The 72,089-nt window shown below is 42.6% G+C and overlaps 2 protein-coding genes and 1 pseudogene across 2 annotated transcripts; 1 reads left to right on the top strand and 2 right to left on the bottom strand.

Moving 5' to 3' along the window:
- Positions 1–16,671: 16,671 nt before the first annotated feature.
- On the bottom strand, positions 16,672–43,055 carry LOC148314490 (uncharacterized; annotated as a pseudogene).
- A 7,852-nt stretch (positions 43,056–50,907) lies between these two features.
- LOC148314489 (uncharacterized) lies at positions 50,908–54,695 on the bottom strand. The gene is made up of 3 exons (XM_088287662.1): positions 54,670–54,695; positions 54,516–54,628; positions 50,908–52,896 (listed from the first exon to the last, which is right to left on the bottom strand). Exons 1-3 carry the CDS (start codon positions 54,693–54,695, stop codon positions 51,257–51,259), a joined length of 1,779 nt encoding a protein of 592 aa, XP_088143788.1. The 3' UTR covers positions 50,908–51,256.
- Positions 54,696–67,757: 13,062 nt separating this feature from the next.
- Positions 67,758–71,117, top strand: LOC148314488 (uncharacterized). Its single transcript, XM_088287663.1, has 2 exons — positions 67,758–67,903; positions 69,613–71,117. Exons 1-2 carry the CDS (start codon positions 67,780–67,782, stop codon positions 70,767–70,769), a joined length of 1,281 nt encoding a protein of 426 aa, XP_088143789.1. The 5' UTR covers positions 67,758–67,779; the 3' UTR covers positions 70,770–71,117.
- Positions 71,118–72,089: the final 972 nt, after the last annotated feature.

Genomic DNA, 72,089 nt, shown 5'->3' with positions numbered 1-72,089 from the left:
GAGGCTGGGCTGAGATCAGCGCGCCATTTTTCGATAGTACTCGTCTGAGTAGTTTCTCGTCAGATTAAGAAAAAGCCGCCCAGATCTCTGTATTTGTACTATTTCCTGAACGCCAGAAATTGAAGAAACTAAATATTGGAACTCTATTCAGTTGTTGTTAAGTCTTTATTTGACCCTATTCTTCTTGAGTACAAAAAACGAACACGCATTGGAGTAAGTTTGGCTTTTAAGATTCATTTACTAAATGTTTCTCATTTTCTCGGTGGCTCAACTTCAACAGTGGATATAAACATACACTACATTTGTCAGCATAGTTTTGAAACATGATGACATGACAAACTTAATTTCTTTAACAACATATAAAAACTGGAATATGTAAAATGTTAAATAATCAGTTCAAATTTTAAACTGGGAAAAAAACACAGAGTTTACCCCCCACTAATGGTTATTCTTTGGCATTTATTTTCTGCACTGATTTCATTTGCCATAAACAAATGTTCAGCGAACCGGATAGTAAAAGGCAATATTTAAAAATAAAACGGCAATAACCTTGAACGATTTCCCCCAAAAACTTAATGTTGTGATGTATATTTCTAACGATAGAAAGTCGTTCTTTACAAAGCAAATGAGAGTAAGACGTGTACAAACCTGCTTTGATTGGCACAACACGAGGCTGGTTGCAAACTTCGTCCAGCAGTTGAAGATGTTGCTCGTTCTCTTCTTTTATTCCACATAGTTCCTCTTTGTACTTGGGTGTCGTTCTTTCACACATTTTCAAATGATAATTCCAAAAAATCCGCACTTGATCTCTGCTTGGCGATGAGTCATGTGCCTCTTTTCGTTAGCGGCTAGCAAGCTAACAAGCTAAGCTAACTACGTCGAAAAGCATCAACGCGCGAAGATGAGGTTATCGGGACACAAAGACTTAATGAATTATGTCGTAGTCCTTTAGAGTAGCACTGGACATCCTGTGAGAAAATCACAGTCAGTTCCACAGTAAATCAGAAGAATTTAGCGGTGGACTGTTTTTGTTCCGGTGTGGATGTGGTCAAGGTCCTTCGGAAGCTGCGCGCTTGCTTATGACGTCTTGCTTTAAGCACGTATTTTTCAAATATATTTCTTTGCCTCTGTGTTTGTTTTTACCCATGTCTGTTCTATTTTAATATATATTTTATATAATATTTTAATTCGGTTGATAAAAAAAATTAACAAAATAACTAAAATAACGCCACATTGGCGAGTAAACTCTGACGTCACTTCCGCCTTTGCCCCGAGAAGCCGCTGCTGCAAGAGCAGTGGGACGTTTAAGTTTCTCCTCCCGAACTTGCAACAATGCTGTGTTTCACTCGGGCTGCGAGATTGTATGAATATAATGTCTGCATATACTAGCAATGCCTCTCAATTATTTCACGCCCGCCCCTACCAAGAAGAAAAAAGATTCGCGCCCCCCCCCACCACCATTTTTTTCTCTTTGTATAGTGATGTTAGATTGTCAATAAAATATCCCTTAACTAAGCTAAATTGCTAAGAAATATAATTTTGAGAATTATTATTGTGAGGATCTCGAAACTCAGTACTCTGTTGTGCAAATATTGATGAGATTATAAATATTTACTCATACGTTTTTTGTAAAATCTTTATTCACAAAAGCAAACCAAACACAGTTATTAATACCAAAATCCATGCGATGTATCTAATTTGAAGTACTTAGCACCTGCCATGTCACTCAAGATTTCTTCACGCTTGGGAATCTGATAATGTTCTCTTATATGAAAAAAATCAGTGCCTACCTTCTGCCAGGGAGTTGTGGAAAGGTCAGCTACTAATACGTACATAATAGAGAAAAGACAAAAAGAAGAGCCAGGGGGATTTTAAACAAAAATTCTTTGTAAATAACAAAAAGCAACAGCTTTAGTATGTTTACGATACGTTTTTTAAAAATAATTTTATGGTTACTATACGTTTTTTTTAATGGTTACTGTAATGTTCCGTCTTCTATCTTAAGAAGTCACGCAGGCAACGTGATGCTGCAAGCTTGTGTCTCTTAATTTACTGACTGGCATTCTCGTCTATGTGCAGACACACTTGTTCGTCTGGTAACCAAAACACACATCGGGCAATACTGCTAACTAGTGACCAATGATATAACTGCTGTCATTACATCTCCCTTTCAAACGTTAAACAATGCCTATGCCTTTTTATAATAATTATTATTATTATTTTATTCTTATTATTATATTTTTGTTTTGTTATCAATTATTTTCACTTCTTATCAATATCTATCCATTTTTTTATGACAACAAGCATCTCTACAACAATTTTAGCAACAATCACACAACATTAAACATTTTCAATCAGCCTGTCCGGTTGTCGTCTAACTCTTGTTGATCTTCGAAGAGGTTCAGTAATCCCAGAAATTGCTGGTGGTTGAGGTCTGTGCTCCTTCGATGTATCCACCTGCTTTGCAGCCTCAGCCGCATCAGAAGATTTCTTCCAGTCCTCGGGAACCTTCAGAAGACTCCTCCTGTTCCTCCTCACTCTTTGTCCATGCTTTGTTTCCACAATGTAAGATCTCGGTCCGGCTTCGATAAGGACAGTCACTTTTCTGTCCCAATGAGGTCCCTCGATCCTTACAGTGTCTTTCTCAGAAAGAGGTTCCAGATGTTTTGTAGCAATATGCAATTTTCTGTTTGAGTTTGAGCATTCTCTTCTTTTCAAACCATATGTTGTTGTCCTGTCCTTGTGGTATTTGTGGAAGCGTGGTGCGAAGCTTACGGCACATGAGTAGGTCAGCAGGCGAAGAAGCTCCCCACTCCAGAGGTGCAGCTCTGTAACTCAATAGGGCAAGGTAAGGATCAGATGCATCATCCTTCCTTAGCAGTCTCTTGATGATTTGCACTCCCTTCTCAGCCTGGCCATTTGCCTGTGGGTATAAAGGGCTTGAAGTGAATCCATATTGCTTTGCAAACTGTTGAAATTCTCCACCGTCAAATTGCGGACCGTTGTCACTCACAACACACTGCGGAATTCCGTGTCTTGCAAAGAACCCTTTCATGTGAACAATAATGGACTGTGCAGTGGTGCTGGTGAGTTGGGCAATCTCAGGATAGTTAGAGTCATAGTCAATGTTATTAACACAAACTTGTACGTACCCACGATGCTACCAAAGGCAAAAAATGTATGCAGATTGTGCTCGATTGGACTTCATTATCATCACATTTCTCTCTTATTGGTGATCTATTATTATACTTCCTGCTTCCGCGACTTCCGATTTGATGACGTCATTTCCGGGTACGAACTACGCTGCTTCATAACAAAACTAAAGTTGCGCTGTACAAAAAACATTTAGAAAAATATTTAACGTTACACTTCACAGTAATTTGAATGCAATAACAGGATTTAAATGAACTACAAATTGAAAACAGAACAGCAATACTTTTCTTGCCACTCAAAAGGTAAACAGTTTGCACGCTAGTATTATGCAAAAACATTAACAGTAGGGACCCATATTGCTATTATTAAGGTTATTTCGTTAGAGCAGGGGTGTCAAACTCATTTTTGTGGACGGGCCACATTGTAGTTGTGGTTTCCCTCAGAGGACTGTGAACCCATATAAATTGAATGCAAAGCCAGGTTTTGAAATCAGAAGCTCGTAAGTAATTGTTCAACAATTTTTCCATTTGTTTTAAAAGGGGAGGACTGCTAACAAATAAATGGCAATATCTCATATCTCAGTGTTGTTAAAAGTGAAGAAAATATGATAGAAACAGGAAGTTGATGCAGATGATTTGCCCTTTGCGGGCCACATAAAATGAGGTTGCGGGCCAGATCTGGCCCCCGGGCCTTGAGTTTGACATGTGCGTTAGAGTGAATTGTATGTACCTTGTTGCTTTTCATGTGCAGAATGTCACCGTGAGGGACATCTCTTGACCGCAAGAAACGTTCCAAGTCACCCTCTAAGATTATTGCCGCATCTGACGTTCTGTCCTCTCTCGAACAGCCGCGCATCAGAGGCTAGGCGAGCCAAACTGACTCGGAAGTACATAAACACGTATTAAAAAAATAAATAAACGAACATTCACTCAAAAAAAACAACTTTGCGTTTGCGAGGGAACGCAATCTTTGCAAGGGAAAGCAAAGATTTGTTGTTGTTGTTTTTTCTTCCATGTCCCCTAAGGGGCTCCGGAATTTCCGAACGCCGTCAGTGGAAAAGGAGAAATAAAAAAGGAAAATCTGGATATCAGTCTGAATCGTGGCCTTTTTGCTGGACTACACTCCTGCCATTCCAAAAACTTTGAGAGAAACTGAGACTACTTGCGTTTCTCTTTCTTGTTCTTTTTATAGTTCAACTTCTAGTTCTGTTTTTCACCTTTTCACACAGCGTAATGAAGGCCAGTTGAGCAAGTGGAACAAGTGATTTTATTGATGATTGTGGAAGGCAACAATTTCATAAGCACAGTTTCTTCTAGTCAAGTCAAGTCTATATATATATATATACACATATATATACACATATATATATATATATACACATATATATACACATATATATATATATACACATATATATATATATACACATATATATATATATATATATATATACACATATATATACACATATATATATATATAAGCACAGTTTCTTCTCACACCTTTTCCATTAACTACGATTAAAAAGACAACTGAAAAGCATAACGTTAACAAATGTTGTTCTAGGCAAAGGCAATTAATTTCATTTATAATGATTGATGTTAACACACAAAAAAACTCATCATCACTCAGAGACAATGGTTATTCTGGCACTGATCACATTGGCTTTGTGTCAATAAAAGATCTTTGCAAAATTCAATTTCATCATATTTTATTGAAAATCACATTCACGTCTTACCACAAAGAGTCGGTTCCTTCAGTTTTTTTTGTCATTTTTTAAGCTTCAAGCATCGCTGCTTTTTTCACCAACACAATTGTGTCTCTCAGTACTATGTTTAGTGGAGAATTTTTTAGCACAAACGCTGCAACTGAATGGCTTGTCTCGACTGTGTGTTCTTGTATGGCTCGTTAAATGCGACTTTTGAGAGAAACTCTTGCCACAAACTGAGCATGAAAAAGGTTTTTCTCCACTATGTGTCCTTGTGTGTTTTGTTAAATTTGACTTATCAGAGAAACTTTTGCCACAAACTAAGCAGGAAAAAGGTTTTTCTCCGTTGTGTGTTCTTGTGTGATATGTTAAACTTAACTTTTGAGAGAAACTTTTTCCGCAAACTGAGCAGGAAAAAGGATTTTCTCCACTGTGTATTCTTCTATGTTTTGTTAAAGTTGATTTTAGAGAGAATCCTTTGCCACAAACTGAGCAGGCGAAGGTTTTTTCTCCACAGTGCGTTCTTATATGTTCTGTTAAACTTGACATTTGAGAGAAGCATTTTCCACAAACTGAGCAGGAAAAATGTTTTTCATCCAGTGTGTATTTTTATGTGACTTGTTAAATTTGACTTTACATAAAAGCTTTTGCCACAAACTGAGCAGGAAAAGTTTTTTTCTCCAGTGTGTGTTTTTATGTGACTTGTTAAATTTGACTTTCCAGAAAAGCTTTTGCCACAAACTGAGCAGGAAAAAGGTTTTTCTCCACTGTGAGTTCTTGTGTGGCTTGTTAACGTTGACTTTACAGAGAAGCATTTTCCACAAACTGAGCAGTAAAAAGGTTTTTCTCCACTGTGCGTTCTTGTGTGGATTGTTAAACTTGAATTTTGAGAGAAGCTTTTACCACAAACTGAGCAGGAAAAAGGTTTTTCTCCAGTGTGTAATCGTGTATGTGTTTTTAAATTTGACTTTAAAGAAAAGCTTTTGCTACAAACTGAGCAGCGAAAAGATGCTTCTCCACTGTGTGTTCTTGTGTGAATTGTCAAATGAAACTTTCGAGAGAAAATTTTGCCACAAATTGAGCAAAATAGAGGTTTTTCTTTACCGTGGTTTCTTGTGTGCCGTTTTAAAGACAACTTTGAGGTTAATGAGTCAGTGTGACATGCCCTTTCAGTTTTGGCTTGCCCATCATCATCATCATCGTCGTCTGATAATGTGTCCTCATTATGTACTTGTGATGGTCCCCAGTGGTCTTCATCACCTTCTGTTGTCACGTGATGACTTGAGCTGCTGCTTGGAGGCCCCGCCCCTCTTTTGTCCTCATTCTCATCCTTTTTTTCATCTTCAGTCTTTATCGGGTCAAAGTTCACTGATGACTGGTTAATCTCCTCCTCCTCCTCCTCCTTTTTGATGTGAGTCAAGTCTGGCTCCTCTTTCACAGAACAGAAATATTTTTCACTAACGTCTACAGGACACAAAAAGATGAACACAGATTTGGTTTGGTCAATTCATTCTGATTCAGATCAACCCACTCGTGTACAAACCTGCTTTGAGTGGCACAACACGAGGCTGCTTGCAAACTTCGTCCAGCAGTTGAAGATGTTGCTCGTTCTCTTCTTTTATTGCACAAAGGTCCTCTTTGCACTTGGGTGTCGTTCTCGCACACATTTTCAAATGATAATTCCAATAATTCCGATCTCTGCTCGGCGATGAGTCATGTGCCTCTTTTCGTTAGCGGCTAGCTAGCTAACAAGCTAAGCTATCTACGCCGAAAAGCATCAACGCGCGAAGATGAGGTTATCGGGACACAAAGACTTAATGAATTATGTCGAAGTCCTTTAGAGTAGCACTGGACATCCTGTGTGAAAATTACAGTCAGTTCCACACTAAATCAGAAGAATTTAGCGGTGGGTGTTTTTGTTCCGGTGTGGACGGGTCGGTGGATGTGGTCGAAGACCTTCGGTAGCTGCGCGCTTGCTTATGACGTCATGCTTTAAGCGCGTCACTGTCCAATCCGATCATAAGCCGCTCGAGACAATTGTGAGGAAACCTCTGTTGAGTGCTCCAAAGAGACTCCAAAGAATGATGCTGCGCATTCAGAAATATGATTTGACTGTAGTGTACGTTCCAGGCAGGGACATGTTACTAGCAGACACGTTGAGCAGAGCATATCTCCCAGAATGCTCACCCCTGGGCTCTGTTGAGGCTGACATAGAAACTGTTAACATGGTACAGCACCTACCTATCTCCAATGACAGCCTGAGCAGGATTAGAGTAGCTACGGAAGAAGATAGAACGCTTCAAACTCTCATTAAGATGATGCAACAGGGATGGCCATCAGACAAAAGATCAATACCGCCGGAGATCAGGCCATACTATTCGTTTCAAGGTGAACTGAGTCACCAAGATGGCATTGTTTTTAAAGGTGAACGTGCTGTTATACCTACCGCACTCCAGAAGGACATCACCAGCCGCCTGCATTCATCTCATCTAGGTGTCGGAGGATGTCTGAGGAGAGCCAGAGAATGTGTTTTCTGGATTGGCATGAATGACCATATTACAGCACACATCACTCGTTGTGACATCTGCAGGTCAGTAGATGACAGACAACAGAAGGAAACACTCAACCCACATGATTTGCCAAACAGACCATGGGCTACGGTGGGCGTCGACATTTTTCAGTTTGAGGACAAGAACTACCATGTGACAGTGGACTATTACTCGAATTATTGGGAAATAGACTTTTTGCCTGACACTAAATCTGCCACAGTGATAAAGAAACTGAAAGCCCACTTTGCTAGATATGGCATTCCCAGCACTGTAATTTCAGATAATGGACCTCAATACTCATCGGAGGATTTCCACAGGTTCAGTCGGCTGTGGGAGTTCGAGCACAAGACATCATCTCCAGGTTACCCTCAGAGTAACGGCAAAGCAGAGTCTGCCGTGAAGACAGCAAAAAGACTTTTGCAAAAGGCTAAAGCGGCTGGGCAGGACCCATATCTTGCGTTATTGGATCACCGCAATACACCGTCACAAGGACTAGACTCAAGCCCGGCGCAAAGACTGCTGAGCCGCCGTACAAGGACACTGCTCCCAGTCAAGCCCAGCCTTCTTCGGCCCAAAGTGATTAGAGCAGGGCCAGTGCTGCTGAAAAATCAATTCCGCCAGTGTGCTTATTACAACCGCTCTGCTAGGGATCTCGATGCATTAAAACCTGGCGATTGTGTTAGGGTTCAGCCTTTTCACCCCCACACTAAGTGGAGGTTGGGCAGAGTGAAAAACTGTATTGATTGCAGATCCTATGACATTTAATTGGATTCAGGTGCTGTTCTGAGAAGGAACCGTAGACACCTCAGGCACGCTCTGGGAGATCCACATGTGAGGCCAATAGACATGGAGGCTGAGGATCCACCAAACACCCAAGCGAGTCCAATACAACCTCAGCCAGCCGCTCCGTCCGATAGCGATAGGCCGATGACAACTAGGAGTGGGAGAGTTATTCACAAGCCGCAGCGGTACAAGGACTTTACTACTTAATCACATGCTTTGGGGATTCTTATTTTTAAGGGTAATTGTAATTGTGAAAAAAAAAAAAAAAGGGTGGGATTCTTCCTAACAGAGGAGCACTGTTTTGTTTGGGATGTTGAAATTGCATCAGTCACTGAGAAAAAAATAAAACTGTTGTCTCAGCATTGTTCACATTGTAATGTTTTTTTCTTCCTTGTGTGTGTTAATGTGTGTTCAGCACCAGGTCCAATTTAAAGGACAAGCTTTCCAAAAAGAGAAAGGATGTAACAATATGGTATGCTGTGTTATCAGGTGCACTAGTAGGGGGCACTGCAGGGCAGTTGGAAGTGTGTAAGCCTGTTGTTATGACTGCAGGGCATTCGAGGGACACGTTGTTGCAAATAAACGCTGGCCAAGTTGGGTCAGAGCAAAGAAACTGGACTTGTATTTTTCTTAGAAAACCCCACTTAAACACTGCTAGCATATGCAGACATTATATTCATACAATCTTGCAGCCCGAGTGAACCACAGCATTGTTGCAAGTTCGGTAGGAGAAACGTAAACGTCCCACTGCTGGAGCAGGAAAGGCTTCTCGGGGCAAAGGCGGAAGTGACGTCGGAGCTGACTCGCTTTTGTGGCGTTATTTTAATTATTTTGTTACATTTTTTTTTATCAACCAAATTAAAATATTACATAGAATATATATTAAAGGAGAACCATCAGGTGTAAAAACAAACACAGAGGCAAAGAAATATATTTGAAAAATACGTGCTTAAATCATGACGTCATAAGCAAGCGCGCAGCTTCCGAAGGACCCCGTCCACACCGGAACAAAAACACCCACCGCTAAATTCTTCTGATTTAGTGTGGAACTGACTGTAATTTTTTCATAGGATGTCCAGTTCTACTCTAAAGGACTACGACATAATTCATTAAGTCTTTGTGTCCCGATAACCTCATCTTCGCGCGTTGATGCTTTTCGGCGTAGTTAGCTTAGCTTGTTAGCTAGCTAGCCGCTAACAAAAAGAGGCACATGACTCATCGCCAAGCAGAGATCAAGTGCGGATTTTTGGGAATTATCATTTGAATATGTGTGAAAGAACGACACCCAAGTACAAAGAGGAACTTTGTGGAATAAAAGAAGAGAACGAGCAACATCTTCAACTGCTGGGCGAAGTTTTCAACCAGCCTCGTGTTGTGCCACTCAAAGCAGGTTTGTCCACGTCTTACTCTCATTTGCTTTGTAAAGAACGACTTTCTATCGTTAAAAATATGCATCACAACATTAAGTTGTTTGGGGAAATCGTTCAAGGTTATTGCCGCTTTATTTTTAAATATTGCCTTTTACTTGCCGGTTTGCTGAACATTTGTTTATGCCAAATTAAATCAGTGCAGAAAATAAATGCCAAAGAATAACCAATAGTGGGGGGGGGAACTCCATGTTTTCCCAGTATAAAATTTGAAATGATTATTTTACATTTTCAATTTTCTGGTTTTTATATCTTGTTCAAGCAATGACTTAGGGAAGGAATTCTGCCTGACTCTAAAAAATGTGCACACTGCGGCGAAAACATCAATGGCGGTCGATGAATTTTAGTGAATAAAACACAAAATATTAAGTTTAAAAAAAAAAAAAAATAAGTACGTATTGGTCTTATTTATTAACTTTGTACTGTCTTGGTCGGGTGAGAGTCAAAGAACCTCGTGTGGCCCTGCACTGTTTTGTGCACAGGTGCATTGTTTCACCTCATCCAAACATTTAAAATACATTGAATGCATCCATCCAGGGTTGCACGGATCTCATCAGTGAACAAGCGCATGCTGCAAGGAATGCATCTGCATCTTTGGCTTACTATGGGCTTAAAAAGGGAGAACGTCACAACCCCCTTTTCCACCAACAAGTCCAGGAACATTTAGTTCCTGCTAATAAAGTTCCTGTGGCCCAGGTGGTTTGCATCACCCCCACAACTCATAGTTCCTGCTAATTTATCCAAATGACAATCATGATGTATCAGAGGGAGGTCTTGTGTTACTTTGTTACTCATTACTGACACCCTATGGCTGTTAACCATCATTGCAGTTCCAAAATGATTCAGTGAACTCTTAAAATATTATGGTGTATCTTAGTTGAATTAGAATACATATTCCAGAAACGTCTGTGACTATGTCAGGAATGAACTCGGGCACCAGCCGCAATGTGCTTACTTTTTAAATGCTCGTTTATCACGGTTGTGCTGCGAAAGGGAGGTTTACACATCGTAGGATGTAATTTTGTGAAATGCCCCCATGGTCCGGTCAAAGTTGGTGCCGCACGCATTGCTCCGTGTGCGGCAGGCACAAGTCAAGGTAGCACGGTAGAAACAATATAAGACAAAGTCGCCGCATGAGCTTTGACTTGACCAAACCAAATGTGTGTGTCTTTTTGTGCCCTGCAGACGTCAGTGAATACGATCTCCGTTCTGTGAAAGAGGAGCCAGACTTGACTCATATCAAAAAGGAGGAGGAGGAGGAGATCAACAAGTCACCACTGAACGTTGTCCCTATAAAGACTGAAGATGAAAACAAGGATGAGAGTGAGGACAACAGAGGGGCGGAGCCTCCAAGCAGCAGCTCAAGTCATCACGTGACAACAGAAGGTGATGAAGACCACTGGGGGCCATCACAAGCACAAAATGAGGACACATTATCACACGATGATGATGATGATGGGCAAGCCAAAGGTGAAAGGGCATGTCACACTGACTCATTCACTTCAAAGCTGTCGTTAAAACCGCACACAAGAACACACAGCGGAGATAAACCTTTTTGCTGCTTGTTTTGTGGTAAAAGCTTTTCTCTAAAATCAAATTTAACAAGCCACACAAGAACACACAGTGGTGAAAAACCTTTTTCTTGCTCAGTTTGTGGAAAATGCTTCTCCCAAAAGGGAAATTTAACAGAACACACAAGAACACACACTGGAGAAAAACCTTTTTCCTGCTCAGTTTGTGGCAAAAGCTTTTCTGGAAAGTCTAATTTAAGAAAACACACAACAACACATAGTGGAGAAAAACCTTTTTCCTGCTCGGTTTGTGGCAAAAGCTTCTCTCTAAAGTCTCATTTCGTAAGGCACACAAGAATGCACAGTGAAGAAAAAACTTTTTCATGCTCAGTTTGTGGCAAAGGATTCTCTGAAAAGGGACATTTAACACAACACACAAGAACACACAGTGGAGAAAAAGCTTTTTCCTGCTCAGTTTGTGGGAGACGCTTCTCTGTAAAGTCAAATTTAAATTGTCACACAAGAACACACACTGGAGAAAAACCTTTTTCCTGCTCAGTTTGTGGCAAGAGGTTCTCTCGAAAGTCGGTTTTACGAAGCCACACAAGAACACGCAGTGGAGACAAGCCACTCAGTTGCAGCGTTTGTTCTAAAAAATTCTTCACTAAACAGGGAACTGAGAGACACAATTGTGCTGGCGAGAATTGCAGCAATCCTTGAAGCTTAAAAAAAATAAAACAAAAAACTGAAGGAACTGACTCTTTGTGGTAAGATGTAAATTTTGATTTTGAATAAAATATGATATATTGAATTTTGAGAAGCTTTTTTACTGACACTAAGCCAATGTGATCATTGCCAGAAGAAGCAACGTGTCTGAGTGATGATTAATCTTTTTGTGTGTTCACATCAAACATGTAAATAAAATAAATTGCCTCTGCCTGGAACAAATATTTGTGAACATTTTGCTTTTCAGTTGTCTTTTTAATCGTACCTAATGGAAAAGGTGTGAGAAGAAACGGTGCTTATGCAATCGGTGCCTTCCACAGTCATCAATAAAATCACTTGTTCCACTTGCTCAAATGGCCTTCATTACGCTGTGTGAAAAGGTGAAAAACTGAACTAGAAGTTGAACTATAAAAAGAACCAGAAAGAGAAACGGAAATAGTCTCAGTTTCTCTTAAAGGTTTTGTCAGGAGTTGGCAACTCGATGGCGACTGGAGTCAGCGCTGGTTTTCTCGCTGTGTTTGGCTGGCTCGTATATGAATGGTCCATTGAACAAAACTCAAACTCTTCAAATATCCCCTCACATACATTTAATATTGCGCTTTCTGAATAAATTTCTTTCTTTCTAGGTTGAGCTCTATCAAGCGTTTGGGGTTTGTTGCTAAGCAGAATCTCACTTTGGAAAAAAACTATCATTTTGTCAAATATACCAAATATTTTTGTTCATGCTATATTATGCTTTTTATACGTTGGATTAGTTATATAATGAAATAGGGAAATATTAAAATTGGCAACCACATACAGACTTAATTCAATTAATAATAAATATAGAAACATTTTATAAATATTGAACTCATTGAGAAGAGTCCTAATATTGAAATAATTATTGAAATATAAAAAATACTTATGTATTAAATTAATTCAATAACCCGACCCCGGATGAGCGGCAGAAAATGGCTGGATGGATGGAATAATTTAAATTGCACACATATTCAAATGAACAAATATCTTAAGAAATAATCAAGAGTGAAATAAAAAGGTTTACATTAATATTGATATAATTTAACATTAAAATACTTGAATAAATATTGTATTATTACATAAATAAGCTTAAATATAAATTGTAATAAATAAAAAAAAAGTTGTGTATTTTTAAATGGCCTAATATAGATATGGGAAGTAATTCTCTTTATGTAACTATGAAGGGACTGGAGCTCACAGAAGTGACCAGTCTTGGTTCTGAAGTTCCGATGTAACCAGATACTGCCCTGAGAGAAAATAGGCCTGAGCATTGTTAATGGTGGGGGCAATTCTCTCGCCAGGTCGGTGACCTTCCAGGGTATGAGAGTAATTTAAGGTGGTCACGAGTAGACTGGTCGTATCAAAGGGGAGACGCATCTGCTCTCCCTCTGGGGGACTTTTGGAGGGAAATCCCGAAGACTAGCGGGATGGGAATGCATATGCAACAAGGGAAAATTAGATATTCATGTCCTACCTGGGCATTCCCTGTAAGAAGGGAATGTCTGAGAGGGGGCTCGCACGTGCGCGGGGCGCATACACGCACAAGTTTTTGGGGAGACTTCTTTTGACATCAGCATGTGACGAGAATAAAATCTTTTTCGAACCAGTTCTTTTCCATCACCAATCCAGCCTTGCTCGGCTGCCTCTCCGGAAGGCAGCAAGGACCCAAACATCTGCCAAGTTACAGGATGGAAAGTATACTATGAACTTACCTTTCAAGAAGAAAGATGTCTTCTTACCAAACAATTTTGCTGTGGCCCAGCAACGGTTACAAGGTCTGAAGAAGAAATTTAAGTTTGATCAGCAACTCCATCAAGAATATGTGAAGTCCATGACTAATGTAATCACTTGCAATTATGCAGAACAAGTACCTGACGATCAAAGAGACCTTGATTCAGGAAGAGTTTGGTATATTCCCCATCATGGTGTCCATCATCCCAGAAAGGGAACACTGCGTGTCGTGTTTGACTGTGGTGCCACGTTTAAGGGCTTGTCCCTGAATACGGAGCTGCTGCAAGCACGTTGTGGTCCTCGTCAGCACCCGTGCGGCTGAATTCTGAAGTAGTTGTAGACTAGAAATACTCTTTTTGGGAAGACCAGAGAGCAGGGCATTACAGTAATCTAGGCGGCAGGAAATAAAAGCATGCATCAGCACCTCCGTGTTAGCCTGAGAGAGAAACGGGCGGACTCTGGCTATATTCTTAAGGTGATAAAAACCAATCTTGGTTACATTTTTAATATGAGGAATAAAACTGAGCTCAGAGTCAAAAATGACGCCCAGGTTCTTCACAAATTGTGATGATTTATAATCTTGTAGTTTTGGTAAAAGTTTTTCTCTCTGACCTTCAGGACCAATAACTAAAACCTCTGTTTTGTCCTGATTGAGCTGTAGGAAATTCTCTGCCATCCATGACTTAATATCTAAAATGCAATTTAAAAGGGTATCGATAGGCTTTGTGTCATCCGGAGACACGGCAATATACAGCCGTGTGTCATCAGCGTAGCTGTGGAAGCTGATGCCGTGTCTCCTAATGACATCCCCAAGAGGAAGCATGTACAGATTAAAAAGTATTGGGCCTAAAATTGAACCTTGGGGAACCCCACATTCAATTTCATGGGTTTTGGCGGAACAGGTATCCATACTTGCAAAGAAACGTCTGCCTGTGAGATAGGAATAAAACCAGTTAAAAGCAGTACCAGAGAGGCCCAATAGGTTTTTAAGTCTATTTAATAAAATGTGATTTACTGTGTAAAACGCGGCACTTAAATCCAGTAGCACCAAAACTGTGAGTTTTTTTGCATCTGCAAAACACCTGAAATCATTTAGAATCCTTAAAAGAGCTGCCTCTGTACTGTGGTTCATTCTAAAACCAGATTGAAATTTCTCTAAAACATTATTTGTTTTTAAAAAAATAATATAACTGTAGAAAAACATTTTTTTCTAAAATCTTACTTCAAAACGGTAAGTTGGATACAGGTCAAAGTCCTCACAGAGAACGTCTGTCGCTGTCTGTGAGGACTTTTTAATATCAGAGCTGGTGAAAAGATCGAAGGTGGAGAAGAGATACCTAGGGTTGTTTTTACTAATTGTAATGAGATTTGAGAAGTAAGACATTCTTGCCAGTTTGACTGTTTTATTGTAGGATTTGAGTTGTTGACATAATATTTGGTCATGACCAGGTCCAGGGTGTGTCCTCTGTTGTGAGTTGGCTGTGCGACATGCTGTTTAAATTCAAAATAGTTAAAAAGGTTTAAAAATTCTCTGGACAGTGAGTCCGAGATATTGTCAACGTGCACATTAAAATCGCCAGTTATTAAAATTCTGTTATAAGTGGAATGTAAAATCGATAAGAACTCTGAAAACTCACTCATAAAAGAAGTAGAGTGATGAGGAAGTAGATAAAGTGTGACACAGAGAATAGAAGGACTGCTAAAAACAAAGGCATGGTGTTCAAAAGATAAATACCTGTTAAAAATAGTTTCCTTTGAAATAAGAGTTTAAGTTTTTATAATTGACACAGTCCCGCCTCCTCTTTTACAGTCTCTGGTCGAAAATAAAAAATAATAATTTGGTGGGCAAGCCTCGGTGAGAGCAACTGGAGCATCTGTACCTAGCCATGTCTCAGATAAAAGAATACCTTCAAGGTTGTTGTCTAAAATCAGGTCGTTTATGATAAAAGTTTTGTTTAAAAGGGAGCGCACGTTCAGCACAGCCAGGTTAATGTTTGTGCTGGACGTGCGCTCATGGTCACATGGATTTGAAATGTTAACATATAAAAGATTGTCACTTTTAAAACCACTTTGTTTGTGTGTGGGAGGGAACCGTCTGCGAGTGATGGTTTGAATTGAGAAAATGTCCGACTTGAGTGGGAATGATAGTCGGGGCCTGTTGGGAATGCTATTGAAAGAAACTAAGATTGGCCTGGAGGTGGGTGAAGAGCTTGTTTGTGTTTGTGTTAGAGCTTGGGGTGGGAACACAGGCGGAGTGATTTGTCCGTCGGAGTCAGCTGGGAGCTTGATTGACAACTGCATAATGAATGTTAGCTGCTAAAATCGAGCTACCCAGGAAGCTCGGGTGAAAAGCGTCTGGTTGGTAAAAGGAAGCACGGTTCCAAAATAGGTTAAAATTGTCAATAAAAGCAAAACCGAAATGTCCGCAAGTGCGTATGAACCATGTGTTCAGGCTTAAAAGACGACTGAAGCGCTCGCTGCCGGGGGATAGCGGCGGTAAAGTGCCGCTTGCCCAGACCGACAGACCACAAGTTTGTAGCAGGTCGAAGAGGACATTAAAATCTCGCTTGGTTTGTTCCGATTGTCGGCGCACTGTTTCATTCGTCCCCACGTGGACAACGAGCCGGGATACGGATGGTGGAAGAGAGAGAAGAACATCTGGCAGGATGTTAGCTATGTCCGTAACGTTGGCTCCGGGATAACAGCGGGTGATAGGACCAATGTAGCGTGTGTGTTTAATGATGCTGTCGCCAACAATGACGGTGGTTGGTGAGTGCAGAGGATGTGAAGGATGAGTGCCAAGGGAAGCGTGAACTCTGTGGACTCTGTGAAGAGAATCCCGACCTCGTTGTCCTAAATCGTGCTCCTCAGGCCGGGTGGCAACTGAGGACGGGACTGGTGAGTGGTGCCGATGTTGTGGCCCACTCGTGTGCCGGGACACTGCGTCCCTGAGCAGCCCCACTCGAGAACGGCCGACCGGGCCACGCGTGGACTTACCCACTCCGGCCGAATTTAGCATGAGCGGCAGAGAATTCAAAGGAGCACGTGGGACCCCAGCCCTGGGGTCAGATGCTACGGCTGACGTCTCCGACCGCAGGGGCGCAGCAGTGGCAGCGGGAGAATCCTCTGCCAGGGAGGAAAAACGATTCCTCATGACCAATCGAGGGCAGGGAGATGGTTCTCTGCTCCTCTCGCTGCGGGATGCCACCTCGACCCAGGTGGTACCATGGAGTGGTGTTGAACAGGATGGGCCTGGGCAGGTAGCTGGATCCCATCTCACCATGTCCGTCAGTGGAGCCTCTGTCATACTCACCGCTGTGATTTCGCTGGATTGCCTATTCATAATGACGGCGGAGAGTTGTGGGAAACGGGTCGTGAAAGACGCGACGAGGGACTCTTTTCGACGGAGTTCTTCCGTCAGACGACGGTCTTCCTCTCTCAGGTCAGAGATTGTTTTATTTGTTTCATCCTGTCCCATTATGAACCGGGTCCGGTGACCGGGGCTAGCACAGCGGGCTAGCAGCGGCTAGTCTGAGGCAGAAGTATGCTAGCTGTTTGACAGTTGTTTGACAGTTGGCCGGTTCACCGGTGGGAGTGTGCCTGTAGGTTAAAAATTTAAAACAGTCACTGTATACAAAAAATAATAAAAAGTATAAAAAAGTATGTCGAAGCAGTAAAAGTTGCGCAAGCTTATTACGATGAGCACTCCTACGGAGGCGAACAACTTCCGCGTCCTGTCAAGCCAAAAGAAATAGGAATCTAGGAAGTTTGTGATAAAAAAAATAAATAAATAACGTGAGCCTTCTTAAATTAGATTTATTACTCAATATACGGTGGGTCAAGCTTCCCTCACACTTGATCTTTCAGTAGACCGTGTCTTCATCTTCACTCTTTATAGCCGTGATTCTCAAATAGTGGGTCGCGGTGCGATGCTGAGGCGGGCGCGTGGGACCCTGGGGAACATGCTTTTTTTCCGCCGTAGTCCAGCTGTACGATGCATAGTTTTGGGACCGAAAAAGGCAATCTCAGACAACGTTGAGCTCGTCAAAGCTGTTTGTGCCCCTAGTTCACGCAGTACTGATTAAAAAATATATATATAGCGTCGGCCTGTCGCTGGTTGTCCTGGAAGTGATTTATTTTGCCGCTACTTAAACGCCCTGCGCTAAGCTTTCTTGCGCCGCAGCAGAACGGACTTTATTTGAACTATATCTAAGTCCGCGCACAGGAGCAGCAACAAGATACGTGATGGCTAATAAACGACTCCACGAACAAGTAGCGTGCTAAACGAGGAGGCGAGGAGGTGCTAAGCGCGCTAATCGCTAAAATGAATTGTTTCTATGTACGCTCGACGTTTAACAGAAGTCTGACTGCGTTTGGGTGGAGAGCCAGCAGCAATGAACAGAAATGTTGTATTGCAACCATTAAGTATCTAAACATAAAATGAAAGGAACACGGAAATGTCTGACGTCATCACGACGAAGTGGTTTGATGTCAAACGTAAAGTAACTGTAATGATAGCAGTTAAATCATTAGTCAGTAGTTGGCAGTATTGCCTGATGTGTGTTTAGTTACCAGACGAACAAGTGTGTATGCACAAAGATGAGAATGCAAGTCAGTAAATAAAGAGACACAAGCTTGCAGCATCACATTACCTGCGTCACTTCTTAAGATAGAAGACAGAACGTTACATGGTACCAGGTCGCGGGTCAAGAAAAGGACTGACGCGAGATGGGCTCCGTAAGGCCACCAGAAGCGCTGAAAATGACGGGAAATGTGGACCCGAGTTGGCGAGCTTTCAAGCAACAATTCCTGCTCTACCTTGCTGCCGTGGGAGTCGGTAACAGAGCGGACGAAAGAAAAATAGCCCTTTTGCGAACCAATGCCGGAGCCGAGGCCATCGAGGTATTCAACACCTTTGTTTATGATGAACCGAAGATAAAGACAAGTTTGAAACGGTCCTACAAAAATTTGATGAAAACTGTCTTGCTAAGAAAAACGAAACTTATGAGAGATACGTGTTTTGTTCAAGACTCTAACAGCGCGGTGAGTCCTTTGACAATTTCCTCACCGATCTCAAAATTAAAGCTAAGTCTAACTTTGGTGATCTGAAAAACTCAATCATAAGGGATCAGACTAACGAAAAGAAACTAAGAGAGACGCAGTTGAGGGAAGCCGACCCAACATTGGAAAGTGCAATAAAGACTTGCCAAGCTAACGAGCTAGCAAAGCAGCACGTGCTAACTTTCCAAGCAGCGCCATTTTATGAAAAAACAGAGTCCGTGAAGGCAGTGACGAGGAAAGGTAAACTGCGATTCAAGAAAAAGACCAAAAACAATGAAAATGATCAAGCTCCATTCAGCTGTAAAAAGTGTGGAGAAATGCACGAGCCAAAACGGTGTCCTGCATTTGGGAGAACATGTGCTAAGTGTAAAAAGCAAAATCACTATGCTAAGATGTGCGACACCAAAAAGAAAGTGCACAACGTGCAGGAAGACACAGATGATAGTGATGACCCAAGTGACACTTTTTTCATCAAAATCGTGTCATATGACGAAAGCGATGTGCAACAACAAACTAGAGGAGACCCAGAGCAAGCTGTTAATGCAGTAAAAGAAGATAAATGGATTGCACCACTGCTTGTCAATGGGACACTTGTTACTTTTAAAATTGACACAGGAGCAAAAGCAAACAAAATTAATGAAAAAGACTTGAAATCACTTGAAGAGAAACCAGAAAGAGTCACAGACAAGGCCGTGAAATTGAAAACCTACAACAATCAGCCAATAAAAACAAAGGGATGTTGTAGGCTAAAAGTGACAGCAAAGGGAAGACAACACAAATTAACGTTCACAATTGTGCCAAGTGGACTGGAGTCAACCCTTGGAGACAAGGCGTCTGAAGAGCTTGGATTGATAAAAAGAATTTACGAAATCAACAGCAAGGATGTCAATAAAAAGAACAAAGTGTTGCCGAGTGAAGGTAGTAAGAGTATAGTGAACAAATACTTTTCTGTCTTCAAAGGTAGCGTACCTTGTCCTTACAAAATACAGCTCAAGGAAGATGCTAAACCTGTAGTACATGCCCCGAGAAGAGTTCCAGCCCCTCTCAAAGAGAGATTAAAAAAGGAACTGAGCAGAATGACACCAATAAGAGTCAGAGAGAAAGTGGAAGAACCCACCGACTGGGTAAATTCCATCACGTGTGTTAAAAAGAGGAACTTCCCAGAGTTACGTGTTTGCCTCGACCCCAAAGATCTGAATGAAAACATGATAAGAGAACATTATCAGATTCCCAAGCGTGAAGAAATCCTGAGTGACATGGCAGGTGCTAAGTCCTTTAGCAAATGAGATGCATCGCATGGATTTTGGCAGCTCAAGCTGGACACCGAAAGCAGCAGGTACACCACCTTCAACACACCATTTGGGCGTTTCTGTTTTCTTATACTGCCATTTGGCATAAAGTCTGCGCCTGAGTTCTTTCACAGAGCTATGGAGTCAATCATAGAAGGTCTGGAAGGAACCCGTGTGTACATTGATGATTTGGTTGTTTGGGGAAACACGGAACAAGAACACAATGAGAGACTTGAGGAACTGCTACAAAGAGTTAAAATTAATGGACTTAAACTAAAACGAGAGAAATGTCTGTTTGGAGTTACAGAATTGACATTCTTGGGAGACAAGCTCACAGCAGATGGAGTGGTGCCAGACAGAACCAAAGTGCAAGCAATACTGGACATGCCAGTTCCAACTGAGAAAAAAGGACTTCTGCGAGCAATGGGGATGATAAACTTCCGGGGCAAGTTCATTCCAAACCTCTCTTCAAGAACAAAGTCCCTAAGTTTGCTGCTGCATCACAACGTAGTCTTTGAGTGGACAACAAAACATGACGAAGAATGGCAAGATCGAAAGAGAACTGTGACAGCTGAGCCAGTCCTTGCCTACTTTGATGTCAGGTTTAAATAACCTTTTGGGAGGGCTTACTGAAATAATTTACTAAATGTAACGGCCGAAATAAAACGCTAGCTGGATGGCCAGGAGGAACCAGACACCGTTGTTCATTTTCACCGCCGGCGGGGGAAAAGAGTGGGACAGAGAGGCCGCGAGCAGCAGCTCGCCTGCTCGCAGCCGCTCCATGTAACTCCTCTCCCCCTCTTCTCACCGGCTCGGCTTTTATTAGTTTGACTCAAGAATCACATGAAATTAGAATACAATGAAGGTCTGTTTAGCCTAAACTAAATCACCAGAATACAGGAGATTAATTAACAACGGTGGTCTGTTTTAGACTGAACTAATCAACAGAAGACAGAAAACATCAATAACTAATCATCAGTAACTCTAGCAGGCAGAGAATCACAACTCACAGTGTAAAGGTCAATTTAACTATACACATCATCAGGATACAGTGTCTGTGTGCGTGTGTGCTAAAATAACAAGTAAGTGTCTATGTGTGTGTGTTTAAACATGAATGAGTGTATAAAAACATGATTATAAATACACAAACTGATTAACTATCCTCAGCCCATCTTACATTTCCCCCCTGTTGTGGATTTAAAAATCATGGCCTTATGGCTTTAAGACAGATCATCATAGTGAAATCATACAACAGTGATCAGTGGATGGGCGAAAACCTCTCATTAGGGAAAAATTCCCCTCTGCACAAAACGAGAACCTCATGGTCTGATGACCACTCGGGAATAAAACATAAATAAACATTTCAATATACCTAGTGAAAAATAATAAAATTGTCTCCACGCAGAGCTTGTCCCTGGGGTGACTTGATGAAGGCCCCTTGCCTTGTTGTAAGAGGAGACAGCTGTCTTTGGCTCTCGGATCTTCATGTATGGTGTGTGTGTGTGTGTGCACGTGTAGGGGGCAGGTGTAAAAGGTCCATGTGTTTTTACGTTTTAGTGTCCAGTTCGAGTTCGTCATTGTCCAGTTCGAATTCGTCATTCTCAACATCAATCAGGTTGTAATGGTACATTTGGGCAACAAACATGCGATTAACCATCCTCTTTGTCATAAAAATAATGCAACATGAACAGACTACACATAACAAAAATGAAAATTATAACCATTCCCATATATTGTCTCTTTCAAATTCTTCATAGTGATCATAACATCAATAATTGTTTCATTTTTATCAAAAAATTTAAATGCAATAATGTTCTCCAATCAAGGCTGAAATTTTGTTATGTACGTCATTAATGTCCAAACAATATCTAATCCTTTTGTTCTGTGGCTCCAACATTCGTATCTGTGGCTGGTTGTGTGGTTCTGATGTGCGTGTGGTCCGAGATTGTGACTCAGGTGGACTCCTGTTCGAGGGATTCGCGTTGCTAGGCCTTTCAGCTTGCACTGCGACTGGTGGATCCAGTCGCCACGCCCCGCGACCTTTGCTGCCGCCGGGGTCACTGCCATCATCTGGCAAGGGCCATCTCAGCATTCACTTGTCCCAACGAAGTCGTTTCAACACCTTGAAGAAGATTTGGTCTCCCACGCGGACGTGATTTCTCTGTGGATCAGAACACACTGACCAGTAATTGTGTCTTTGCATCTTTGTCAGTCAAACATGTCTTTCATGTGGACTGAGACCGATGTGCCAGTCGCTGGTGGTTCTGATGAACCTGAGAGTCCATGTGTGAAGCCATATAGGATTTCAAAAGGGGATAGTGTCCTTCCTTCGGCTGGCACTATCCTCATTGCTGTGATTGAAAAATAGTCTGGCCATTGTCTTTTTTTTTTTTCCTTGATAAGTCTGGCCTTTATAGTTCCATTAGTTCCATTAGTGTCCCATTTCGTTACAACATCATTCACAAAATGCATCATTTTCACTTCAAATCACTTCTTGAAAGTCCAAATGTCAGGATAATTTGATTACACAACACTTTTTCCAACTGTTTTAGCATCATCATATCTTGTTGGAACAACTTAACCCATTTTGATAACATTAATTACAACCAAACAACATTGCATCTCAAACAAATAACACATTGTCTAAAAAAAGTTTTTTTGTTGAAAAGTCTGTATGTGGGAACAATTTCTTATCATACTTCCCCTCTGTTGACACACGACTATCTGCTCGTGTGTCAATCATCTTATTCCTCTAATCAATGAATTAGGCAGCCAGGATTTGCCATCTGCCAATTTGCTGATCCTGTCCTCAGCAATGTTTGCACCTTTGTTCCCCCAATGTGTGCATTCAATTAGTGGTGTATTTTTCCTGGCGTGATATCAAATTGTCAAGTTGATTTGCTGCGTGTGTGGGTGTGTGGGGGTGGGTGTGTGTGTGTGTGTGTGTGTGTTCATTTTCCTTTATAGTAATGCAGTGCCGACTTTGAGGTCATGCTTTGGGCTGCAGCCTTCGCTGCATTGTCAGCGAGGCAGTTTCCAATTGTATTTGGGTCATTTTATTAAGTAAGTTTTGCTTTTCAAATAACCATTTAGGCATGTTTTATGCACAACATTTCGTTTCCTGTTGTGGTTTTAAAAGCCCTTGTCTGCCCAATGTCGACAGAACACATGAACATTTATCTTGATGGATTGAAGCATTCGGGAGACAATAGGAGGTGAAGACTGCAGCGGTCTTGGAGCTGTCTACGTCTTGGAGAGCACCTATTCTTCCCGTAAAAAATTGTTTAATTTGGTATCTGCGTAATTCTAGTTTTGGGATTTTTATTGATTTATTTATTTTTTATCATAAATGGTTACTATTTAATTTGGCTTGCTTTAAAGATTTGCCAAAGAACGGTCAAAATTGGAGCGTTAGCTCAGGGCTTAATTTATAATCTCTAAACAGTTAGATATTTGAACTCAGTGAACTACATTTTCTTGAATTCAGGAATAATTTGCCCATCTTGCAAAGCCAAATTCTAACATTGTGCCATATTAGCTGGATATCATTCAGACATTATTGCGAACCAACACTTCTGGATTGTGGTGATTATTGACAAAACTAAATGTATACGTTCGAAAATTGTTTCTGGGGGCAATGCCTGTGAGGATCCCACTGTCTAGATTATATTCAAAGTGTCATGATCCGCGTCGGGCATGACAGGGTTCTTTGTTATTGTTTTCGTCACCTCCCTGCCATGTGCACTTTGTTTTTGTTTTCTCAGCTGAGTGGGGCGTTTCCCCTCAGCACTCCTTCCTCACCAGCCACGCACCTGTTCCCCGTCAGCTCACACAGCTGATGCCCATCCGCACTCCTAATGACTGGACTATATAAACACCTCATCCCAACAACTCATTGTCGGAACATTACTCCGTTTGGACTGTCACGACCGCTCCCTGATCTCCTTCACGGCCATGTTCTTGCTCTCGCTCCCTCTCATGTCCCTGGTTTTTGTCACTGTCTTGTTCCTCGGCTTTTGTTCTGTTTAGTCACGTTTAGTTCGTCTTAGTCATTTTGCACCCTGCCACGTTTGTTTGTCCACGCCATGTTGTTTGTCCTCATATGATTAATTTAATAAATTCCCTTTAGTTTACCCTTTTCCCTGCTTCCTCGCACCTCTGGGTCCACCTCCTCCTCGCCTACCGGCGAACCAGACAGAATGTTCCGACCAACTACGGACCCTGCGGGAAGCTCTCGGCGACGTCATTGTCGTCGCCGATCGGACAACCGCCCTCATCAGCCTGCCGACCAGCCCCGTACCTCGTCTGTTGCTTCCTCCGCGTGTCACGGTATTAAAATCGACGGCCTCCCTGTCATACCCCCTCACCTGATTATTGATTCGGACTATGATGAAGACCTTGAGCACAATACCTTTTCACCATCCCACTTTTCAATCCAACCCGATTATGAGTATGATTTCGAGCACTATGCCCCTCACGTTCTGGTAGACTCGGACCACGAAGATGACTTCGAGTATATATATAATCAGTTAGACGCCCAGCGTAACCCGGATTTAGCACAGATCAGTCACTTTCTTCCCCCTGAACAATTCCTAACACCGTTTTCATTTGGTTTTTCCGAGACCACTTCCTCTTCCACCACGCGTCGTCCATCTCGTCCAAAGTCACGTCGCACACCTCGTCCACTGTCGCTTTCCGCACCTTGTCACGTCCCCCTTGCGCATCATAGCTCACGTTCACCAGCACCTGTAGCCTCGGTACCTCGTGTCTCCCGTTCCCCTGGTTCCCTATGGCGGCAGGCTGATAGGGATCAGTTCCCCCGTCTCAGCTGCGCCCGGCCCGGCTGCTGCGCCCGGCCAGCTGCAGCCTCCACGTCAGATGCACAGACCATGCCGCCCCCACGTCCGCTGCAGCCTCCAGTGCCGGCTCCTCGTCCGCTGCAGCCTCCAGTGCCGGCTCCTCGTCCGCTGCAGCCTCCAGTGCCGGCTCCTCGTCCGCTGCAGCCTCCAGTGCCGGCTCCTCGTCCGCTGCAGCCTCCAGTGCCGGCTCCTCGTCCGCTGCAGCCTCCAGTGCCGGCTCCTCGTCAGCTGCAGCCTCCAGTGCCGGCTCCTCGTCAGCTGCAGCCTCCAGTGCCGGCTCCTCGTCAGCTGCAGCCTCCAGTGCCGGCTCCTCGTCAGCTGCAGCCTCCAGTGCCGGCTCCTCGTCCGCTGCAGCCTCCAGTGCCGGCTCCTCGTCCGCTGCAGCCTCCAGTGCCGGCTCCTCGTCCGCTGCAGCCTCCAGTGCCGGCTCCTCGTCCGCTGCAGCCTCCAGTGCCGGCTCCTCGTCCGCTGCAGCCTCCAGTGCCGGCTCCTCGTCAGCTGCAGCCTCCAGTGCCGGCTCCTCGTCAGCTGCAGCCTCCAGTGCCGGCTCCTCGTCAGCTGCAGCCTCCAGTGCCGGCTCCTCGTCAGCTGCAGCCTCCAGTGCCGGCTCCTCGTCAGCTGCAGCCTCCTGTGCCGGCTCCTCGTCAGCTGCAGCCTCCTGTGCCGGCTCCCCGTTCGCGGCAGCCTCCTGTGCCGGCTCCCCGTTCGCGGCAGCCCCCTGTGCCGGCTCCTCGTCAGCGGCAGTCCCCCGTGCCGGTTCCTCGTCCGCTGCAGCCTCCAGAGTCCCACTCTGGCTCCTCCCCAGCTGCTGAGCCCCGTTCAGGCTCCCCGCCAGCTGCTGAGCCCCGTTCAGGCTCCCCGCCAGCTGCTGAGCCCCGTTCAGGCTCCTCGTCAGCTGCTGAGCCCCGTCCCGGCTCCTCGTCAGCTGCTGAGCCCCGTCCCGGCTCCTCGTCAGCTGCTGAGCCCCGTCCCGGCTCCTCGTCAGCTGCTGAGCCCCGTCTCGGCTCCTCGTCAGCTGCTGAGCCCCGTCTCGGCTCCTCGTCAGCTGCTGAGCCCCGTTCCGGCGCCCTGCCGATGGCCCAAGTCCATGTGGCGGCGGAGCACGTTCCGCGTCCGCCCCAAGTTTATGTTCCGGCGGTGCACGTCGTGCGTTCGCCCCAAGTCCATGTTCCGGTGGTGCGCGTCCTGCGTCCACCCCAAGTCCATGTTGCGGCGGAGCACGTTCCGCGTCTGCCCCAAGTCCATGTCCCGGCGGAGCACGTTGTGCGTCCGTCCCAGGTTCACGTTCAGGCGGAGCACGTTGTGCGTCCGTCCCAGGTTCACGTTCAGGCGGAGCACGTTGTGCGTCCGTCCCAGGTTCACGTTCAGGCGGAGCACGTTGTGCGTCCGTCCCAGGTTCACGTACAGGCGGAGCACGTTGTGCGTCCGTCCCAGGTTCACGTTCAGGCGGAGCACATTGTGCGTCCGTCCCAGGTTCACGTTCAGGCGGAGCACGTTGTGCGTCCGTCCCAGGTTCACGTTCAGGCGGAGCACGTTGTGCGTCCGTCCCAGGTTCACGTTCAGGCGGAGCACGTTGTGCGTCCGTCCCAGGTTCACGTTCAGGCGTAGCACGTTGTGCGTCCGTCCCAGGTTCACGTTCAGGCGGAGCACGTTGTGCGTCCGTCCCCAGTTCGCGTTCAGGCGGAGCGCATTGTGCGTCTGCCCCAAGCTCACGTTCCGGCGGAGCCTGTCCCGCGTCCGCTTCCGGTCAAGGATCCGACGGCGCCTGTCGCAAGGGCCTGCCCCGGCAGCGCTCGACGACCCACGGTCGCTCCTGGCTCCTGCCTCGGTGGTGGACGACGACACGCCGCCGCCTCTCGACTCTGCCTCGGCGGCCTTCGACGATGCGCCGCCGCTTCTCGTCACGGCCTCGGCGGCGTCCGACGGTCCACCGCCGCTCCACGTTCCTGTCTCGGCGGGGCTCGAGGACCAGCCGCCGCTCCACGTTCCTGTCTCGGCGGGGCTCGACAACCAGCCGCCGCTCCACGTTCCTGTCTCGGCGGGGCTCGATGACCAGCCGCCGCTCCACGTTCCTGTCTCGGGTGCGCCCGGACGTCCACCTGAATGGCCACGGGTGGACTTATTGATCGGGCCTCCCGGACGTCCGCCCGAATGGCCCCGTCGGGACTCGCTGGTCTGGCCCCCTGGACATCCGCCAGACCGGTCTCGTTCGCGGACCTTGGTCCCACCTCCCGACCCCTTCCGCCCACCCTCGTTCTTGGACAATTTTGGGGTTCCTTTTTTGTGTTTTTTTTTTCTCCGTGTTTGTTTTTTTGGGACGTCTGGGATCCGTCCCTTAAGGGGGGGGTACTGTCATGATCCGCGTCGGGCATGACAGGGTTCTTTGTTATTGTTTTCGTCACCTCCCTGCCATGTGCACTTTGTTTTTGTTTTCTCAGCTGAGTGGGGCGTTTCCCCTCAGCACTCCTTCCTCACCAGCCACGCACCTGTTCCCCGTCAGCTCACACAGCTGATGCCCATCCGCACTCCTAATGACTGGACTATATAAACACCTCATCCCAACAACTCATTGTCGGAACATTACTCCGTTTGGACTGTCACGACCGCTCCCTGATCTCCTTCACGGCCATGTTCTTGCTCTCGCTCCCTCTCATGTCCCTGGTTTTTGTCACTGTCTTGTTCCTCGGCTTTTGTTCTGTTTAGTCACGTTTAGTTCGTCTTAGTCATTTTGCACCCTGCCACGTTTGTTTGTCCACGCCATGTTGTTTGTCCTCATTTGATTAATTTAATAAATTCCCTTTAGTTTACCCTTTTCCCTGCTTCCTCGCACCTCTGGGTCCACCTCCTCCTCGCCTACCGGCGAACCTGACACAAAGAAAGCTTTTACAACAGTCTGGGAATTGAAATAGATATAAAATTTGGTGGGTCTACGTTAATTACAATATCTTATTCAAGTGCCTGATACAAGCTTCACAAACAAGTTTAAAAAGGTGATTGAGTGCAATTAATGGTTACCAGACGAACAAGTGTGTCTGCACATAGACGAGAATGCAAGTCAGTAAATAAAGACACACAAGCTTGCAGCATCACATTACCTGCGTGACTTCTTAGAAGACAGAACGTTACATGGTACCAGGTCGCGGGTCAAGAAAAGGACTGACGCGAGATGGACTCCGTAAGGCCACCAGAAGCGCTGAAAATGACGGGAAATGTGGACGCGAGTTGGCGGGCTTTCAAGCAACAATTCCTGCTCCACCCTGCCGCCGTGGGAGTCGGAAACAGAGCGGACGAAAGAAAAATAGCCCTTTTGCGAACCAATGCCGGAGCCGAGGCCATCGAGGTATTCAACACCTTTGTTTATGATGAACCCGAAGATAAAGACAAGTTTGAAAAGGTCCTGTGGATTTTTTTGTGGATTCATTTTCAAGTCGGACCTTTCAAGAGAAGCTATATCGTCCAACACTCACTCAGTGGTGCGTAAGTGTTTCTGGATATTATTTGTCCAGCCGTGGTGTCATAAATGATGGTATTTTGATGGGGATTTATTCAAGTAGGACGAAGTAGGACTTCACTGAAGGCCAGGTATGAAATGCACTGAAGTAACTTAAAAATTAAAAGTAAAAAAAAATTACGATTGTTTAAGAATGTGCAAGAAAGAAAAATGTTGACAAATGTTGATAAATAATGATATTTTCCAGGAGGTATTTATTTCTTTTTTTTTTATTCATTCAATTCTATGCTTATTTCAATATTTGAGTATTATTTTTCTTTCAATATGTAGTATATTTTGTCTTTGAAGTGTGGGTCCTTGCTGCCTTCCGGAGATGCAGCCGAGCAAGGCTGGATTGGTGATGGAAAAGAACTGGTTCGAAAAAGATTTTATTCTCGTCACATGCTGATGTCAAAAGAAGTCTCCCCAAAAACGTGCGAGCCCCCTCTCAGACATTCCCTTCTTACAGGGAATGCCCAAATAGGACATGAATATCTAATTTTCCCTTGTTGCATATGCATTCCCATCCCGCTAGTCTTCGGGATTTCCCTCCAAAAGTCCCCCAGAGGGAGAGCATATGCGTCTCCCCGTTGATACGACCAGTCTACTCGTGACCACCTTAAATTACTTCCATACCCTGGAAGGTCACTGACCTGGCGAGAGAATTGCCCCCACCATAAACAATGCTCAGGCCCATTTTCTCTCAGGGCAGTATCTGGTTACATCGGAACTTCAGAACCAAGACTTGTCACTTCTGTGAGCTCCAGTCCCTTCATAGTTTCATAAAGAGAATGACTTCTCATATCTATATTAGGCCATTTAAAAATACACGACTTTTTTTATTTTTTTCAATGTATATTTAAGCTTGCTTATTTAGTACTACAATATTTATTCAATTATTTTAAATTATATAAATATTAATTTAAACCTTTTTATTTCACTCTTGATTATTTCTTAACATATTTGTTAATTTGAATATGTATGCAATTTTAATTATTCTATCCAGCCAGCAATTTTCTGCCGCTCATCCGGAGTTGGGTAATTGAATTTATTGAATATGTAAGTATTTTTTGTATTTCAATATTTATTTCAAGATTAGGACTCTTCTCAATGAGTTCAATAGTTATAAAATGTTTTATATTTCATATTAATTGAATTAGGTCTGTAAGTGGTTGCCAATTTTAAAATTTCCCTATTTCATTATATAAATGATCCAATGTATAAAAAACATATAATATAGCATGAAAAAAAATATTTGGTATATTTGACAAAATGATACGTTTTTTCCGAAGTGAGATTCTGCTTAGCAACAAACGCCAAACGCTTGATAGAGCTCAACCTAGAAAGTGTATTTAGCCAGTCAGAAATTTATTCAGAAAGTGAAATATTAAATGTATGGGAGGGGATATTTGAAGAGTTTGAGTTTTGTTCAATGGACCATACATATACGAGCCAGCCAAACACAGTGAGAAAACCAGCGCTGACTCCAGTCGCCATCAAGTTGCCAACTCCTGACATTCCAAAACCTTTGAGAGAAACGGAGCCGATTTGCGTTTCTCTTTCTTGTTCTTTTTATAGTTCAACTTCTAGTTCAGTTTTTCACCTTTTCACAGCGTAATGAAAGCCAGTTGAGCAAGTGGAACAAGTGATTTCATTGATGATTGTGGAAGGATTTCATAAGCACGGTTTCTTCTCACACCTTTTCCATTAGGTACAATTAAAAAGACAACTGAAAAGCATAATGTTAAAAAATGTTGTTCCAAGCAAAGGCAATTATTTTGATTTACATGTTTGATGTAAACACCAAAACAAATCATCATCACTCAGACACAATGGATATTCTGGCAATGATCACATTGGCTTAATGTCAATAAAAAAGCTTTGCAAAATTCAATTTACCATATTTTATTCAAAATCACATTTACATCTTACCACAAAGAGTCAGTTCCTTCAGTTTTTTGTTGTCTTTTTTTTAAGCTTCAAGGATCGCTGCAATTCTCACCAGCACAATTGTGACTCTCAGCACCATTTTTAGAAAATAATTTTTTAGCGCAAACGCTGCAACTGAATGGCTTGTCTCCAGTGTGTGTGGGTCTTTAAATGCGACTTACGATAGAAACTCTTTCTACAAACTGAGCAGGAAAAGGGTTTTTCGCCACCGTGTGTTCTTGCGTGCCTTGTTAAAGTTGATTTTTGAGTGAAACCTTTCCTACAAACTGAGCAGGAAAAAGGTTTTTCTCCACGATGTGTTCTTGCGTGTTCTGTTAAATGTGCCTTTTGAGAGCAGCATTTTCCACAAACTGAGCAAGAAAACGTTTTTTCTCCACAGTGCGTTCTTGTGTGGATTGTTAAATCAAACTTTCGAGAGAAGCTTTTGCCACAAACTGAGCAAGAAAACGGTTTTTCTCCACTGTGCGTTCTTGTGTGCCTTACTAAATGAGACTTTCGAGAGAAGCATTTACCACAAACTGAGCAGGAAAAAGGTTTTTCTGCACTATGTGTTCTTGCGTGTTCTGTTAAATGTGCCTTTTGAGAGAAGCATTTTCCACAAACTGAGCAAGAAAACGATTTTTCTCCACTGTGCATTCTTGTGTGCCTTACTAAATGAGACTTTCGAGAGAAGCATTTGCCACAAACTGAGCATGAAAAGGGTTTTTCCACACTGTGTGTTCTTGTGTGCATTACAAAATGAGACTTTTGAGTGAAGCATTTACCGCAAACTGAGCAAGAAAACGGTTTTTCTCCACAGTGCGTTCTTGTGTGGATTGTTAAATCAAACTTTCGAGAGAAGCTTTTGCCACAAACTGAGCAAGAAAACGGTTTTTCTCCACTGTGCGTTCTTGTGTGCCTTACTAAATGAGACTTTCGAGAGAAGCATTTGCCACAAACTGAGCATGAAAAGGGTTTTTCCACACTGTGTGTTCTTGTGTGCATTACAAAATGAGACTTTTGAGTGAAGCATTTACCGCAAACTGAGCAGGAAAAAGGTTTTTTTCCACTGTGTGTTCTTGTGTGGATTTGTAAATGTGACTTTTCAGAGAAGCATTTTCCACAAACTGAGCAGGAAAAAGGTATTTCTCCACTATGTGTTCTTGCGTGTTCTGTTAAATGTGCCTTTTGAGAGAAGCATTTTCCACAAACTGAGCAAGAAAACGGTTTTTCTCCATTGTGCGTTCTTGTGTGCCTTACTAAATTAGACTTTCAAGAGAAGCATTTGCCACAAACTGAGCACGAAAAGGGTTTTTCCCCACTGTGTGTTCTTGTGTGGATTTGTAAATGTGACTTTTCAGATAAGCATTTTCCACAAACTGAGCATAAAAAAGGTTTTTCTCCACTGTGTGTTCTTGTGTGCCGTTTTAAAGACAACTTTGAAGTTGATGATTACCCACACTGAGAACATACCCAACTGTCAGTGTGACATGCCCTTTCACCTTTGGCTTGCCCATCATCATCATCATCATCATCATTAGTATCATTGTCATGAGCATCTGATGATGTGTCCTCACTATGTGCTTGTGATGGCCCCCAGTGGTTTGCATCACCTTCTGTTGTCATGTGATGAATAAAGCTGTGGCTTGGAGGCTCCGCCCCTCTGTTGTCCTCACGCTCACCCTTGTTTTCATCTTCACTCTTTATAGGGAAAACGTTCAGTGGTGACTTGTTGATCTCCTCCTCCTCCTCCTCCTTTTTGATGTGAGTCAAGTCTGGCTCCTCTTTCACAGAACGGAGATCATTTTGTCTGACGTCTGCAGGACACAAAAAGACAAATTTGGTTTGGTCAAGTCAAAGCTCAGGCGGCAACTTTGTCTTATATTGTTTCTACCGTGCTACCTTGACTTATGCCTGCCGCATACGGAGCAATGCGTGCGACCCCGATTTGGACCGGACCATGGGGGCATTTCACAAAATTACGTCCGACGATGTAAACCTCCCTTTTGATGCCCGATTTCATTCCTGACATGGTCACAGACATCCTACGATGTAAACCTCCTTTTAGCAGCACAACAGTGATAAACGAGCATTTAAAAAGGAAGCACATTGCGGCTGATGCCCGATTTCATTCTGGACAAAGTCACAGACGTTTCTGGAAGCGAGATGAAGTTAGCACACACAGGCTATTGTGTGCGTCTGATGGAACACCTGTTGTGGGACCCTAACTTATTAATGGGGGCCATCGCAACATAATGTCATTGATAGAAAAGAAATCCTTCAAGTGAAATATGTTTACAAGTATTTCATTTTGCATTTCGAGATAGAACTAAATGTTCCTGGGCTTGTTGGTAGAAAAGGGGGTTGTGACGTGTTCCCTTTTTAAGACCATTGTAAGCCAGTACAAAGTTCATAAATAAGACCAATACGTACTTGATTTTTTTAAAAAACTTAACCCTTTGTGTTTTATCCACTAAAATTCATCAATTTTCATTGATCTTTTTGCCGCAGTGTGCAGAATTTTTAGAGTCAGGTCGAATCATTCCTTAAGGAATTGCTTGAACAAGATATGTCAGAGAAGTTATTGTCAAAAACGAGACAAGCCTGCACAAATGAATCACCCAGCCAAGGTTGTCTTTGTCACTTGCGAGGAGCAGTCCGCCAAAGAGAAAAGCGTTCCCGCTCCTGTGCGGCGTTTTATTGAAGCACAGCAAAGCAATTTGTATATGTCAACTCATAAAGAATGGAAAAACATCAACACTTTGACTTGATCACACCCGTCCACACTCTTCCTGTTGTTCGAACGGTTTCAGCTTACAAGACATTTTTTGGGTCACACTTCTGTTAAACGCGAACGGTTTCCCGTCAAACACGGTTCAAGGCGTGCATCTGTTTTTGTGACTTCCTGCTAAACTGCCAGCAAAGACACAACTCTGTTACCACTGAACTCACGTTTTCCTGTTTAAGAGGTCCATGTTTTTGTGACCTTCTATTAACCTGTGTGGTATATTTAGTTGTTGATGTGTGGGTCTGGCTCAGCTTCCCTCCGGACAGGTCGCCAAGCATGACAGATTTGGTGATGGAAAGAACCTCCCTGACACAGTCATTTTGGTTCGAAAGAGATTTTATTCTTGTCACATGCTGATGTCAAAAGAAGTCTCCCCAAAAAAGAGAAAAGGGAAAGGGTGTCCCCTCACTTTCCTTCTTATTGGGAATGGCCACACCGGACATGAATGTCGAACTTTACCTTGTTGCATATGCATTGTCATTGTACGATTTTGCCCCCAAAGCCCCCTACGGCGAGAGCAGATGTGGTTGCTATTTCAAGTGACCTTCTGGTGCCATCCTGACTGCTTCTATCACCTCGAGTGCTCCACACCTAAAGCTGGTCAAACCTTTTGGACAGTATCTCGTTTACAATGGAATTTCAACACAAAGACTGGTCACTTCTTAAGACTCCAATTCCCTCATAGTTATTTAAGAGAATTCCTAAAATGTTCAGAAGAGTGAATAGAAAAATACACTACATATTTCCCCCCTCGAGGCAATCTTGTCCTGATAAAGCAAAAACGACACCAGCATGTCACCAAAAATCCCATTCCAACCTTTTTATTAATGCATTGTCTATAATTTTGGAAACCTAACTGACTAAAACCTAAATCATGTTCAAGGCATGCTACATAAAGGTAGTTTAACTCGGAAAACTAAGTATAATAAGGCCAAATTGCTCCGTGGCGTCACTCTAACACCTCCTGCAAGACCACACATAAATCCAGCAATAATTCCAAAAAATCCCAAATCAACCATCTCGGTCACAAAGGAGTTTCCCCCGCAATGATAGATCTTTAAGCAAACCGGCAGTAACACTCACAATTTCCAGTGTAGTCCATGTGGAGGCATCAAAGCTTCGCTGAACCTTCGTCAAAACCCCCCGCCCCCTTCGAAAGAGTGGGGAAAAAGGGTGAGATCCTTTCTAACACTTTCTAGTAAACCTATATTCACAGGTCAAGTAGGATGAAGGAACACCGTTACAGGACAGAATAAATCCACAGCGTAATAAATGCATGATGGGACAAGACACATAAACACACAAAACAAAAACACGAGTCCAATGATATGCAAAAACATAGTTGAGGCCACGCTCCAGCGTGAGAATCCCATGGCATCGTCTCCCTCGAGAGATGCCAAGCCCTTGTCACCGACGAGCTCTTGCAAACAGTATTGTTTCAGATTATCACGTCCACATCTTATGACCCTCATAGGAGTCCTCCTCGTCGCTTGCTCCAAGTGAGATTCCAGTCTGCATCCAACTCCATCTACACTTCACCTGAAATACAACAAGCAGACACACTCCACACAAAAATTGAGCACCAGAGATGCCAATGAAATCCATTTTCCACAGGAAAGAGTCCATTCCAGGATGTGGAGGAAACCAAGAGCGGTGCAGTCCTCATCCCAGCCATTATGGCCGGAATGCCCCCCTTTGCCCCCAAGGTGTGCCGGCATTAACTCTGTCAAATGGGGAAGGCGCAGATATAGCAAAAACAAATTGGAGACGCTGTGGAGCAGAGCACAACGTCAGTGAGACCCCGGGTCCACGACCCCTCTGGCAGAGACGCAAACAGAGCTTTCGCTTCAGAGTGACCCATTCATTGTCTACCACAGTGCCGAGAAATTCGGAAAATGTTCCATAACAGAGGAATTCGTAATGGGTGCTGAAACACCACCCTGGTCTCAGAGCTGCCTAATCTGCTGGAACGGAGGACAACATATGCTTCCCCCGGCGGATGTGCACAGTCAAATTCAGTCCCTTCTGGAAATTCAGTCCCACTTGAATTCCAGTGTTTCACAGGTGCGGGTTTGGTCCAGGGCAGGGACTCGGCCAATCTCAAGAGTCCCACAAGCATGAGAGTATTGTTGCTCATCAAGCTTGCAAAGCGTGGAATATCTTGTTCCACCATCAAAAACTGTTGTCCATCATTCACCGGAATGCCAAGACCTGCCGGTCGTTGAATGCTGAGGCTCCGCGGGCACCCCTATCGTGGAATGGGGTCCCAATCGGGTTGAGGCGTCAAGTGTGCATTTGGAAGCCATAGAAGCGTTGTCGGAGGAGGGGGTAGCGATGGCGCCCCCGTGCTAGTGGAGCTCTTTGTGACTGGCATGGCGCTGGACCACAGGATGGCACATTTCAGGAAGTGGCTCGGTTTGGACCGCTCATCACCCAGTAACCCCACAACCCACAGCAAAAGCACGTCCCACTCACAACCCATGTCTATAACCACCCCTACTTCTGTTACGTGACCTTGTTGACCGGCAGGTGCGGACAACAAGCCTGCTGTGGCACTGCGTCACCAGAACCTGGCCCAGGAGCAGCGGAAACGGAAAGAGCAGACGCAATGGGAGCTGCATGCGTCGGCTGCTGGATTAACTGCTTCCCCCGGTTGTCGTGACCCGTGCCGGTCACGCCTGTTTTGTTGTTGTTTTCGTCACCTCCCTGCCATGTGCACTTTTGTTTATGTTTCTCAGCTGAGCAGGGGCGTCTCCTCCGACGACCGACTCCGCCCGCGTCATCACGAGCGGGAGACCAGCCCACTGGCGCCGCACCTGACATCCATCCACTGACTAATTACACACACTATTTAAGCCACCTACACTGACTGCCCGGCGTCGGATAATTTTCCTGCACTGCTCACGTTCATGACCCTGGTATCGATTGTTCTCTTGTTCATGCATTTTTGCTCTTGCGATCTCTTTGTGTTCCACATTTTGCAAGCTATTGCCCTGTCTCTTTTTGTTCCTCGTTTTCTCCAATTGGTTTTCCCTCTTGCCCTTTTGGCAAGCTATTTATGTTGATCGTTTTTCCTTTTCCTTGCCTGTGCAAGCGCTTTTCGTTCCGTCGTTTATCTCCTTCCTGGTGTGAGCTTTTCTCCGCCAGAGCTTTGTGTTTTCTCCTGATTTATCGACGGATGTAATGCTAAGATAGATATATTTGCCTTAATTGATGATTGGACTTCCACTATTGTGAATCAATAAACACTCTTTGTTAAACTGATTTTCCTGTGTCCGCGTTTGGAGAGTCCTGCCACCTTCTTCCCAGCGTTTCGCTGGCAAGACCCTGACAGAATTATCCGACCAGAACACGAGTAATCACAGGGTACGTATCTGAACAGCTCTCCACACAACGGTACGCCTCGATCCTTACTGTGTTCCATGCCACAAAGTGCCTCATACGATTCGTGGAAGCGCGCTTCTCTTCATTATTTCTATTTCCAGCTAATAATTTTCCCGCTAAAATTTACACCCTGGCCAGGGTCTGTGCTCAAACTGAGCTTATTCACGACTATGTTGTCTATAGCTATAGTTTTACACTTCTTAGTTCTCATCTCTTTAACCACTAGACCTTTCTTTTCTTTACCTTCTGCACATTTCTCCCGCGCTAGTCCCCATTTACTTAGTTCCTATTATATTTTTTTCATTTATTTATTTATTTTTTTATACATTTCCGTATGTTCTTTCACAGTGCGGTTACTTTGACATCTTTTAATGTCTTAATCAATCATTATAGAGGCCTCTTGTTAAAACAATAATTGAAACTAACACAGGGACATTTTCCATGACCAATCAGCCAGCAGACCCACATGCACAAGCTCTCTTTAACGACCCCAAAAGCCCCGACCGCTTGGACACAGGCGCACAACACCCATTGTGAGTAAAAGCATCTCAACCTAAAGTTCAGCCGGCCGGCTGTTGAACGCCTGCGCCCCAGCACCCTGAGACCCTCAATGGAGCAAAATGCCAAAAATGTGGTATATTTTGTTGTTGATGTGTGGGTCTGGCTCAGCTTCCCTCCGGACAGGTCGCCGAGCATGGCAGAATTGGTGATGGAAAAAAATTCTCTGACACAGCCATTTTGGTTATTTTTGTCACGTGCTGATGTCAAAAGAAGTCTCCCCAAAAAGCAAAAAGGGAAAGGTGTCCCCTCTCTCCAGCCTTCCCTTCTTATCGGGATTGGCCACACCTGACATGAATATTGAAGGATTGTATTATGATTGCTGGCATCATTTTAAACACTTACGGGACAGAAGGTCAATTATTTAATTGAGCAGCTTCATATTTATTGAATATGTTCAACATTGATTAAACAAAAAGCATTTATCAAATGAAAGTAGAAGTGCAGTGCATAGATGAGATTGACTGGGATTGTAGTCATGGTGTTTACTGATGCATTCATATGCTAAATTTATATGACTAAATTTAAATGTAAGACCTCAAAATTGCACACATAGTATTTTCATGACCCACACTCTCATTCAGAACAAACAGATTCAGTCTGCTCAGGTCAAACTGATGACAAACCAGAGAGCACTTCATGGACAAATACAATAAAACACATTCTCCACATAGGCCATAGAAGATACAAACATATCAAGTTGGGCAGGGGAGGGCGTCACAGGGACGCGATCAAGAACACCAAAAACATAATCTGATCTGGGAAAAAATACACCACACAATCTGTACACTGACGAGATTACAGGGGAATGTGAGCAGGAGAGACGGAGAGATTGCCGCCTGCCTGAGAAGGTGAGCCTTGGACGTGGAAGGAGCAAGGACGACCGATTCAACCTACATGACCCTTGACATAGAAAACCTCCTATAAAATCTGAGGCTGGGCTGAGATCAGAGCGCCATTTTTCGATTGTACTCGTCTGAGTACAGTTTCTCGTCAGATTAAGAAAAAGACGCCCAGATACTATTTCCTGAACTCCAGAAATCGAAGAAACTAAAATATCGCAACCCTAATCAGTTGTTGTTGAGTCTTGATTTGACCCTTTTCTTCTTGAGTACAAAAACGAACAGGCATTGGAGTAATTTGGCTTTGAAGATTCATTTACTAAATGTTTCTCATTTTCTCGGTGGCTCAACTCCAACAGTGGACAAACTTAATTTGTTTCACACCATTTAAAAACCGGAATATGTAAAATGTTAAATAATCAGTTCAAATTTTAAACTGGGAAAAAAAACATGGAGTTCACCCCCCACTATTGTTTTTTCTTTGGCATTTATTTTCTGCACTGATTTCATTTGGCATAAACAAATGTTCAGCCAACTGGCAAATAAAAGGCAACATTTAAAAATATAACGGCAATAACCTTGAACACATTTCCCCAAACAACTTAATGTTGGGATGCATATTTCTAACGATAGAAAGTCGTTCTTTACAAAGCAAATGAGAGTAAGACGTGTACAAACCTGCTTTGTGTGGCACAACACGAGGCTGGTTGCAAACTTCGCCCAGCAGTTGAAGATGTTGCTCGTTCTCTTCTTTTATTCCACAAAGTTCTTCTTTGCACTTGGATGTCGTTCTAGCACACATTTTCAAATGATAATTCCAAAAAATCCGCACTTGGTCTTTGCTTGGCGATAACTCGTGTGCTTCTCTTTGTTCGACGAGATGAAAGAAAGTCCCACTGAAAGGATTTCCTGTTCCTCACGAAAGCGGAAGATCAGGCCACACCCCGCTGTGATATGATTGGCTGCTGGCTGTGTGGAGCACTGTCACCAACTCACCGACAGATGTCGCCATTTGCGATGCAAATCATTGTTATCTTCTAAACATAGAGAAAAACCTAAGATGCACATGAACAAACATTTTAGTTCCCAAATATGAACTTGAGACATGTATTGAATTTTACTTTTGTTGCTGGTGTGGCGGACATTAGGACCATGCCTCTCACCCAGCAGGCATCCCGTTTGGGGGCGTATTCATGTGAATGTTTGTTGGCGCGAATTTGTGATTGTGCGTTATTTTGTTGTTGGCAGTCTTGGAATAAAGACGTGTTCACAGTCAGTCGTGTGTGCTCATTTCAACTGCCACACTGGTTTTGTTTTCACATCTGACACCATGTTGTTGGTTGGATAGTATTCCAAATGTATTTCTCTATTATGAACAGTTGACATGATGAAGTGAAAATTTATATCAACATATTTGCCTTTTTACAGGGTTTTTCGCCAGCGACGTGGTTGCGAATTTTAAATTAAAATACATCACTGTTTTATTCTCTAAATGTTAGAGTCTTAAAAAATGATTTAAGTGTTTATAACTTAACTAACTTAAATATTTCATTATTCGTTTCAGTATTCATTAAACTACGGTGATTCATTATTTATTTCAAGATTCATTGAACTGTTTTAGTAATAATTTAGTATTCAATGTTTAATCGTGACTGTATTTACTTTTTCAATATTTGTGTCACTATTTTGTTCAATCTTAATATTATGGACAATTATTTTGCAAGTAAGGTTTTTGTTATTTATTGTGGCCACCTGCTTTTGAAGAAAGTGCCTTTCGCTTCTTGTACGAGAGGATTCTTTGTGAAGCCAAAACAACACGATCTTGACTGATAAGTAGGCTCAACGCAGAAAAAGTATCTTTTTGTTTTAAGATTACGCAGTTCCTGTCAAATAAATCTTCTTCTTCCTGTGTGCGTCAGTATCTTCCCACGCACTTCTCTCACTGAGATCACTCTGCAGACTGACTCAAAAGAACATTTATTTTCCAGACTATCTCATTGATCTTCCCTAACTGCTGAAAATTCCACAACAATCTGGGGTCAGACGTGGGATAGCTGAATATCTGCCGGTGAAATTCAAGGATGCTGGCAGGTGACCTCCAGTGTTCAATTAAGACAGCAGCAGCAACGAACAGCGTGATGTGAATCATCTCGTCCGTGGTGACAACCAGCGTTGACTCCAGTCGCCATCAAGTTGCCAACTCCTGACATACTAAAGCCATTGAGAGAAACTGAGACTATTTGCGTTTCTCTTTCTGGTTCTTTTTATAGTTCAACTTCTAGTTCAGTTTTTCACCTTTTCACACGGCGTAATGAAGGCCAGTTGAGCAAGTGGAACAAGTGATTTTATTGATGATTGTGGAAGGAACCGATTTCATAAGCCCAGTTTCTTCTCACACCTTTTCCATTAGGTACGATTTAAAAGACAACTGAAAAGCATAACGTTAACAAATGTTGTTCCAGGCAAAGGCAATTAATTTCATTTAAATGTTTGATGTAAACACAAAAAAATCATCATCACTCAGACACAATGCACTGATCACATTGGCCTTGTGTCAATAAAAGAGCTTTGAAAATTCAATATATCATATTTTCTAAATCACATTTACATCTTACCACGAAGAGTCAGTTCCTTCAGGTTTTTTTTTGTCTTTTTAAGCTTCAAGGATCGCTGCTATTCTCGTAGGGCTGGGCAATAAACCGAAAATTTACCGTGATCGAAATTTAATAAAATCATTTTGCTCATGTCGGTTAATTCGGTGTTTAAAAAAAAAAGAAGTCCTTTTAGTCTGCAGCTATGTTCATGCCCCTGTAAGACGGCTTGAGCGGCTGTAGTCATGTGACTCCACCCAGCTGAACAAGAAAGAAAACTGACGACGTGGTCGTAGCTGTCGATTCAAATCTAGAAGCAGCTGACACGGCTGAAGACGACGTAATGTTCGTTGAAATTGTTCCTGTCTCGCTTGTCCCAAAAAGAAATTCCGACATCTGTCGTTAAGAAATGTTTTGGGTTCCAAAAAGACCATGTTTGAGCAAAAGAATACGAACTACAAAGTGCGTCGTAAGCACCTGAAACAGCGCGTCCAACCTTTTCTTTTTCACCACCCACAACACAACCATGTTGTTGACTTGGAGCTTGTGCTAAAAGTTCAAAGTGAGAAGCAAGGTTGGACCATAACGGAGGCGACACCATACGAGAGAACGTCTAAGAGGTGGACGCGATAGCCTAGCACAGTGTTTTTCAACCACTGTGCCGCGGCACACCAGTGTGCCGTGAGATATTGTCAGGTGTGCCGTGGGAAATTATTCAATTTGTGTACCTGTGCGGTCTAGCGCCTGCAGAGTTGAGTAGTAAAATGTAGTACTCTTCCAAACCAGTAGGTGGCGGCAGCAGCAGCAGGTAGTGAATTGCCTTGTGCTTGGAGACAAGCGAGAAGTGGATAGCAGAATGAAAAAAGTGGATAACAGAACGACGGTGAAAGTAATGGATATGTTTTTGAAGAGAAAAAAAATGCTGACTCTGAACTGGACCCTGGACAAAACCCAGACCTAGATGAAGGCCCTAGTATGAGTGGAGGTTAAAAAAAAAAAAAAGCAAAGACGACCTGCAAAGTTTCTGCCGTGAGGCAATACAGCGAAAGCTATCTTTCATCTGGATTTACTTTTACCGGAGATGCAACGACACCGACTCCGTTGTGCTTGGTATGTGGTGAAAAGCTCTCCAACGGCGCTCTGGTCCCAAACACGCTTAAACGCCATCTCCAAACGAAACGCCCTTTACTTCAAAACAAAAATGTGACGTATTTTGTTCGCCTGAGTGAACACACGGAGAAACAAGCAACTTTCATGAGAAAAACCGCAAAGGTAAGCGAGAGAGCCCTTAAAGCTAGCTACCACGTCGCTGAACTTGTGGCTAAATCAAAAAAAGTCTCACTCGTGGCAGAGGAATTAATACTTTGATTCCTGCCAATATATCAGCTCTGTGTTCATCCAAACAGGCACAGGTTTCACACTGAGTATAAATGTGAAAGATTTTACGATACTTTATTCTTTGTTTATTTGATTCATATTCAAGACTTTTAATAGGTCATTTTTCAATGTTAAAAAACTCTTTTTTTCACATTTTCAGCTGGTAGTGTGCCGCGGGATTTTTTCAATGAAAAAAATGTGCCTTGGCTCAAAAAAGGTTGAAAAACACTGGCCTAGCACATAGCTAAAGATGTAGCTCCTCGAGCGACAGTGGAGCGCACAAGATTTAAACGCCTCATAAAAGTAGTCGACAAGAGGTACGAAAATATTTGTTGCAAACCGTACTTCCCGATATGGACAACATCGGGACGGGAGCGGAGACATGTCAAGCGTTTTGCATCCACATCCGACTTGTGGTCGAGTCGCAACATGGACCCCTGTTTGAGCCCGACTGTGCATGACATTGACGACAAGTGGCAACTGCGCACCGGAGTACTCGAGACCGCACATTTTCCTGATGAAGTACACTTGTTTATTTGGCATTGGCATTCCATTGAAATTTTTTTTCATTTTATTTAGCATTTTGTTTACAGGCGACTAGCGCCTTTGCACATGGCATTACAGCATCTTGGCAAAATCTATTTGCAGAGAAGATTTTGCGAGAAGTACCCTTTTTCTCCTGTTCTTTGTGACATTGTTCAAGTCATGCAAAGTAAGATATTTGGAAGGCTTCTACACATGATTTTTGTACTTTTATTTTCCATTGAAAGTAATGTGTACCACTTGGTCAATAAAGAAAACAGTTATTATGTATTTCCTGCATTTATTTTGATTTTGGTCCGCGGACTGAAATTTATTGTGATTCATCGTTATTGAGGTAAAATTGCTCATTTTATTGCGATATTGATTTTAGGTCATATTGCTCAGCCCTATATTCTCTCCATCACAATCGTGTCTCTCAGCCTGCTGTTTAGTGGTGAATTTTTTAGCACAAACGCTGCAACTGAATGGCTTATCTCCACTGTGTGTTCTTGTGTGGTATCGTAAATGTGACTTTTCAGAGAAGCATTTTCCACATACTGAGCAGGAAAAAGGTTTTTCTCCACTGTGTGTTCTTGTGTGTCTTGTTAACGTTGACTTTTCAGAGAAGCATTTTCCACAAACTGAGCAGGAAAAAGGTTTTTCTCCACTGTGAGTTCTTGTGTGTCTTGTTAAACTTGCCTTTTGAGAGAAACTTTTTCCGCAAACTGAGCAGGAAAAAGGATTTTCACCACTGTGTGTTCTGTTAAATGTGACTTATGGGAGAAGATTTTACCACAAAATGAGCAAGAAAGAGGTTCTTCAGTGTGTGTTCTTGCATGCTCTGTTAATCGGAACTTTAGAGAAAAGCTTTTGCCACAAACTGAGCAGGAAAAAGGTTTTTCACCACTGTGTGTTCTTGTGTGTTCTGTTAAATTTCCCTTTTGAGAGAAGCATTTTCCACAAACTGAGCAGGAAAAAGGTTTTTCTCCAGTGTGTGTTCTTGTGTGGATTGTAAACGTTGACTTATGCAGGAAGCTTTTGCCACAAACCGAGCAAGAAAATGGTTTTCCTCCACTGTGTATTCTTTTGTGTGCTATGAACCTTGCCTTTTGAGAGAAACCTTTTCCGCAAACTGAGCAGGAAAAATGTTTTTCTCTCCTGTGCGTTCTTGTGTGCCTTGTTAAATGTGACTTTACAGAGAACCTTTTGCCACAAACCGAGCAGGAAAAAGGTTTTTCTCCACTGTGCATTCTTGTGTGGATTGTTAAATCAAACTTTCGAGAGAAGCATTTCCCACAAACTGAACAAGAAAAAGTTTTTTCACCACTGTGTGTTTTTCTGTGCCCTTTTAAAGACAGCTTTGAAGTGAATGAGTCAGTGTGACATGCCCTTTCACCTTTGGCTTGCCCATCATCATCATCATCATCATTAGTATCATCATCGTCATGAGCATCTGATAATGTGTCCTCATTTTGTGCTTGTGATGGCCCCCAGTGGTCTTCATCACCTTCTGTTGCCACGTGACGACTTGAACTGCTGCTTGTAGGCTCCGCCCCTCTGTTGTCCTCACTCTCATCCTTGTTTTCATCTTCAGTCTTTATAGGGAGAACGTTCACTGGTGACTTGTTGATCTCCTCCTCCTCCTCCTCCTTTTTGATCTGAGTCAAGTCTGGCCCCTCTTTCACAGAACGGAGACCGTTTTCACTGACGTCTGGAGAAAGACAAATTTGGTTTGGTCAAGTCAAAGCTCATGCGGCGACTTTGTCTTGTATTGTTTTTACCGTGCTACCTTGACTTGTGCCTGCCGCACACGGAGCAATGCGTGCGACCCCAACTTGGACCGGACCATGGGGACATTTCCCAAAATTACGTCCTACGATGTAAGCCTCCCGTGAGCCGCACAACAGTGATAAACGAGCATTTAAAAAGGAAGCACGTTGCGGCTGATGCACGATTTCATTCCTGACATAGTCACAGACGTTTCTGGAAGCGAGCTGAAGTTAGCACACACAGGCTATTGTGTGCGTCTGATGGAACACCTGTTGTGGGACCCTTACATATTGATGCAGACCACTGGGGGCCATGGCAACATAATGTCATTGATAAAATAGGAATCCTTCAAGTGAAATATGTTTACAAGTTTTTCATTTTGCATTTAGAGATAGTTTCATCGTGGGTACTTTTTGCTTCCATGATAATCTGGATCCCGAAAAGAATTAAAGGGGCCCTGGAATCAGAGTGGCTATTTATTGCATGATTTACGTGTTTGTTTTTTTACCCAAAATGACATTTATCCTGCTAGTACATTCCGACATTCCCCTTTTTACTTTTTTTAAATAAAATTTCTGTTTCTAAATCAAATTTAAAAAAGATTATGTTTGAAGAGACAAAATCCCTACACATAAGCATTAAGCAACAACACTTTCACTCTGACTTTCATGTTGACATATTTGAATAATGACTGTTTATATTAAAGTTATCCAATACATATTCAAATTAGACTAAGATACACCATAATATTATAAGAGTTCCCTGAATTATTTTGTAACTGCAATGATGCTTAACAGCCATAGGGTGTCAGTAATGAGTAACAAAGTAACACAAGACCTCCCACTGATACATCATCATTGTCATTTGGATAAATTATCAAGAACTATGAGTTGTGGGAGAGATGCAAACCACCTGAGCCACAGGAACTTTATTACCAGGAACTAAATGTTCCTGGACTTGTTGGTAGAAAAGGGGGTTGTGACGTTCTCCCTTTTTAAGCCCATAGTCAGACAAAGATGCAGATGCATTCCTTGCAGCATGTGCTTGTTCACTGATGAGATCCGTGCAACCCTGGATGGATGCATTCAATGTACTTTAAATGTTTGGATGGGGTGAAACTACGCACATGTGCACAAAACAGTGCAGAGCCACCGGAGGTTCATTGACTCTCACCCGACGAAGCCAGTACAAAGTTCATAAATAAGACCAATACGTACTTGATTTTTTAAAAAAACTTAATATTTTGTGTTTTATCCACTAAAATTGATCAACCGCCATTGATGTTTTCGCCGCAGTGTGCACATTTTTAAGAGTCGGGCAGAATTCCTTCCGTAAGGAATTGCTTGAACAAGATATAAAAACCAGAAAATGTAAAATGTTAAATGAGTTCAAATTTTATACTGGGAAAAACATGGAGTTCACCCCCCACTATTGGTTATTCTTTGGCATTTATTTTCTGCACTGATTTCATTTGGCATAAACAAATGTTCAGCAAACCGACAAGTAAAAGGCAACATTTAAAAATAAAATGGCAATAACCGTGAACGCATGTCCCCAAACAACTTAATGTTGTGATGCACATTTCTAACGATAGAAAGTCGTTCTTGACAAAGCAAATGAGAGTAAGACGTGGACAAACCTGCTTCGTGTAGCACAACACGAGGCTGGTTGCAAACTTCGCCCAGCAGTTGAAAATGTTGCTCGTTCTCTTCTTTTATTCCACGAAGTTCCTCTTTGTACTGGGGTGTAGATTTTTCACACATTTTCAAATGATAATTCCAAAAAATCCGCACTTGATCTCTGCTTGGCGATGAGTCATGTGCCTCTTTTCGTTAGCGGCTAGCTAGCTAACAAGCTAAGCTAACTACGCCGAAAAGGATCAACGAGCGAAGATGAGGTTATCGGGACACAAAGACTTAATGAATTATGTCGTAGTCCTTTCGAGTAGCATTGGACATTCTGTGAGAAAATTACAGTCAGTTCCACACTAAATGAGAAGAATTTAGTGGTGGGTGTTTTTGTTCCGGTGTGGACGGGTCGGTGGATGTGGTCGAGGTCCTTCGGAAGCTGCGCGCTTGCTAATGACGTCATGCTTTAAGCGCGTATTTTTCAAATATATTTCTTTGCCTCAGTGTTTTTTTTTTACCCCTGGTTGTTCTATTTTAATATATATATTTTTTATATAATATTTTATTTCGGTTGATTAAAAAAATTAACAAAATAACTAAATTCACGCCACATTGGTGAGTCATCTCTCGCGTCACTTCCGCCTATGCCCCGAGAAGCCTTTGCTGCTCCAGCAGTGGGACGTTTACGATTCTCTGACCGATGCTGCGGTTCACTCGGGCTGCAAGATTGTTTGAATATAATGTCTGCATATACTAGCAGTGCTTCTCAATTATTTCACGCCGGCCCCTACCAAGAAGAAAAAGATTCGCTCCCCCCCACCACCAATTTTTTTTCTGTCTTTGTATAGTGATGTTAGATTGTCAATAAAATATCCCTTAACTAAGCTAAATTGATAAGAAATATAATTTTGAGAATTATTATTGTGAGGATCTCGAAACTCAGTACTCTGTTGTGCAAATATTGATGAGATGATACATATTTACTCATACGTTTTTTGTAAAATCTTTATTCACAAAAGCAAACCAAACACATTTATGAATACCAAAATCCATGCGATGCATCTAATTTGAAATACTTAGCACCTGCCATGTCACTCAGGATTTTTTCACGCTTGGGAATCTGATAATGTTCTCTTATATGAAACAAATCAGTGCCTACCTTCTGCCAGGGAGTTGTGGGAAGGTCAGCTACCAGTATTGGCTCTTTGACTTGTTTGTGTTGATGTTTTTGGCAAACTTGGCATTTTTAAATCATTTCTTCGATGTCTTTGTTAATGCCCGGCCAGTAGATGGCTTCTCGTGCTCTTCTCTTACATTTCTCCACTCCCAGGTGTCCTTCGTGAAGACGCTGAAGCATGTCCTTGTGCATAGCTTGTGGAACTACAATCCTGTCTGTCCTCAGCAGGAGGCCGTCCGCCATGCACAACTCCGCTCTCATAGGGCAAAACTGAGGGCAGTTTCCTTTTGACCATCCATTGTTCATACATGGTGACACTTTGTTCAAGACTGGGTCCATAGCCGTCCGTCTCTGCAACAATTTGTTGCAGCATAGCGTCAGTAGCAGGAAGCGCGGCTGTGACCATGTTGATGTGAGCCTCAGCCTCCTCCGCCGTAACGCAGTCCTTGATGTCACTGTTAGGGTGCGACGCTCGGGATAACGCATCAGCAAGCACTATGTATTTTCCAAGCGTGTCAGTTCGCTCAAAATCATAGCGCTGCAATGTCATCATGCGTTGAATTCTGGGCGTCATGTCATTGAGATTTTTCTTCCTAATTGAAATCAGTGGCTTATGATCAGTCTCTGCTATGAATGTGGGCAGTCCATAAACATACGTGTGAAATTTGCCAAATCCAAACACTAGACCCAGTGACTCCTTTTCGATCTGAGCAGAGCGTTTTTCAGTCTCTGACATTGACCTGGATGCATAGGCTACAGGTTGCCATGTGTCTCTCGCCTTTTGCAGCCGTACGGCACCTAGCCCATCTTTCGACGCTTCAGTGGAAATTTTGGTTGGTTTTGATGGATCAAAGTAGGCAAGGACTGGCTCAGCTGTCACAGTTCTCCTTAGATCTTGCCATTCTTTGTCATGTTTTGTCGTCCACTCAAAGGCGACGTTGTGATGCAGCAGCTCTCTAAGGGACTTTGTCCTCGACGAGAGGTTTGGAATGAACTTGCCCCGGAAGTTTATCAACCCCATTGCTCGCAGAAGTCCTTTTTTCTCAGTTGGAACTGGCATGTCCGGCATTGCTTGCACTTTGGTTCTGTCTGGCACCACTCCATCTGCTGTGAGCTTGTCTCCCAAGAATTTCAATTCTGTAACACCAAACAGACATTTCTCTCGTTTTAGTTTAAGTCCATTCATTTTAACTCTTTGTAGCAGTTCCTCAAGTCTCTCATTGTGTTCTTGTTCCGTGTTTCCCCAAACAACCAAATCATCAATGTACACACGGGTTCCTTCCAGACCTTCTATGATTGACTCCATAGCTCTGTGAAAGATCTCAGGCGCAGACTTTATGCCAAATGGCAGTCTCAGAAAACAGAAACGCCCAAATGGTGTGTTGAAGGTGGTGTACCTGCTGCTTTCGGTGTCCAGCTTCACCTGCCAAAATCCATGCGTTGCATCTAATTTGCTGAAGTACTTAGCACCTGCCTTGTCACTCAGGATTTCTTCACGGTTGGGAATCTGATAATGTTCTCTTTTAATGTTTTCATTCAGATCTTTGGGGTCGAGGCAAACACGTAACTCTGGGAAGTTCCTCTTTTTAACACACGTGATGGAATTTACCCAGTTGGTGGGTTCTTCCACTTTCTCTATGACTCCTATTGGTGTCATTCTGTTCAGTTCCTTTTTTAATCTCTCTTTGAGAGGGGCTGGAACTCTTCTCGGGGCATGTACTACAGGTTTAGCATCTTCCTTGAGCTGTATTTTGTAAGGACAAGGTACGCTACCTTTGAAGACAGAAAAGTATTTGTTCACTATACTCTTACTACCTTCACTCGGCAACACTTTGTTCTTTTTATTGACATCCTTGCTGTTGATTTCGTAAATTCTTTTTATCAATCCAAGCTCTTCAGACGCCTTGTCTCCAAGGGTTGACTCCAGTCCACTTGGCACAATTGTGAACGTTAATTTGTGTTGTCTTCCCTTTGCTGTCACTTTTAGCCTACAACATCCCTTTGTTTTTATTGGCTGATTGTTGTTGGTTTTCAATTTCACGGCCTTGTTAGACGGTTGCGACAGCCAATCAGATCACGAGTTGTTTACAGTGAACCTTTTCGCTGGCCTTTTGCTGAGGGTGATGAACGCGTTTTGTGATTGGATACTCACTCGTGAGGGGGCAGCGCGATGCCGAATCAACACACTCGAAAGTTGTAATTGGCGGCCGTTCGAAAATCTAAAATATATTCTTGCTTTTTTTGAACCACAATGGCCGAAGGAGGGAAAAGTGTGGATTTAATTGCAGATACACTTGCAAAGACATTTTCAAGTCGGACCTTTCAAGAGAAGCTATATCGTCCAACACTCACTCAGTGGTGCGTAAGTGTGTTTCTGGATATTATTTGTCCAGCCGTGGTGTCATAAATGATGATATTTTGATGTGGATTCATTCAAGTAGGACGAAGTAGGAATTCCCTGAAGGCTCAGGTGTGAAATGCACTGAAGTAACTTAAAAAGTAAAAGTAAAAAAATTATGATTGTTTAAGAATGTGCAAGAAAGAACTCAATCTGATCGAAATTTTGTGCTTTGACAAATGTTGAAAATAATGATATTTTCCAGGAGGTATTTATTTCTTTGTTGTTTATTCTTTCAATTCTATACTTATTTCAATATTTGAGTATTATTTTTCTTTCAATATGTCGTATATTTTGTCTTTGAAGTGTGGGTCCTTGCTGCCTTCAGGAGAGGCAGCCGAGCAAGGCTGGATTGGTGATGGAAAAGAACAAAAGAAAGAAGAAAGATTTTATTCTCGTCACATGCTGATGTCAAAAGAAGTCTCCCCAAAAACGTGCGAGCCCCCTCTCAGACATTCCCTTCTTATAGGGAATGCCCAAATAGGACATGAATATCTAATTTTCCCTTGTTGCATATGCATTCCCATCACGCTAGTCTTCGGGATTTCCCTCCAAAAGTCCCCCAGAGGGAGAGCAGATGCGTCTCCCCGTTGATACGACCAGTCTACTCGTGACCACCTTAAATTACTTCCATACCCTGGAAGGTCACTGACCTGGCGAGAGAATTGCCCCCACCATAAACAATGCTCAGGCCTATTTTCTCTCAGGGCAGTATCTGGTTACATCGGAACTTCAGAACCAAGACTGGTCACTTCTGTGAGCTCCAGTCCCTTCATAGTTTCATAAAGAGAATTACTTCCCATATCTAAATTAGGCCATTTAAAAATACACAACTTTTTTTTTTATTTATTAGAATTTATATTTAAGCTTGTTTATGTAATAATACAATATTTATTCAATTATTTTAATGTTAAATTATATCAATATTAATTTAAACCTTTTTATTTGACTCTTGAATATTTCTGAACAAATTTGTTCATTTGAATATGTATGCAATTTAAATTATTCCATCCATCCAGCCATTTTCTGCCGCTCATCCGGAGTTGGGTAATTGAATTTATTTAATATATAAGTATTTTTTATATTTCAATATTTATTTCAAGATTAGGACTCTTCTCATTGAGTTCAATAGTTATAAAATGTTTTATATTTCATATTAATTGAATTAGGTCTGTATGTGGTTGCCAATTTTAATATTTCCCTATTTCATTATAAAAATAATCCAATATATAAAAAATATAATAGAGCATGAACAAAAATATTTAGTATATTTGACAAAATTATACGTTTTTTCCCGAAGTAAGATTCTGCTTAGCAACAAACCCCAAACGCTTGATAGAGCTCAACCTGGAAAGAGGTTTTAGCTAGTCAGAAATTTATTCAGAAAGCGAAATATTAAATGTATGTGAGGGGATATTTGAAGAGTTTGAGTTTTGTTCAATGGACCATACATATACGAGCCAGCCAAACACTGCGAGAAAACCAGCGCTGACTCCAGTCGCCATCAAGTTGCCAACTCCTGACATTCCAGAACCTTTGAGAGAAACTGAGACTGCTTGCGTTTCTCTTTCTTGTTCTTTTTCGAGTTCAACTTCTAGATCTATTTTTCACCTTTTCACACAGCGAAATGAAGGCCAGTTGAGCAAGTGGAACAAGTAATTTTATTGATAGTGGAAGGCACCGATTTCATAAGCACCGTTTCTTCTCACACCTGTACCATTAAGTAAAAAGACAACTGAAAAGCATAACGTTAACAAATGTTATTCCAGGCAAAGGCAATTAATTTCATTTACATCTTGATGTAAAATCACAAAAAAAAGATCATCATCACACAAACACATTGATAATTCTGACTCTGATCCCATTGGCTTAATGTCAATAAAAGAGCTTTGCAAAATTAAATTTTTCACATTTTATTCAAAATCACAATTACATCTTACCACTCAGAGTCAGTTCCTTCAGTTTTTTGTTTTCTTTTTTTTAAGCTTCAAGGATCGCTGCTTTTCTCACCAGCACAATTGTGACTCTCAGCACCCTGTTTAGTGAAGAATTTTTTAGCACAAACGCTGCAACTCAATGGCTTGTCTCCACTGTGCGTTCTTGTGTGGCTTCGTAAATGCGACTTTCGAGAGAACCTCTTGGCACAAACTGAGCAGGAAAAAGGTTTTTCTCCACTGTGTGTTCTTGTGTGGCTTCGTAAATGCGACTTTCGAGAGAACCTCTTGGCACAAACTGAGCAGGAAAAAGGTTTTTCTCCACTGTGCGTTCTTGTGTGGCTTCGTAAATGCGACTTTTGAGAGAACCTCTTGGCACAAACTGAGCAGGAAAAAGGTTTTTCACCACTGTGCTTTCTTGTGTGACTTGTCAAATTTGATTTTAGAGAAAAGCTTTTACCACAAACCAAGCAGGAAAATGGTTTTTCTCCAGTGTGTGTTCTTGTGTGGCTTGTTAAATGAGACTTTCGAGAGCAACTCTTGCCACAAACTGAGCAGGAAAAAGGGTTTTCTCCACTGTGTATTCTTGTGTGGTATGTGAAACTTGATTTTAGAGAAAAGCTTTTACCACAAACCAAGCAGGAAAATGGTTTTTCTCCAGTGTGTGTTCTTGTGTGGCTTGTTAAACCTTCCTTTTGAGAGAAGCATTTTCCACAAACTGAGCAGGAAAAAGATTTTTCACCACTGTGTGTTCTTGTGTGAATTATTAAATGAGACCTTCGAGAGAAACTCTTGCCACAAACTGAGCAGGAAAAAGATTTTTCTCCACTGTGTATTCTTGTGTGGTATGTTAAACTTGAATTTTGAGAGAAACTCTTGCCACAAACTGAGCATGAAAAAGGTTTTTCTCCAGTGTGTAATCGTATATGTGTTTTTAAATTTGACTTGAAAGAAAAGCTTTTGCCACAAACTGAGCAAGAAAAAGGTTTTTCTCCAGTGTGTGTTCTTGCGTGTTCTGTTAAATTTGCCTTTAGAGAGAAGCATTTTCCACAAACTGAGCAGGAAAAAGATTTTTCTCCACTGTGTGTTCTTGTGTGGATTGTTAAATGAAACTTTCGAGAGAAACTCTTGCCACAAACTGAGCAGGAAAAAGGTTTTTCTCCACTGTGTATTCTTGTGTGGTATGTTAAACTTGAATTTTGATCGAAGCTTTTGCCACAAACTGAGCAAGAAAAAGGTTTTTCTCCACTGTGCGTTCTTGTGTGCCTTACTAAATGAGACTTTCGAGAGAAGCTTTTGCCACATACCGAGCAGGAAAAAGGTTTTTCACCACTGTGTGTTTTTCTGTGCCCTTTTAAAGACAGCTTTGAAGTGAATGAGTCAGTGTGACATGCCCTTTCACCTTTGGCTTGCCCATCATCATCATCATCATCAGCGTGTGATAATGTGTCCTCATTATGTACTTGTGATGGTCCCCAGTGGTCTTCATCAACTTCTGTTGTCACGAGATGACTTGAACTGCTGCTTGTAGGCTCCGCCCCTCTGTTGTCCTCACACTCATCCTTGTTTTCATCTTCAGTCTTTATAGGGTCAACGTTCACTGGTGACTTGTTGATCTCCTCCTCCTCCTCCTTTTTGATGTGAGTCAAGTCTGGCTCCTCTTTCACAGAACGGAGATCGTTTTCACTGACGTCTGCAGGACACAAAAAGACAAACACACATCATTTGGTTTGGTCAAGTCAAGTCAAGTCAATTTTATTTGTATAGCCCTTAATCACAGACAGTCTCAAAGGGCTTTACATAGCCACAATCGACATCCCCGATCTTAACCCCCAGAAGGGCAAGGAAAAACTCACAAAACCTCATTAGGGGAAAAGTGAGAAACCTTGAGAAGGGACCACAGATGGGGGAATCCCCCTTCCAGGATGACCAGGCTGCAATGGATGCCAACTGGGCAACATTTGACACATACAATGATGCTATGCAATGATAGATGAGATAATATAAGAGTCAATTGAATGAAGCGCTGCAGGAAGATGACTTCAGTGGAGTGCGTCCTCATCCAGGGCCGTAATATCCATGGAAGCATATCCGAAGATGAGCCTTCGATCTTGTACCAGTCAGTTGGTGTAAATTCAGATCAAACCTCATGCGGCGACTTTGTCTTATATTGTTTCTACCGTGCTACCTTGACTTGTGCCTGCCGCACACGGAGCAATGCGTGGACCCCAACTTGGACCGGACCATGGGGTCATTTCACAAAATTACGTCCTACGATGTAAACCTCCCTTTAGCAGCACAACCGTGATAAACGAGCATTTAAAAAGGAAGCATGTTGCGGCTGATGCCCGATTTCATTCCTGACATAGTCACAGACGTTTCTGGAATATGTATTCAACTAAGATACACCATAATATTTTAAGAGTTCACTGAATCATTTTGGAATTGCAATGATGCTTAACAGCCATAGGGTGTCAGTAATGAGTAACAAAGTAACACAAGACCTCCCACTGATACATCATGATTGTCATTTGGATAAATTACCAGGAACTATGAGTTGTGGGGGTGATGCAAACCACCTGGGCCACAGGAACTTTATTACCAGGAACTAAATGTTCCTGGACTTGTAGGTAGAAAAGGGGGTTGTGACGTTCAGCCTTTTTGAGACCATCGTAAGACAAAGATGCAGATGCATTCCTTGCAGCATGCGCTTGTTCACTGATGAGAACCGTGCAACCTTGGATGGATGCATTCAATGTATTTTAAATGTTTGGATGGGGTGAAACTACGCACACGTGCACAAAACAGTGCAGGGCCACCCGAGGTTCATTGACTCTCACCCGACCAAGCCAGTACAAAGTTAATAAATAAGAAAAGACCGATACGTACTTGACTTTAAAAAAAAAAAAACTTAATATTTTGCGTTTTATTCACTAAAATTGATCAACCGCCATTGACGTTTTTGCGGCAGTGTGCACATTTTTAGAGTCAGGCGGAATTGCTTCCGTAAGGAATTGCTTGAACAAAATATAAAAACCAGAAAATGTTTTGTTATTTTAAATGTAAATTTTATACTGGGAAAAACATGGAGTTCACCCCCCACTATTGGTTATTCTTTGGCATATATTTTCTGCACTGATTTCATTTGACATAAACAATTGCTCAGCAGACCTGCAAGTAAAAGGCAATATTTAAAGATAAAACGGCAAGAACCTTGAACGATTTCCCCAAACAACTTAATGTTGTGATGCACATTTTTAACGATAGAAAGTCGTTCTTTACAAAGCAAATGAGAGTAAGACGTCTACAAACCTGCTTTGAGTGGCACAACACGAGGCTGGTTGCAAACTTCGTCCAGCAGTTGAAGATGTTGCTCGTTCTCTTCTTTTATTCCACAAAGTTCCTCTTTGTTCTTGGGTGTTGTTCTTTCACACATTTTCAAATGATAATTCCAAAAAATGCGCACTTGATCTCTGCTAGGCGATGAGTCATGTGCCTCTTTTCGTTAGCGGCTAGCTAGCTAACAAGCTAAGCTAACTACGCCGAAAAGCATCAACGCGCGAAGATGAGGTTATCGGGACACAAAGACTTAATGAATTATGTCGTAGTCCTTTAGAGTAGCACTGGACATCCTTTGAGAAAATTACAGTCAGTTCCACACTAAATCAGAAGAATTTAGCTGTGGGTGTTTTTGTTCCGGTGTGGACGGGTCGGTGGATGTGGTCGAGGTCCTTCGGAAGCTGCGCGCTTGCTAATGACGTCATGCTTTAAGCACGTATTTTTCAAATATATTTCTTTGCCTCTGTGTTTGTTTTTACACCTGACTATTCTCTTTTAATATTTATTCTATGTAATATTTTAATTCGGTTGATAAAAACAATTTAACAAAATAACTAAAATAACGCCATTAAATCGAGTCAGCTCCGACATCACTTCCCCCTATGCCCGGAGAAGCAGCTGCTGGAACAGCAGTGGGAAGGTTACGTTTCTCCTACCGAACTTGCAACAATGCTGTGGTTCAGTCGGGCTGCAAGATTGTATGAATATAATGTCTGCACATACTAGCAGTGCTTCTCAATTATTTCACACCCGCCCCTACCAAGAAGAAAAAGATTCGCGCCCCCCCACCACCAATTTTTTTTCTGTCTTTGTATATTGAGATTAGATTGTCAATAAAATATCCCTTAACTAACCTACATTGATAAGAAATATAGTTTCGAGAACTATTATCGTGAGGATCTCGAAACTCAGTACTCTGTTGTGAAAATATTGATGAGATGACAAATATTTGTCATGTCAAGTCATTATCCACACGGCTTATCCTGAACAGGGTTGCGGGAGAGTGCTGGAGCCAATTCCAGCTGACTTCGGGCGAAAGGCACACTCCACCCTGAACTGGTCGCCAGCCAGTCACAGGGCAGACATAGACACCGTCACTGAGAGGGAACTGAACCCACGTTGCCTGCACACAACTCAGGCGAGTGTACCACGACACCATCAGTGACATGATAAATATTTACTAATACGTTTTTTGCCCAAAACTTTAAAACATTAACAAACAGTTATTAATACGTACAGACTATAGAAAAGACAAAAAGAAGAGCCAGGGGGATTTTAAACAAAAATTCTATATGAATAACAAAGCAACAGCTTTAGTATTGTTGGAGTAGAGTCACCGTGGAAATGAGAAGTACCGTATTTTCGCAGTCATAAGGCGCACTTAAAAGTCCCAAATCTTCCCCTAAACTAACACAGCGCCTTATAAGGCGACTGCGCTCAATATATGGACAAAGTATCACTCGCGACCATCAACCCTTTTACTCATTGGGCTGTTCGGAGTGCATGTTAGCACACCCTGCTGGACAAAGTGTGAGTCATCTTTGCTTCAAAGTGACCATGACTATACATTATGTGACTATGGTGTTTGGGTGATGGTTTAGGAGAAAGCTGGACAAAAGGGCAGCTGTCCACAATGTTGTAGTCTGTCTTATCATTTGTTATTGCAAGCAAGAAACGTCCCAGGTTTAGACAACAGACAAAAAGCCCAAAGCATGACAGCACATCTCTCTAAACAGCCAGATATGATGCGCGTGTTTTAGCGACGCTGTGACGACACCAAAATTGCTTTATCTAAACTGGTTATTGAAGGACCAAAAGTCTCAGAAACTGCGTATGCAAATGGAGCGCATCCCTTCATGATATGCTAATTTGCAACAGAGCGACTAGCTACACGTAGCGTGAGAGTTACGGACGCGACAGCCACCAAATGAACGACGCACTGTTTACTCACCCTCTGCTCCTCCAAAAGTGCAACGATGTCCTCCGACACTCCTCGGCCACGCAAAAAGTCGCTTGGTGACGACATATTAGGACTTTCCAAAGGCATACACACCATGCTCTGACATTTTCATCCCACAATGCATTGCTCCATGACAAAAAGTCAGAATTCTCACTTTAAAGTCAGAATTCTCACTTTAAAGTCAGAATTCTGAGATTAAAGTCAGAATCCTTCCAATCTTTTTTTTTCTCATTCATGGCCCTAATCCTCTTCCGTACAGACGAGTACAATCGAAAAATGGCGCTCTGATCTCAGCCCAGCCTCAAATTTTATACGTTTTCTATGTCAAGGGTCATGTAGTTTGAATCGGTCGTCCTTGCTCCTTCCCCCGGCCCGGTCCACATTCCACGTCCAAGGCTGACCTTCTCAGGCAGGCGGCAGTCTCTCCGTCTCTCCTGCTCACATTCCCCTGTAATCTCGTCAGTGTACAGATTGTGTGGTGTATGTTTTCCCAGATCAAATTGTTATGTTTTTTGGTGTTCTTGATAGTGTCCCTGTGACGTCCTCCCCGGCCCAACTTGATATGTTTGAATCTTCGATGGCCTATGTGGAGAATGTGTTTTGTCGTATTTGTCCATGAAGTGCGATCTGGTTTGTCATCAGTTTGACCTGAGCAGACTGAATCTGTTTGTTCTGAATGAAAGTGTGGGTCATGAAAATACTATGTGTGCAATTTTGAGGTCTTACATTTAAACTAAGTCATATCAATTTAGCATATGAATGCATCAGTAAACACCATGACTACAATCCCAGTCAATCTTATCGATGCACTGTTCTTCTACTTTCATTTGATAAATGCTTTTTGTTTAATCAATGTTTAACATATTCAGTAAATATGAACCTGCTAAATTAAATAATTGACCTTCTGTCCCGTAAGTGTTTAATATAATGCCAGCAATCGAAATACAATCCTTCAATATTCATGTCCGGTGTGGCCATTCCCTATAAGAAGGGAAGGCCGGAGAGAGGGGACACCTTTCCCTTTTTTCTTTTTGGGGAGACTTCTTTTGACATCAGCATGTGACGAGAATAAAATCTCTTTCTCGCCAAAATGGCTGTGTCAGAGAATTTTTTTCCATCACCAATTCTGCCATGCTCGGCGACCTGTCCGGAGGGAAGCAGAGCCAGACCCACACATCAACAACAAAATATACCACATTTTTGGCATTTTGCTCCATTGAGGGTCTCGGGGTGCTGGGGCGCAGGCGTTCAACAGCCGGCCGGCTGAACTTTCGGTGAGATGCTTTTACTCACAATGGGTGTTGTGCGCCTGAGTCCAAGCGGTCGCGGCTTTTGGGGACGTTAAAGAGAGCTTGTGCGTGTGGGTCTGCTGGCTGATTGGTCATGGAAAATGTCCCTGTGTTAGTTTCAATTATTGTTTAAACAAGAGGCCTCTATAAATGATTAAAACATTCAAAGATGTCAAAGTAACCACACTATGAAAGAACATTAGAAAAAGTATGAAAAAATAAATAAATAAATGGGAAAAAAATGATAAGAACTAAGTAAATAGGGACTTAGTGCGGGAGAAATGTGCAGAAGATAAAGAAAAGAAAGGTCTAGTCAGGGTTCGCGGTTAACTTTAAAAACTGCTTGCCCATAGGGCAAGTGCCACTAAAATTTGACTTGCCCGAGTGGCCAAATTACTTGCCCGACTTGGGCAAGTGACAATATTTTTTCTCGAAGAATAAAATGTTTATGGTTGTAAAATGTGCGCCACAAATGTAAATAAACATATAATCTGATAAGCATAAATTAATCTTGTTTTCATCATCAACCATGAAACCCTACTCACAACAGCATGTATCATGCTGTGCAGTTATTGAAAATGTTAATTGTAGTTTTAATAATTAACAAATCTGCATGTTAAATTGGGAAAATTATGTTACAGCAATCCAGATTATCAATTTTAAGTCCAGGAGAGCGTATTAATTGAGGAATCACATGAGTAAATTATGAGTGTGGGAAATTTGTGTATTCCTTTAAGACCAGTGCCTGTGGCGCTGCCTCCATAAGTTTCATAGCATAAACAGAAGACAGTCACTGACACTATGTCAGGTCACGTCATGGAGCAAATGAATTAACAGCCAATAATCAAATATGACTCCCTTCCTTACTCGCAACTGAATTGTCGACTTAAAAATATTCGAGGTATTTTTGTCATGTCAGAGGAATCCGAAATGTTCGGATTTGAACGAACTTGTCGCCACTTGTAAACATGCGCAGAAGGTAAGAAAACTTCCGGCTGTCAATTTTCGGCCGAAATATCGTCGGTTTTTGTTGTGTTTTTCAAACTTCAAATGAGGATGCGACTACAGCGAGTTCCAATACTGCGGGATTTATTGACGTCCACTTTAACTCGACTTTCACTGAACTAACTGATCCCCGTAGCGCCCGCCCATTGCCCCCAATAAGGCCAATGGACCATACCACAACATAAGGGGGTGTCTGGGTTAAACCATCACCATACAGTGCACACAAACGGATCACACCACAGTTTTCGTCGAAATTAAAGATATTTGGTTGCTTTAAAAAATGCTTGCCCGGTCAGGCAAGTTGCCCATAATTTTACCTTGCCCGTGGCCAGATTTCACTTGCCCCGGGCAATCGGGAAGCGGTTAACCGCGAACCCTGGTGGTGCAGCTAGACATGAGAAACCTCGACCGAATCGCCTGTAATAGGATGCCAGCCCAAGAAAGCTCTTGCTGGGAGTCGTCCAGTCCCTCACGGCTCGCACTTTCTCCTCCAAAGTGCTAATGTCTTCCCTTCCAACTTTGTGTCCCAGGAACTCAAGCTCTCTTCTCATAAAGCAGCACTTGTCAGGGTGAAGCTTCAGACCTGCAGTGGAAATTCTTTGTAAGACCTGTCGCAGGGCCTCCAAGGCTGCATGGAAAGAGTTCCCATGGAACAGGATGTCATCCAAATAGACCAAACAATTCTGTCGGGGGATGCCAGCCAGCACCTTGTCCATAAGCCGCTCAAAGGTAGCAGGTGCATTACACAGGCCGAAACAGAGAACTTGAAACTGCCACAACCCCCTGCCAGTACAGAAAGCAGTCTTTGACCTGGCTTCAGGGCTGAGGGGCACCTGCCAATATCCACTGCGCAGGTCTAATGAGGAGAACCAGGACGATCCAGACACCATATCCAGATTCTCATCAGTAGATAGGATTCTTTCTTGGTCACGCTGTTTAAGGGTCTATAGTCCACACAGAACCTTTTCTTCACTGTCTTTTTTTTTTTTACCATGACAACCCCTGAGGCCCAAGGGCTGACAGATGGCTCAATGATGCCAGCTTTCAGCATCTCCTCAATTGCGCTGTCCGCATCTGCCTGATGTGCAAGGGGAAGGCGGCGGGGGCGTGCTTTGATAGGTCGTGCATCCCCCGTGTCAATTTGGTGCTGCACCAAGTCTGTTCTGCCCACCTCCTCTTCTGTCAGCGCAAAAATGTCCTTAAAGTCCCACAACAGTTGCCACAGCTCCTCCTGTTGCTTGGGTTCTAAACCATCACTGTTGCGCTTCCACACTTCGCGCACTGCCGTCAATCTGTCCACTCCACCTGTCATGGACCACGGGGCCGGGGGAGAGGAATGCTCATCAATGTGGGCATCTGATGTGGGTGGAGAAGTCATAGGAGCCAGCGGTTCATGGGTGGGATCAGACTCCTGCTGTGCAATGGCTGCGCTCGACGTCGGAAGGAATGACTTTTCAGGCTGTGTAGGGCGCACCATTTCAACTGTGGGACGTCTTGGAAAAGCCAACGTGTTCCTCCCCAGGTCAAGCACGCACTGAGCTGTTCGTAGAAAGTCCAGTCCTATGAGCCTTCCCTTCTTATGTGGAAATGTAAGATAAATTGAGGATCACATTGACTTAAAGTAACTTTATGTAATCAGTTTTGTGTATTTATGATCATGTTTATATACACTCATTAATATTTGCACACACACATACTGACATTTATGTTATAGCACACACGCACAGCTGGAACACACATGCACACGTTGCTTTAACTACACACAGACACAGTATCCTGAAGATGTGTTTAGTTAAAGTAACCTTTACACCGTGAGTTGTCATGTTATGCTTGCTGTCTCCTGATGATTAGTTATTGATGTTTTCTGTCTTCTGCTGATTAGTTTAGTCTAAAACAGACCACCATTGTAAATTCATCTCCTGTATTCTGGTGATTTAGTTTAGGCTAAACAGACCTTCATTGTATTCTAATTTCTTGTGATTCTTGAGTCAAACTAATAAAAGCCGAGCCGGTGAGAAGAGGAGGAGAGAGGAGTTGCATGGAGCGGCTGCGAGCAGGCGAGCTGCTGCTCGCGGCCTCTCTGTCCCACTCTTTTCCCCCGCCGGCGGTGAAAATTAACAACGGTGTCTGGTTCAATTTTCGGCCGAAATATCGTCGGTTTTTGTTGTGTTTTTCAAACTTCAAATGAGGATGCAACTACAGCGAGTTCCAATATTGCGGGATTCATTGACGTCCACTTTAACTCGACTTTCACTGAACTAACTGATCCCCGTAGCGCCCGCCCATTGCCCCCGATAAGGCCAATGGACCATACCACAACATAAGGGGGTGTCTGGGTTAAACCATCACCATACAGTGCACACAAACAGATCACACCACAGTTTTCGTCGAAATTAAAGATATTTGGCTGCTTTAAAAAATGCTTGCCCGGTCGGGCAAGTTGCCCATAATTTTACCTTGCCCGTGGCCAAATTACACTTGCCCCGGGCAATCGGGAAGCGGTTAACCGCGAACCCTGAGATGGTAGCCAGGTTTTTGATTTTGTGTGGCCTTGACCAGAACACGAGTCATCACAGGGTACGTATCTGAACAGCGTATCTCTTGCTACGTACCAGCAAAACCGTCGGGCCCTCCACACAACGGTACGCCTCGATCCTTACTGTGTTCCATGCCACAAAGTGCCCAATACGATATGTGGAAGCGCGCTGCTCTTCATTATTTCTATTTTCAGCTCATGATTTTCCTGCTAAAATTTACACCCTGGCCAGGGTCTGTGCTCAAACTGAGCTTATTCACGACTATGTTGTCTATAGCTATAATTGTACACTTCTTATTTCTCATCTCTTTAAGCACTAGACCTTTCTTTTCTTTATCTTCTGCACATTTCTCCCACACTCGTCCCCATTTACTGAGTTCCCATCATAATTTTTTTAATCATTTATTTATTTATTTATTTATACATTTCCGTATGTTCTTTCACAGTGCGGTTACTTTGACATCTTTTAATGTCTTAATCAGTCATGATATTGGCCTCTTGTTAAAACTATAATTGAAACTAACACAGGGAAATTTTCCATGACCAATCAGCCAGCAGACCCACACGCACAAACTCTCTTTAACGACCCCAAAAGCCCCGACCGCTTGGACACAGGCGCACAACACCCATTGTGAGTAAAAGCATCTCACCGAAAGTTCAGCCGGCCGGTTGTTGAACGCCTGCGCCCCAGCACCCTGAGACCCTCAATGGAGCAAAATGCCAAAAATGAGGTATATTTTGTTGTTGATGTGTGGGTCTGGCTCAGCTTCCCTCCGGACAGGTCGCCGAGCATGGCAGAATTGGTGATGGAAAAAGATTCTCTGACACAGCCATTTTGGCGAGAAAGAGATTTTATTCTCGTCACATGCTGATGTCAAAAGAAGTCTCCCCAAAAAGAAAAAAGGGAAAGGTGTCCCCTCTCTCCGGCCTTCCCTTCTTATAGGGAATGGCCACACCGGACATGAATATTGAAGGATTGTATTATGATTGCTGGCATTATTTTAAACACTTACGGGACAGAAGGTCAATTATTTAATTTAGCAGGTTCATATTTACTGAATATGTTCGACATTGATTAAACAAAAAGCATTTCTCAAATGAATGTAGAAGTACAGTGCATCGATAAGATTGACTGGGATTGTAGTCATGGTGTTTACTGATGCATTCATATGCTAAATTTATATGATTTAGTTTAAATGTAAGACCTCAAATTTGACCACATCGTATTTTCATGACCCACACTCTCATTCAGAACAAACAGATTCAGTCGGCTCGGGTCAAACTGATGACAAACCAGATAGCACTTCATGGACAAATACAATAAAACACATTCTCCACATAGGCCATAGAAGATACAAACATATCAAGTTGGGCAGGGGAGGACGTCACAGGGACACTATCAAGAACACCAAAAACATAACAATTTCATCTGGGAAAACATAGACCACACAATCTGTACACTGACGAGATTGCAGGGGAATGTGAGCAGGAGAGACGGAGAGACTGCCGCCTGCCCGAGAAGGTCAGCCTTGGACGTGGACCGGGGGAGGGAGCAAGGACGACCGATTCAACCTACATGACCCTTGACATAGAAAACCTATAAAATGTGAGGCTGGGCTGAGATCAGCGCGCCATTTTTCGATTGGACTCGTCTGAGTACAGTTTCTCATCAGATTAAGAAAAAGCCGCCCAGATACTATTTCCTGAACTCCAGAAATCGAAGAAACTAAAATATCGCAACTGTAATCAGTTGTTGTTGAGTCTTTATTTGACCCTTTTCTTCTTGAGTACAAAAAACGAACACGCTATGGAGTAAGTTTGGCTTTGAAGATTCATTTACTAAATGTTTCTCATTTTCTCGGTGGCTCAACTCCAACAGTGGATATAAAAATACACTACATCTGTCTGTCAGCATAGTTTTGAGACATGACAAACTTAATTTCTTTCACAACGTATAAAAAACTGGAATATGTAAAATGTTAAATAATCAGTTCAAATTTTAAACTGGGAAAAAAAACACGGAGTTTACCCCCCACTATTGTTTTTTCTTTGGCATCCATTTTCTGGACTGATTTCATTTGGCATAAACAAATGTTCAGCAAACCGACAAGTAAAAGGCAATATTTAAAAATAAAACGGCAATAACCTTGAACGATTTCCCCAAACAACTTAATGTTGTGATGCATATTTTTAACGATAGAAAGTCGTTCTTTACAAAGCAAATGAGAGTAAGACGTGTACAAACCTGCTTTGAGTGGCACAACACGAGGCTGGTTACAAACTTCGTCCAGCAGTTGAAGATGTTGCTCGTTCTCTTCTTTTATTCCACAAAGTTTCTCTTTGTACTTGGGTGTCGTTCTTGCACACATTTTCAAACGCCAATCTCAACAAATCCGCACTTGATCTCTGCTTGGCGATAACTCGTGAGCTTCTCTTTGTTCGACGAGACGAATGAAAGATGGCGTCGTCTTTTCAGAGTCGCACTGAAAGAATTTCCTCCGAGAAAATGGCAGTCTGTTCGGCACGAAAACCGAAGAACAGGACACACCCCGCTGTGATTTGATTGGCTGCTGGCTTTGTGGAGCACTGTCACCAACTCACCGACAGATGTCGCCATTTGCGATGCAAATCATTGTTATCTTCTTCGAAACAGAGAAAAAACGTAAGATTTAAACCGTATGCACATGAACAAACATTTTAGTTCCCAAATATGAACTTCAGCGATGTATTGAATTTGACTTTTGTTGCTGGTTTTGTTTATACATCTGACACCATGTTGTTGGTTGGATAGTATTCCAAATGTATTTCCCTATTATTAACAGTTGACATGATAAAGTGATACTTTATGTCAACATATTTGCCTTTTTACAGGGTTTTTCACCAGGTTGTGATGTGATTGCGAATTTTAAATGAAAATATGTCACTCTTTTATTACTTAACTGTTATTGTGTTTGAAAATGATTTCGGTATTTATTTAAAGTACTGTAATATTTCATTATTCGTTTCAGTATTTATTAAACTACAATAATTCACTATTAATTTCAAGATTCATTGATCTGTTTTAGGAATAATTTAGTATTCAATGTTTAATAGTTACAGTATTTACTTTTTAAATTTTTGTTTCCCCATTTTGTTCAATCTTAATCTTATGGAAAATTATTTTGCAAGCACCAACACAAGGTTTTTAAAGATAACGATAAAGATGTCCTTCAATAGTCCCACAATGGGGAAATTTGCAGTGTTACAGCAGCAAAGATATAGATCACACCGAGGCGGTGGTGCAATGTAGCCGTTAATGTATAACATTTGCAGCAGACATTCAGAAAAAGCAAACCTATGCGAATATACACAGTATATACGTAAACACACAAATCCCCATGTGTATATACACACTTACATCCCACAACATTTACAAGTGTAAGGAAACACTCCGAATGTCTGTCTATGGTACAGAGGGAAAATTAATAAAATGCTGCAATGATAAAAAAAATACTGCTGTCATAACCCGTGTCGGTCATGTCAGTGTTTTTGTTATTATTTTCTTCACCTTCCTGCCAAGTGCTCATTCTGTTTATTTAGTCAGCTGAGTGGGGCGTTCCCTCCAGCACTCGTTCCCCACCAGCCACGCACCTGTTCCCCGTTACCCTCACACATCTGATGCCCATCTGCTCCCCTAATTACTGGACTATTTGAACACCTCACTCCGACAACTCATTGGCGGTGCATTGCTCCGTTACGGACTGTCACCACCGCTCTCTGATCTCGTTCATGCACTTGTCCTCGCCCCCGCTCTCGCCCCCGCTCTCGCCCCCGCTCTCGCCCCCGCTCTCGCCCCCGCTCTCGCCCCCGCTCTCGCCCCCGCTCTCGCCCCCGCTCTCGCCCCCGCTCTCGCCCCCGCTCTCGCCCCCGCTCTCGCCCCCGCTCTCGCCCCCTAGCATTTGTCCCTGTCCTTGCTCCTCACTCTTGTGATCCAGTTTGCCACGTTAAGTTCGTCTTTCTTATTTTGCACCCTGCCCCGTTGTCTGTCATTATTTTGGTCCCCTAATAAATTGCTTAAGTTACACCTTCTCCAGCTTCCTCGCATTCTGGGTCCACCTCCTCCTCGCCGACCGGCGACCCTGACAACTGCAATGATAAGACGACTGCAATAAATGAAGGATTGTATTATGATTGCTGGCATTATTTTAAACACTTACAGGACAGAAGGTCAATTATTTAATTTAGCAGGTTCATATTTACGGAATATGTTAAACATTGATGAAACAAAAAGCATTTATCAGATGAAAGTAGAAGCACGGGTCACAAGAATAACTGGGATTGTAGTCCTGTTTTCTGATTTATTATATTTTTCTCATATGCTAAATTTATAGTACTTAGTTTAAATGTGTGAACTTTATTGAAATTTTGGGTAGTGAGAACAAATTTGCACACATAGCATTTCCATGACTTGCATTCACATTCACAGCACTTCGTGGTCAAATACGACAAAGCACATTCTCCACATTGGCTGTAGAGATGCAAACATACCAAATTGGGCACTGGAGGACTCACGCAGACGCTATAAAAAAACACATTCTGAAAGACGGAACAATTGGAGATCAGAGCACATGCATATACGCATGCATAAACACAGACACACCCTTACACCTGCACATACACGTATACCTGCATATACATGTGCACATACACACGCACACATGCACACCGACAAGATTCCAGAGCAATGCCAGCTGGAGAGACGGAGAGACTGCCAGCCGGAGAAGGCCAGCCTTGGCGTGCCAGTCTTGGGGACCAGACAGGAATCAACTATCCAGACGATGACTAACCTGGGGAGGACCTTCCCTTGGACGTGGACCCGTGCCGTGGGAGGGAGCGAGGACGACCGATTCAACTGATTCAACCTACATTACTCTTGACATAAAAAACTCCTATAAAAACTGAAGCTGGGCTGAAAGATGGTGCACATTTTTTGACTGTGCTCGCCCGAGTGCAGTTTCTCGTGAGATTAAGAAAAAGCCACCCAGATATCTGTCTTTGTACTATTTCCTGAACTCCAGAAATGGAAGAAACTAAATATCGGAACTCTAATCAGTTGTTGAGTCTTTATTTGACCCTTTTCTTCTTGAGTACAAAAACCGAACACGCATTGGCGTAAGTTTGGCTTTTAAAAGTTGATTTACTAAATACTTCTCATTTCCACGGTGACTCAACTCCAACAATACTAAAGCTGTTGCTTTATGTTATTCATATAGAATTTTTGTTTAAAATCCCCCTGGCTCTTCTTTTTGTCTTTTCTATATTATGTACGTATTAATAACTGTGTTTGTTAATGTTAATAAAGTTTTTGGCAAAAAACGTATTAGTAAATATTTATCATGTCCCTGATGGTGTAGTGGTACACTCGCCTGAGTTGTGTGCAGGCAACGTGGGTTCAGTTCCCTCTCAGTGACGGTGTCTATGTCTGCCCTGTGACTGGCTGGCGACCAGTTCAGGGTGGAGTGTGCCTTTCGCCCGAAGTCAGCTGGAATTGGCTCCAGCACTCTCCCGCAACCCTGTTCAGGATAAGCGGTGTGGATCATGACATGACATGACAAATATTTGTCATCTCATCAATATTTGCACAACAGAGTACTGAGCTTCGAGATCCTCACGATAATAGTTCTTGAAACTATATTTCTTATCAATGTAGGTTAGTTAAGGGATATTTTATTGACAATCTAATCTCAATATACAAAGACAGAAAAAAATTGGCGGTGGGGGGGGCGCGAATCTTTTTCTTCTTGGTAGGGGCGGGCGTGAAATAATTGAGAGGCACTGCGAGTATATGCAGACATTATATTCATACAATCTTGCAGCCCGATTGAACCACAGCATTGTTGCTTCGTTCCGTAGGAGAAACGTAACCTTCCCACTGCTGTTCCAGCAGCGGCTTCTCCGGGCATAGGGAGGAAGTGACGTCGGAGCTGACTCGCTTTTGTGGCGTTATTTTAATTATTTTGTTACATTTTTTTATCAACCGAATTAAAATATTACATAGAATATATATTAAAAGAGAACAGCCAGGTGTAAAAACAAACACAGAGGCAAAGAAATATATTTGAAAAATACGTGCTTAAAGCATGACGTCATTAGCAAGCGCGCAGCTTCCGAAGGACCTCGACCACATCCACCGACCCGTCCACACCGGAACAAAAACACCCACCGCTAAATTCTTCTGATTTAGTGTGGAACTGACTGTAATTTTCTCAAAGGATGTCCAGTGCTACTCTAAAGGACTACGACATAATTCATTAAGTCTTTGTGTCCCGATAACCTCATCTTCGCGCGTTGATGCTTTTCGGCGTAGTTAGCTTAGCTTGTTAGCTAGCTAGCCGCTAACGAAAAGAGGCACATGACTCATCGCCAAGCAGAGATCGAGTGCGGATTTTTTGGAATTATCATTTGAAAATGTGTGAAATAACGACACCCAAGTACAAAGAGGAACTTTGTGGAATAAAAGAAGAGAACGAGCAACATCATCAACTGCTGGACGAAGTTTGCAACCAGCCTCGTGTTGTGCCACTCAAAGCAGGTTTGTAGACGTCTTACTCTCATTTGCTTTGTTTCGAACGACTTTCTTTCATTAGAAATATGCATCACAACATTAAGTTGTTTGGGGAAATCGTTCAAGGTTATTGCCGTTTTATTTTTAAATATTGCCTTTTACTTGCAGGTCTGCTGAGCAATTTTTTGTCAAATGTAATCAGTGCAGAAAATATATGCCAAAGAATAACCAATAGTGAGGGGTGAACTCCATGTTTTTCCCAGGATAAAATTTGAACTCGTTTAACATTTTACATTTTCTGGTTTTTATATCTTGTTCAAGCAATTCCTTACGGAAGGAATTCTGCCCGACTCTAAAAAATGTGCACACTGCGGCGAAAACATCAATGGCGGTTGATCAATTTTAGTGGATAAATTAAATAAATATTACGTTTTTTTTTTTTTAAATGAAGTACGTATTGGTCTTATTTATTTATTTATTAACTTTGTACTGGCTTCGTCGAATGAGAGTCAATGAACCTCGGGTGGCTCTGCACTGTTTTGTGCACGTGTGCATAGTTTCACTTCATCCAAACATTTAAAATACATTTAATGCATCCATCCAGGGTTGCACGGATCTCATCAGTGAACAAGCGCATGCTGCAAGGAATGCATCTGCATCTTTGGCTTACTATGGGCTTAAAAAGGCTGAACTTCACAACCCCCTTTTCTACCTACAAGTCCAGGAACATTTAGTTCCTGGTAATAAAGTTCCTGTGGCCCAGGTGGTTTGCATCTCATAGTTCCTGGTAATTTATCCAAATGACAATGATGATGTATCAGTGGGAGGTCTTGTGTTCCTTTGTTGCTCATTCCTGACACCCTTTGGCAGTTAAGCATCATTGCAGTTCCAAAATAATTGAGTGAACTCTTAAAATATTATGGTGTATCTTAGTCTAATTTGAATATGTATTGGATAACGTTAAAATATACAGTCATTATTCAAATATGTCAACATGAAAGTCAGAGTGAAAGTGTTGTTGCTTAATGCTTATGTGAAGGGATTTTGTCTCTTCAAACATAATTTTGTTTTAAATTTGATTTAGAAACAGAAATTTTATTTAAAAAAAGGAAAAGGGGGAATGTCGGAATGTACTAGCAGGATAAATGTCATTTTGGGTAAAAAAAAAACAAACAAACGTAAATCATGCAATAAATAGCCACTCCGATTCCAGGGCCCCTTTAATTCTTTTACGGATCCAGATTATAATGGAATCAAAAAGTACCCACGATGAAACTATCTCTAAATGCAAAATGAAATACTTGTAAACATATTTCACTTGAAGGATTCCTATTTTATCGATGACATTATGTTGCGATGGCCCCCAGTGGTCTGCATCAATATGTTCGGGTCCCACAACAGGTGTTCCATCAGACGCACACAAGAGCCTGTGTGTGCTAACTTCAGCTCGCTTCCAGAAACGTCTGTGACAATGTCAGGAATGAAATCGGGCATCAGCCGCAACATGCTTCCTTTTTAAATGCTCGTTTATCACTGTTGTGCTGCTAAAAGGAGGTTTACATCGTCGGACGTAATTTTGTGAAATGCCCCCATAGTCCGGTCCAAGTTGGAGTCGCACGCATTGCTCCGTATGCGGCAGGCACAAGTCAAGGTAGCACGGTAGAAACATTATAAGACAAAGTTGCCGCCTGAGCTTTGACTTGACCAAACCAAATTTGTCTTTTTGTGTCCTGCAGACGTCAGTGAATACAATCTCTGTTCTGTGAAAGAGGAGCCAGACTTGACTCACATCAAAAAGGAGGAGGAGGAGATCAACAAGTCACCAGTGAACGGTGTCCCAATCAAGACTGAAGATGAAAACAAGGATGAGAGTGAGGACAACAGAGGGGCGGAGCCTCCAAGCAGCATCTCAAGTAGTCACGTGACAACAGAAGGTGATGAAGACCAATGGGGACCATCACAAGTACATAATGAGGACACATTATCAGATGCTCATCACGATGATGATACTTATGATGATGATGAAAATGATGATGATGGGCAAGCCAAAGGTGAAAGGGCATGTCACACAGACTCATTAACTTCAAAGTTGTCTTTAAAAGGGCACACAAAAACACACACTGGAGAAAAACCCTTTTCCTGCTCAGTTTGTGGCAAGAGTTTCTCTCAAAAGTCGCATTTAACAAACCACACAAGAACACACAGTGGAGAAAAACTTTTTTCTTGCTCAGTTTGCAGTAAATGCTTCTCTCCAAAGTCTTTAGTAAGGCACACAAGAACACACACTGGAGAAAAACCTTTAATCTGCTCAGTTTGTGGCAAAAGCTTCTCTCAAAAGGCACAATTAACAAGGCACACAAGAACACACACTGGAGAAAAACCTTTTTCCTGCTCAGTTTGTGGCAAGAGTTTCTCTCATAAGATAAGTTTAACAAAACACACAACAACACACAGTGGTGAAAAACCTTTTTCCTGCTCATTTTGTGGAAAATGCTTCTCAAGAAAGACATATTTAACAGAACACACAAGAACACACAGTGGTGAAAAACCTTTTTCCTGCTCAGTTTGTGGCCAAAGCTTCCTGTATAAGTCAACTTTAACAAGACACACAAGAACACACAGTGGTGAAAAACCTTTTTCCTGCTCAGTTTGTGGCAAGAGTTTCTCTCAAAAGCAAGATTTAACTAAACATAGAAGAATACACACTGGAGAAAAACCCTTTTCCTGCTCAGTTTGTGGCAAAAGCTTCTCTGTAAAGTCAAATTTAGGAATCCACACAAGAACGCACAGTGGAGACAAGCCATTCAGTTGCAGCGTTTGTGCTAAAAAATTCTCCACTAAACGGAGTGCTAAGAGACACGATTGTGCTGGTGAGAATAGCAGCGATCCTTGAAGCTTAAAAAAAGAAAACAAAAAACTGAAGGAACTGACTCTTTGTGGTAAGATGTAAATGTGATTTTGAATGAAATATGATAAATTTAGTTTTGCATAGCTCTTTTATTGACACTAAGCCAATGTGATCATTGCCAGAAGAACCATTGTGTCTGAGTGATGATTTTTTTTTTGTGTGTTTACTTCAAACATGTAAATAAAATTAATTGCTTTTGCCTGGAATAACATTTGTTAACGTTATGCTTTTCAGTTGTCTTTTTAATCGTACTTAATGGAAAAGGTGTGAGAAGAAACTGCTTATGAAATCGGTACCTTCCACAGTCATCAATAAAATCACTTGTTCCACTTGCTCAACTGGCCTTCATTACGCAGTGTGAAAAGGTGAAAAACTAAACTAGAAGTTGAACTATAAAAAGAACCAGAAAGAGAAACGCAAATCGGCTCAGTTTCTCTCAAAGGTTTTGGTATGTCAGGAGTTGGCAACTTGATGGCGACTGGAGTCAGCGCTGGTTTTCTCGGTGTGTTTGGCTGGGTCGTATATGTATGGTCCATTGAACAAAACTCAAAGTCTTCAAATATCCCCTCACATACATTTAATATTTCACTTTCTGAATAAAAGAGATAGAAAATAGGCCTGAGCATTGTTTATGGTGGTGGCAATTCTCTTGCCAGGTCAGTGACCTTCCAGGGTATGAGAGTAATTTAAGGTGGTCACTAGTAGACTGGTCGTATCAACGGGGAGACGCATCTGCTCTCCCTCTGGGGGATTTTTGGAGGGAAATCCCAAAGACTAGCGTGATGGGAATGCATATGCGTCAAGTCAATTTTATTTGTATAGCCCTTAATCAGAGACAGTCTCAAAGGGCTTTACATAACCACAATCGACATCCACTGATCTTAACCCCCAGGAGGGCAAGGAAAAACTCAAAATCCCATTAGGGGAAAGGTGAGAAACCTTGAGAAGGGACCACAGATGGGGGAATCCCCCTTCCAGGATGACCAGGCTGCAATGGATGCCAACTGGGCAACATTTGACACATACAATGATGCTCTGCAATAATAGATGAGATAATATAAGAGTCAATTGAATGAAGTGCTGCAGGAAGATGACTTCAGTGGAGTGCGTCCTCATCCAGGGCCGTAATCTCCATGGCAGCATATCCGTGGATGAGCCTTCGATCTTGTACCGGTCAGTTGGTGTAAATTCAGAACAGCCGCTTCCAAGTGAATCACCATCACCTAATTCCCAAGTCGGGGAATTGGGAACAGAAAAAAAACAAAGAACAGAAGCAGTAAACAGGCCAACAAGTAGTTCAACAAA

Source organism: Idiotropiscis lumnitzeri, unplaced genomic scaffold (genome assembly GCF_059441095.1).
Source record: "Idiotropiscis lumnitzeri isolate Australia: NSW breed Sydney's pygmy pipehorse unplaced genomic scaffold, RoL_Ilum_1.0 HiC_scaffold_282, whole genome shotgun sequence".
Classification (NCBI taxonomy): domain Eukaryota; kingdom Metazoa; phylum Chordata; class Actinopteri; order Syngnathiformes; family Syngnathidae; genus Idiotropiscis; species Idiotropiscis lumnitzeri.
The sequence above is the reverse complement of the archived record's forward strand: the minus strand, read 5'-3'. Positions and strand labels throughout refer to the sequence as shown.

Coding starts and splice junctions, on each gene's coding strand:
- LOC148314489 (XM_088287662.1), bottom strand. CDS start 54,695: ATGACTCATCGCCTAGCAGAGATCAA. Junction 54,629..54,669: donor CATCGCCTAGCAGAGATCAA/GTGCGCATTTTT, acceptor AATGTGTGAAAG/AACAACACCCAAGAACAAAG. Junction 52,897..54,515: donor TGTTGTGCCACTCAAAGCAG/GTTTGTAGACGT, acceptor TGTGTCCTGCAG/ACGTCAGTGAAAACGATCTC.
- LOC148314488 (XM_088287663.1), top strand. CDS start 67,780: ATGTGTGAAATAACGACACCCAAGTACAAAGAGGAACTTTGTGGAATA. Junction 67,904..69,612: donor TGTTGTGCCACTCAAAGCAG/GTTTGTAGACGT, acceptor TGTGTCCTGCAG/ACGTCAGTGAATACAATCTC.